The 60,948-nt window shown below is 38.1% G+C and overlaps 11 protein-coding genes, 2 long non-coding RNA genes and 1 other non-coding gene across 26 annotated transcripts in view; 4 read left to right on the top strand and 10 right to left on the bottom strand.

Moving 5' to 3' along the window:
• Positions 1-3,357: 3,357 nt before the first annotated feature.
• LOC103416462 (probable carboxylesterase 6) lies at positions 3,358-4,789 on the top strand. Its single transcript, XM_008354704.4, has one exon. The coding sequence runs from the start codon at positions 3,456-3,458 to the stop codon at positions 4,632-4,634; it is 1,179 nt and encodes a 392-aa protein (XP_008352926.3). The 5' UTR covers positions 3,358-3,455; the 3' UTR covers positions 4,635-4,789.
• A 1,171-nt stretch (positions 4,790-5,960) lies between these two features.
• LOC114822191 (uncharacterized) lies at positions 5,961-7,023 on the bottom strand. The gene is made up of 2 exons (XR_003770349.2): positions 6,720-7,023; positions 5,961-6,348 (listed from the first exon to the last, which is right to left on the bottom strand). It is a non-coding gene; the product is annotated as an uncharacterized lncRNA (long non-coding RNA).
• A 1,285-nt stretch (positions 7,024-8,308) lies between these two features.
• On the bottom strand, positions 8,309-13,746 carry LOC103402718 (serine/threonine-protein phosphatase 2A 65 kDa regulatory subunit A beta isoform). Its single transcript, XM_008341472.4, has 13 exons — positions 13,612-13,746; positions 12,722-13,138; positions 11,985-12,231; positions 11,756-11,868; positions 11,449-11,528; positions 11,090-11,231; positions 10,896-10,976; positions 10,185-10,289; positions 9,795-9,977; positions 9,527-9,619; positions 9,075-9,214; positions 8,912-8,978; positions 8,309-8,813 (listed from the first exon to the last, which is right to left on the bottom strand). Exons 2-13 carry the CDS (start codon positions 13,112-13,114, stop codon positions 8,694-8,696), a joined length of 1,764 nt encoding a protein of 587 aa, XP_008339694.2. The 5' UTR covers positions 13,115-13,138; positions 13,612-13,746; the 3' UTR covers positions 8,309-8,693.
• A 1,187-nt stretch (positions 13,747-14,933) lies between these two features.
• LOC103425429 (aluminum-activated malate transporter 4) lies at positions 14,934-18,230 on the bottom strand. Of its 6 annotated transcripts, none has more exons than XM_070816191.1 (6): positions 17,557-18,230; positions 17,315-17,452; positions 16,927-17,190; positions 16,709-16,845; positions 16,462-16,608; positions 14,934-16,063 (listed from the first exon to the last, which is right to left on the bottom strand). In XM_070816191.1, the coding sequence occupies exons 1-6, from the start codon at positions 17,924-17,926 to the stop codon at positions 15,977-15,979; spliced, it is 1,143 nt and encodes a 380-aa protein (XP_070672292.1). In that variant the 5' UTR covers positions 17,927-18,230; the 3' UTR covers positions 14,934-15,976. The 6 variants fall into 6 exon arrangements, with proteins under 6 accessions (XP_070672292.1, XP_070672293.1, XP_008361730.3 ...); XM_070816192.1 differs by having other exon boundaries at positions 14,934-16,043; XM_008363508.4 differs by having other exon boundaries at positions 14,934-15,746.
• A 4,011-nt stretch (positions 18,231-22,241) lies between these two features.
• On the top strand, positions 22,242-26,567 carry LOC103402713 (KRR1 small subunit processome component homolog). Its single transcript, XM_008341465.4, has 12 exons — positions 22,242-22,615; positions 23,052-23,128; positions 23,285-23,395; positions 23,762-23,830; positions 24,584-24,640; positions 24,764-24,802; positions 24,903-25,007; positions 25,129-25,211; positions 25,339-25,420; positions 25,849-25,992; positions 26,104-26,175; positions 26,297-26,567. The coding sequence occupies exons 1-12, from the start codon at positions 22,429-22,431 to the stop codon at positions 26,408-26,410; spliced, it is 1,140 nt and encodes a 379-aa protein (XP_008339687.1). The 5' UTR covers positions 22,242-22,428; the 3' UTR covers positions 26,411-26,567.
• LOC103402712 (aluminum-activated malate transporter 4-like) lies at positions 26,526-28,922 on the bottom strand. Its single transcript, XM_008341464.4, has 6 exons — positions 28,326-28,922; positions 28,084-28,221; positions 27,732-28,001; positions 27,514-27,650; positions 27,251-27,397; positions 26,526-27,133 (listed from the first exon to the last, which is right to left on the bottom strand). Exons 1-6 carry the CDS (start codon positions 28,627-28,629, stop codon positions 26,603-26,605), a joined length of 1,527 nt encoding a protein of 508 aa, XP_008339686.4. The 5' UTR covers positions 28,630-28,922; the 3' UTR covers positions 26,526-26,602.
• Positions 28,923-30,003: 1,081 nt separating this feature from the next.
• Positions 30,004-30,528, bottom strand: LOC108169675 (uncharacterized). Of its 2 annotated transcripts, none has more exons than XR_011577610.1 (3): positions 30,387-30,528; positions 30,241-30,283; positions 30,004-30,144 (listed from the first exon to the last, which is right to left on the bottom strand). It is a non-coding gene; the product is annotated as an uncharacterized protein (transcript). The 2 variants fall into 2 exon arrangements; XR_011577611.1 differs by having other exon boundaries at positions 30,241-30,278; positions 30,387-30,523.
• A 205-nt stretch (positions 30,529-30,733) lies between these two features.
• LOC103402714 (homologous-pairing protein 2 homolog) lies at positions 30,734-32,881 on the top strand. The gene is made up of 6 exons (XM_008341466.4): positions 30,734-31,391; positions 31,495-31,520; positions 31,832-32,099; positions 32,228-32,298; positions 32,403-32,591; positions 32,677-32,881. The coding sequence occupies exons 1-6, from the start codon at positions 31,364-31,366 to the stop codon at positions 32,767-32,769; spliced, it is 675 nt and encodes a 224-aa protein (XP_008339688.3). The 5' UTR covers positions 30,734-31,363; the 3' UTR covers positions 32,770-32,881.
• Positions 32,854-35,142, bottom strand: LOC103402715 (uncharacterized). The gene is made up of 5 exons (XM_008341467.4): positions 34,708-35,142; positions 34,256-34,359; positions 33,974-34,145; positions 33,739-33,861; positions 32,854-33,631 (listed from the first exon to the last, which is right to left on the bottom strand). Exons 1-5 carry the CDS (start codon positions 34,894-34,896, stop codon positions 32,981-32,983), a joined length of 1,239 nt encoding a protein of 412 aa, XP_008339689.3. The 5' UTR covers positions 34,897-35,142; the 3' UTR covers positions 32,854-32,980.
• Positions 35,143-36,214: 1,072 nt separating this feature from the next.
• On the bottom strand, positions 36,215-43,863 carry LOC103402716 (uncharacterized). 6 transcript variants are annotated; one of them, XR_011577608.1, is made up of 15 exons: positions 43,375-43,863; positions 41,707-42,848; positions 41,208-41,604; positions 40,959-41,021; positions 40,440-40,512; positions 39,911-40,067; positions 39,530-39,821; positions 39,336-39,450; positions 39,074-39,241; positions 38,860-38,930; positions 38,580-38,757; positions 38,354-38,442; positions 37,911-37,975; positions 37,332-37,382; positions 36,387-37,243 (listed from the first exon to the last, which is right to left on the bottom strand). XR_011577608.1 is itself a non-coding variant. In XM_070816189.1 (12 exons), exons 1-12 carry the CDS (start codon positions 43,741-43,743, stop codon positions 38,258-38,260), a joined length of 3,210 nt encoding a protein of 1,069 aa, XP_070672290.1. In that variant the 5' UTR covers positions 43,744-43,863; the 3' UTR covers positions 38,170-38,257. The 6 variants fall into 6 exon arrangements, 3 of the variants coding, with proteins under 3 accessions (XP_070672290.1, XP_070672291.1, XP_008339690.3); XR_011577609.1 differs by having other exon boundaries at positions 37,332-37,370; XR_011577607.1 differs by having other exon boundaries at positions 36,215-37,243; positions 37,332-37,975.
• Positions 43,864-44,244: 381 nt separating this feature from the next.
• Positions 44,245-47,118, bottom strand: LOC103402717 (uncharacterized). Its single transcript, XR_011577377.1, has 5 exons — positions 46,346-47,118; positions 46,168-46,249; positions 44,944-45,525; positions 44,755-44,836; positions 44,245-44,614 (listed from the first exon to the last, which is right to left on the bottom strand). It is a non-coding gene; the product is annotated as an uncharacterized lncRNA (long non-coding RNA).
• Positions 47,119-48,009: 891 nt separating this feature from the next.
• LOC103425428 (uncharacterized) lies at positions 48,010-52,542 on the bottom strand. Of its 2 annotated transcripts, XM_008363507.4 has the most exons (7): positions 51,999-52,136; positions 50,946-51,011; positions 50,565-50,650; positions 50,332-50,454; positions 49,361-50,200; positions 49,037-49,253; positions 48,010-48,897 (listed from the first exon to the last, which is right to left on the bottom strand). In XM_008363507.4, exons 2-7 carry the CDS (start codon positions 50,962-50,964, stop codon positions 48,353-48,355), a joined length of 1,830 nt encoding a protein of 609 aa, XP_008361729.3. In that variant the 5' UTR covers positions 50,965-51,011; positions 51,999-52,136; the 3' UTR covers positions 48,010-48,352. The 2 variants fall into 2 exon arrangements, with proteins under 2 accessions (XP_008361729.3, XP_008361728.3); XM_008363506.4 differs by lacking the exon at positions 50,946-51,011 and having other exon boundaries at positions 51,999-52,542.
• Positions 52,543-56,959: 4,417 nt separating this feature from the next.
• On the top strand, positions 56,960-60,158 carry LOC103402711 (dihydrolipoyllysine-residue acetyltransferase component 4 of pyruvate dehydrogenase complex, chloroplastic). The gene is made up of 6 exons (XM_008341462.4): positions 56,960-58,173; positions 58,289-58,480; positions 58,726-58,813; positions 58,905-58,975; positions 59,088-59,171; positions 59,706-60,158. The coding sequence occupies exons 1-6, from the start codon at positions 57,268-57,270 to the stop codon at positions 59,808-59,810; spliced, it is 1,446 nt and encodes a 481-aa protein (XP_008339684.3). The 5' UTR covers positions 56,960-57,267; the 3' UTR covers positions 59,811-60,158.
• The window catches only part of LOC103402710 (ACD11 homolog protein), a 1,567-nt gene continuing 715 nt past the window's right edge, over positions 60,097-60,948 (bottom strand). The window contains exons 2-4 of the mRNA XM_008341461.4: positions 60,753-60,925; positions 60,498-60,643; positions 60,097-60,405 (exon numbers count right to left, since the gene is read on the bottom strand). Of these exons, the coding sequence (XP_008339683.3) occupies positions 60,299-60,405; positions 60,498-60,643; positions 60,753-60,925 (426 nt within the window). The 3' untranslated portion in view covers positions 60,097-60,298. The remainder of the gene's footprint in view (positions 60,406-60,497; positions 60,644-60,752; positions 60,926-60,948) is intronic.

Raw genomic sequence — 60,948 nt, 5'->3', positions numbered from 1 at the left:
AAAGTGGTAAGGAAAACTATATTATATTAGCTATAGAAATCATTCACTATAGTCAATAGCTTTGATCTAAGTTTTGTCTGATAGGTAACATGGTTTGTGTTAATTTTACATATATAAAATAAATAGGTAAATGGTTACCCGTTTATAACCAAGGTTAATACCCATAACCGCCCATTTAAATTTCGCAGGTAAACGATTATACTCATAACCGTTTATTTATCTAAACGGTTACCCATAACCGTAACCGTGAAATTTAAATAGTCGGGTAACCGCGGTTACCCATAACCAATGAGTATTTGCCCATCCCTAGTTGCAAGCAGGTTCCTCGCAACGGGCTTGTTCTGTACACAGGAATAGTTATAACTTGTACTAAAAGTTGTGAAGTTGAAAGCTTAAAAAGGGTAAGAATTATTTTGAGCCTTTTATGCCCATTGACAAAAAGAGGTTTTGTTTCGTTGTTGACGTTAGCTTTCATATTCAAGTTCTTAATGACCTCGTGGAATATCCCGATGACAAATATGGTTTCATTATCATGGATGATGAGCGGACACTTTTTGGGAAGCTAAAGGGTAACAGAAGCCATGTGATTCGTAAAATTAGTGTTGAAGGTAGTGGGCACTACCATGTTAAGAAGGCAGAAAAACTTGCCAAAGAGTTTTTTAAGGGCCTAGTGTTGAATGATTTATCAGACTTAAGGTCCAGACGTTGGCTACGCAAGAAAAAGCTGACGGAAGTGGAGATTGATCATGCAAATGAGGAGGGTTTGGAGCAGGCTTAAGTTGTCCGAACTTAAATTTTATAGGGAGAAGAAATTGTTAGACAAATATCTTAAGGAGATTGTTGATGGACCTGAAAATGGTACATATGGTGCAGAAGACACAATAACAGCGTTGGAGGAGCGTGCTGCTGAGACACTCATTGTATGTGATAGTTTGTACATCATTAGGTATGTGTTCAAAGACATCAATACTGATGAGACTGTTGTAAAGTATTCAAAAGAGGGGGAGTTGTTGTGCCGAGTTTATGGGGGCATTGGAGCAATTATTCGAGGCCCCGACTCGCTTTGCTTGAACCTGTACGCTTTTAACCTTGCTAAAAGATTGAGAACCAGCGCTTTGACATGTCCAAAAGCTGGCCCGGATGACCTGCACAATCACTTTTTGGTTAAGTTGGTGTTGCGATCTCCAAGTAGGCTAGCTCCAATTAAGTTGGTGTTACTGTCAACTTTACCTATATTATTAATTTTACATTTTCTAAGTTGAAGTCAAATTTGACTTTTACATTGTCCTCTAAAGTCAAATTTGTTCATGCCTGTTTATACATAGTATATTTTTATTGTGATGATAATGATTCATGCCTTGAAGTTTTAAGACCATATAATGTTGATTGCGTCTCGTTACTGTAATTAATTTGGAACATTTATCTTTTTTATTTTTTGGATTAGAATATGTTAAATTTCCTCCGTCGTGTGGACTTGAATATTAAAAAGCAATTTGTATTTTGAATGTACTATTATGATTATTTTGATAGGCATTAATTTTTTTAATTACTCTATATCTTTAAATTTAAATATTTTGTTCTGGGGCGAGGCCGGAATATGGTTCCTGTGGTGGAGATGGGGAGACCCCAATTTAAAATTAGGGAACTTTAATGAAAAACTCCCGATACTGTTCACTTTAACGAAAAACCACATTTTTACACTAAAAAATCAATCTTGATATTATTCAATTTACTCTTTATTTTGTCCTTATCGTTAAAACTCAAAGTTTTCGAACTTTTTTCATTAGTTTTCCTTTAAAATTACAGGTATGAATGCGGGACATTGATCTAATTTGTAATTAAGGGACCAAAGTGAGTAGTTTGTTCGAGAACCTATGTAATCTATCAACTAATTGGTGGGACTGCGTGTATTTAAATACTTATTTCTGGTGGAAATGCTTGCCGTGAGTATCATTGAAAGCATCCAATTGCTCTGTGTTGTTAATGCTAATAGGGAAGAAGAAGCACTGCTTAGAACCTGTATAATATGCAGTAAAAATAGTTAGTTTCTTTACAAATTTATGACTTGAAACCATATGAATCCCTATCCATTTCAAAGTGAGTGGCTAACCCCAAAAGAATCAAGTGAACCTTGTCCAACACATAGATATAGGGTGCATGAATGTCAATCAATTATGTAACACTGTCAAGTCAAAAGCCAACTTTGCCAAACACATAGATAAAGCGTGCATGAATGTCAATCAACTATGCAACACTGTCAAGTCAAATGGCTTTATATATGTGTCCTCTACTAATAATCGAGAGAAGCACATTCCATGGACGTCCTGAAAATGAGGGGGAGGGCCGGAGGGGCTTCTGCAAGCAGCTTCTGGTTGTGGATGATCTGCTTTTGCTTTTGCTTTGGTGGATGCATTATATATAATGTCCTAAACAGTTCCCGTGATGAATAGATTGTATTGGGAGATGAATAGATTGTATTGGGAGACAATAACAAAAGTTAGTGCTTTTGACTCCCACTATAGTCCCCAATGTTTTAGCATTGTTTATGAAAAATGTCAACAATGTCATGCACACATTCTAAAAGCAAAGCTGTTTCGAAGATCATGCATCTGTATAATATATAGATAAGATATTGATTTTTATACTCATTTTTATCTTACGTGCTATTTCGCTTATTAGTATCTATTTTTTTTATTTACTCTATTCAGAGAGCGAAAAAAAATTAAGATAGAAAGGAGGAGTACGAAAATTACTTCCATAAAAATGGTGTGCAACTTTATGATTGATGGTATGTACAAGCATGATTCCTCTAATTGCGTTTTAACTTTAATCCTATGTTAGTAATAGTAACTAATATATAGTGATTAATGGATAGGTCACATTCCACGAACACTTGAGCACTAATGGGAAGGCTGTATTAAAATAAAATGTGCTTAATTAATTAATCAACAATTATATATACTACCCAACAGAATCGAGACCCTCTCTACATTTCGTAGTTCAGAGCCTACAAACTAAGAAATTCGGACCACTCATTTTAAATCTTTCGACACCCATTAGCCCATCTCGTTGACCTACCTCACACAAACCAAGAGTTCACATCTTGATCCCTCTCTTAAACGGCCTGAATTTCTTAATCCGTCTGCTCCAGACTGCAAGATTCAGAGAGGATCTGAATTCTACCCACTCCCATCCCATGGCCCTACGTTACAGTAGATCCACGTTTAGACACGTGGAACTGGTCCCAATTCTCCACTTGGGAGGACAAGATAGATTCATCGATCTCCCTTCTGAATACCTAAATTTAGCTTTGGCCTTCACTTTCATATTCTATTTAAGGAACTGCTTAGTCACAAATTTTTGTACTGAACCCTAAAATTTATTCCCAAGTTTTCACTTCTCACTAGGCAGCTGCCTCTCCACGTACGTTTTCCATATATTTTCACATTCTTCATATGAGAGCAAGGAGATCACCAATGGCTGCTATCACCTTAGACACAACTTTCAAGCCAACAACCAACGAAGTACTCGACTCCCCTCATGATCAACAATATGAGACTGTGATCGAGGAAATTGAAGGGCTTATAAAAGTGTACAAGGATGGACACGTGGAGAGACCTCAGATCGTGCCATGTGTCACAGGCGCAGTAGCTCCGGAGCTAGGCGTGACATCGAAGGACGTGGTCATCGACAAGTTCACAAACATCTGGTCACGTTTCTACGTGCCCAAATGCCAAGAAAATAACAAGATGAAGCTCCCTTTGCTAGTATACTTTCATGGAGGTGGGTTTTGTGTTGGCTCAGCCGCTTGGAGTTGTTACCATGATTTTTTAGCAAAGCTAGCCTCCAAACTCGGTTGCTTAATCATGTCGGTAAATTACCGATTGGTCCCTGAACACCCTCTCCCAGCTGCATATGAAGATGGATTCAACTCCATCATGTGGCTGAAACAACAAGCTCTAAGTCAACGTGGAGCTAATAATAATAATACATGGTGGTCAATGCAATGTGACTTTTCCAGAATCTTCCTGGTGGGTGATAGTGCGGGTGCCAATATAGCCCATAATGTGGCCACCAGACTTTACACGCGAGGAGGTTCGGTGTTTGAATCACCTTCTACTGATCAGTATCGCTTGCATCAGTCAAATTCTTACCGTCCATGTGACGAAGGGATTATAAGCTCAACTAAGCCTTTGATTGTTAAAGGTACAATTTTGCTGCAACCCTTTTTTGGGGGAGAGGCTAGGACAAGTTCTGAGAAGTACAATATGGTGAAGCAACCTCGGTCTGTGCTGAGCGTGGCAGCCTCTGATTCTTATTGGCGATTGGCGCTGCCACGTGGCGCTAATCGAGACCATCCATTTTGCAATTCTATGAAGAGTAGTAGTGACGGTGGTACTCTAAAGGCTGGTTGGCCTACTATGGTATGCATTTCAGAGATGGATATATTGAAAGATAGGAACTTGGAGTTTTGTGAAGCATTGAGGAAAAGAGGAGATGGTAAGATGAAGGTGGAATATGTGGTGTATAAAGGTGTTGGGCATGCATTTCAGGTGCTGGATAAGTCTGAGCTCTCGAAAACTCGATCGCATGAGATGATAAATCATATTAAGGCCTTTGTTAATTGTAATTAATTAGTTCCCTTGTGAGCTGTGACCATATATATATGATTAGCAAACCCTAGCTTGTATAGCCATGTAAAATGCATATATTTATAATCAAAAGAATATCAGTTGTGTCTGTATAAAAGTTGAAAAATGAAAAATTAAATCAGGTATGTTTCATGATCTTTTCTTTCTTCTGGGTCTTGTCCATGTCATGACGTCATTGTGTGTATGAGAGAGACGTAAACGATGAAGTAAGATCTATTTTAGGGTAACGATAGGAACAATTAATATATGGAGTGATTTTTCATTGTACTTGGAACAATAGTCACCTGACATTATTTTACTCAATTATAACACGTGAATTTGTTTAATATAACCTGAAAATGAAATATATCCGCATCGTTCATCTTTTTTTATAATACGTGAGATGATGCATAATTTGTCCAATGTTCTAGGCCTAGAACATGGGTTCATCAACTTTCATTAGGCCCTTTAAAAATATGTTCTAGGTACTTATAAAAATTTATCCATCACCAAATTTGAATCCCAATGGAAAATTAGTTCATCAACTTTCATTAGGCCTTTTAGCACCCAAAAAAAACATGAAACTTTTCAGGAAAATGAAGAAAAAAAAACAAACTCATCATTCTATCAAACCACAACAACCGTAAAACTGATCATTCAAAATTCATAAAAAGGTACCCGTAATATAATCACTCAACCATATGATGATTAAATCTGTTTCCTCTTTGGACGAAGCATGGACAGCATTAACAATGGCGGCCATCACCAGATTAATGTCATAGGACTTTCTCTCAATCTTCTTGATATGCATATTCTTTTAAATCCTTAATGATTATCTTGTACCAGTTGATCGAGGAAATAACAAATCACTGAGCAAAACAAGAGAGAGTTTAAGGACTATGCATCATGTGGTTGTTGTCGTTGTTGTTGTTGTGGCGGTGGTGTGAAAAAGTATTCATGAGATAGGCTTGAGATTTTTTATTTTTTTAATCGGTTTCTCTAACATTAGTGGAGCAAGAACGGAGGCAGCTAAGGCCTACTGAGGGCAGCTGGCCCTACTGAAGTTTTGTGCAGTGGAAAAAAACCCACGATGCTTCTTACAGGATTTGAATTTATCGTATTTAAGTACTTTAATTGATTAGTTGAAAATTTCAAATAATATGTATAATAAGCCATCATCGTGAAAACATGTTCACAAGTTGGCTTAATGACATTTAAAAAATATCACAAATGGCAGTACTTTTTAGTTAGAAAATTTATAAACCCTCATAATTTTTGTCATTTTTTTTTGTTACAAATGAGGAGGTCGAAGGGAAAGGAACATGAAGCTGAAGGCAATTCGAACTCTGGGATTATAATATTAATTGTTGGAAAACACGTACAGTATGATTCTCATACTATTTGAGTATGAACTGTCTATTATAATTATTCTAGATCATAGAAAATATGTCTATTCAATTGGTACACATTCTTAATAACGTGAGTTTATGATGGCCATCAAAACAAATTCATGCACATATATATCCTCCTCTTAGTCACAGGCTCACACTTAGTATATTAATTGGAGAAGGCCAAACATACATCTCCTGGCCCCTCGTGAAGGTTCGTGGTTGAGGTTTCTTCACGGGGCAGCAGATGGCGACCTTCGCCTATTAAACTTAGTTGTGTATTCTTGCTCAAATGAGTGTTCCAGGTGAATTTACTGTCGAGTTCTTTGCTGCAAAAACAAATGTTAATGATGAGTTGAATAATGCTAAAAACTAAAAAGGAATAAACGCAGATCATAGTGCACTGTGTCACACTATGCCCGTGCCCTAGCTAGCTCCAACCTGTATAAATTTTAATTAACTGGATATACTAGATCCATCATCAAATTCTTTAATCCTAAGATTACCAAAACTACAATAGTTCATGTGGTAAGAGTATTATCCCAAACCAAGATATACTGGAAATGGCAATTTTACAGACCATCGTGCGTAATTAAATGTCCGTTTAATTTTTATAAAAAAAAAGTGAAAAGAAAAAATGAAATAGTTATCAAACGATTCTTGATATATATATATATATATGCAGGTGTTTATAAACTACCTGAGTTTGAGACGGCATACTTCCTTTTCTTCTGCAACTTACAGGTCGTGAAGATCATGCATGGAATGCATTATTATCTAACGCTACTGAGCTAGACTTGATTGTTTGAAATAATGCTAATTCTGATTAAATGTAACATCCTTCTATGGCTCTATTTATAGGCCATGTCGTATGCATAACTCACCAGACCAAACTAATAGCAATGCAGTAAAACCAAGATTTCTAATACTATTTGGTGGTTGGAGAGGCACCAGGTGCGAACCATCGGTCGTAGGTTTACAGTGAGTGCCTCAACCCCGACGGTAAAGTCTGTCTTACCGCACGTCTCTCGTATGTATTCAGAGTAGTGCGTCCAATTTTACTTTTTATACACATTTCTCAATTGTGGGATATTAGATCGAATTAATTGAAGAAAATCAATAATCAAAATTAACAATTATGTGTGTGAAATAAAAATGAGGGTATAAACTTCTATATAATGTATGTGAATTTAGGTTTACTGAATTGAATTAAATATCTCAAACATTTTTATTTTAGCTAATATTTTGCTAAAATGATTTATGAAATACAACTTGAAAAATAAACACCTCAGATCGTTGAAGTTTGAAATAGAGTAGATTCCACAGCTAGTTTTTATTTAATACTAATTATAATTGGATTTACAGCTGCATCATGGGGAGAACTTGGAGCGGAGAATATGACAACACGACTCCAATCCAACATCCACCGACAAAGCCTCTCGAACAGTCGAATACCATTCGTTCCACATTCTGCTGAAACCCACCAAACTAAATTTTCACGTGGGTTGGCAGCTTAATTACTCTTTGAAAGAAAATATTTCAGTGTGACCATTACAATAGGTGATACAATGCTATATAAATAGTAGGATATGTATGTTAAAAAGTTAATAACTTAAAAAATAAAATTTCTCACCACTTACATAAAAACACGTGATGTACCATCCGTGTTTCCATCACAACTAAAAATTCCTTTGAAAGATGCATCAACGTCTGCAACTTCAACCTCCTCCAAAAGATGCGTCAACGTCTGCAACTTCAACCTCCTCCAATCAAACATGTATCAGTCCATTTATTCGTCTGGGTCCTGTTCATTTTGTAATTCTCGCATCAGTAGAGGAGAGAGCTTCTCCCCTCTAACTTTAGGGTATATCGAAGTTGGAGATTCTACCGTACAATCGGAGATCATCAAGAGTTTCTTTCTCAATGACATCGACCGATCGATGTTTGCCACATGTTTAAAAGTGAACCACTTGTCCAATAAAATCTTGACCACGCGATGAATTAATGATAAAACAAGAAGAAATTTTTCAATATACCCGAAACATGAACAAGTACACAACATGTAATAATACAAGGAACTTAAAAAACCCCTCTCTACTTATATCATAACATATAGTGTATCTGCTTGTATTCCAGACACGTCGTGGACCGGGTCCTTTCCACAGTTTCAACCAAGATTTAACCTTATATTGAAACTCAAATCGAACATAATTTTAATTCACAAATTTAAATTGCTTATCAATCAGAAGCTCCATATTATTAAGTGATGAATAAAGGAGATCTCTAGTGTTCTTGCAACCAACAAAATATTAAATATTAAAAAAATATATAAGGATAATATTCACCAACAAATAAAAAGGTTCTTCAATTCTAAGACAATATTTTCCTACCGACGAAGACCCATCATAACAAAACAAGAAGCAAATATTGCAGAACAGAACACAAAATCTCAATGCTAATATTACACATTTTTTTCCCATATACCACAGGATAACGTAAAATCGCGGAAAGCCGAAAACAGTCCCGCATGTTAGGCACAAATTATTAGCACAGACTTACTCTCAGACGCTCCCGGCAACGAAGGAACATATTAACTACGTACTCTGATATGCAGAAATGATGCCTTCATCTTCAACATGAGCAATGAACACCTAAAGTGAAATAATCCTGGCTACTAGCTTGACATCATGACATGATCAATTGCCTGAAGTGCCTGGTTAGCGAAAAATCGAACGTCAACATCTGGGTCCTCGCTGAGCTCAACCAAAGAGGGACGAATTGTTTTCTCCACCACCTGTTAACATCAAAGAAAATTTAAGCCCAGGGAAGAAAGACTACAAAGAAAGTGAAACATTAAATAATAAATTACACTAGACTCGAGTAGGTACTTACAGACTGATCAACTATGGAGATAAGGGACTGCAGCACCTTTGCAACATTGAATTTGATGTTCGGTACTCTGAGGAAAGAACAAAGAATTTAGGCAAGTGAATGGAATAACTCCACTAGCATCATATCTTTCCTATTTGGGACACAGTACATGGTGTGTATATACCTGTCCTTTGCCGCATTGACAACCACTGGCAGCAGTTTTGAACATGTGATTTCTGAACCCATAACCGGGGCAAGGAGACAGATTGCACGCAGAATTGTCATTCGATACAAATAGTGTGGATTGTTTATCATCTCAAGGACCTGCCCAAATGACATAAATTCCTTAAAGAATAAAATAATGATGAAAACTACAAAGTCGAAAATGTGGTCCACAACTTCAGTGATTTTTAACTAATATATTCAAACATCCACAAGAAATCAAGAATAATGTGATGAGAAAAGTAGTTGTAGGCAAATCTTCTTACATAAAACCATTCTAAGCCCATAATTCTAATTGCCAAGAGGATATAAGCCGTAAAATCAAGACAAAAGAATGACTGTTTTTTAAACATATCTGGAATCTCCCATGGCAGAACTTGTGGCAACTGAATTAGTCAAAGCCATCAAACCAACCTGTGGAACAATATGTTGCATTGCCCATTCTGGACCAAACTCTTCTGCTAGACGCTTTAAATTGTTAGCAGCAGCATCACGAATTGAGTAGACCTGCAACAGATTCCAAGTATGATAAGCACAAATCACTAATGAGTAGACAGCCCGTCTTTCTTTCTTTGTGAGAGAGAGAGAGAGAGAGGGGGGAAGAGAAAAAAAAGTTAAAACATTTCTTCCCTCCAGGCTTATCATGAAGTGACTTTTAATCAAAATTAAGGAATACACTGACCTTGTCCTGCAACCACTGCATGCAAAGGGCACCAAGCTTATCATCAAAGAACCCTACACCCAGTTGACTTGCCAATAAAGGTATGTACTCTATTATTGCAAGTCGAACCCTCCAATGTCTATCCTCCGCAAGCTCAACTATGGCTGGTAATAAGGATTGAGATAGCAAATCGATCCCAATAACCTGTAATAATGACAAGCTTCAGCCTTCGCTTGAAAAGGTCTAAGTTCTTACCATTGATCTTTTGATAGGGAAAGACTAAAGAGTCCTAAATACTAAGGTCTAAAATTTGTGTTTCTCATGCATAGAATGATAGAAAGCAGAAATGGGGGGAAATTGAGAACATAATGCAAAAGGCACCGACATTTACTTTCTCAGTTTTAAACTGACCTGATTCACTTGATCAAGCTTGCTAATGATATTAAGGCGCACATCTGGAAATTCGTCCTTCAGGAGTGAAAGAAAAATGGGAAGGAGCTGCTCAATTGTTGCATCCTGCATTAACCCTAAGAATGAGATGTATGCAAGTAATGTAATTAAATGATCACAGACAGCACATCATAAGACTGACACCATTTGCAGGATAGAAACTACAGCACAACCATCCAGCTATCTCATCTATGTCATGGGGCAATTTGCAGGCCAAATCTATGAGTCACATAACAAAAACCAAGACAAATGGTTTACATGCAAGCACAAGCATCCCACATTGGCATGCAGACTTCTGAGTCAATTTGCAATTCTTATCACAAGAAGAGTCAATTTACAACAATGTAAATTAGCAGAATTTTTACTGCAATCCTAAAACCTTCTGGGCACAAAATACGAGATCGAGTGAGCTCATTATTTATTTTTATTTTTCCAAATTCCCAGATGTATGGAATATCCAACAGATATTCATCCACAAGCCCTCCAACCACAAATATTCATTTAATGTAGCAGTCATCTATACCTCATATCAGCAAGTTTATTGATTTGTCAAACTATTTTTAAATTTATAGATAAATAAAACTCAATTCCCTATTCCTCCAAAATTCCATGACAAATTATGATCTTCCCTAGATAACAACAACTGCACTAACCACTATACGACATTCTCACCTTTCCTAATACAAGGGCCATGCCCATTATAACTGAAGCCAAAGCAGACCGGACGTGTTGGGAAGAATCTGATGACAGCTCCTGCAAAGGTCATTGAGAAGCATTGAAATAGCAAAACACCAGTACAAAAGAATAAGTTGAAGTTAACAAAACACCACCAAGAAAGGGAAAACTTTGCATTAAAGCATGCATACCTTCACACAAGGAAGAATATGCTGAATTGCAAGTTCTGGACTTAAAATCCGGCAAAACTTGGTAACTTTGCCAGCAGCTGCTATGCGTACTTCAGCCTCATTATCTCGAAGCAATCGCACATATGCCGGAACCAGGTCCGTCCTTAAAGTACAACCACCATAAATAAAATATTTCAAAAGATATAAAACTATAATCACACCAGTGTAAAGATGAGAGTATGGCTTAGCAAAACAAAAAATCTGCCTGACAAATTGTGCGGTCAAACAGAATTTTATTTAAAAATAACTAGTTTAGAAAAAAGAAAAAGCCAATTCCTACTATCTTCCTTTTAGCATATGACTAGTATGACAATAAATACCTCGTATGCTCAGGCCCCACAGCTTCACAAAGCTCATATAGTTGATTTGCAACCATGTAACGCACACGCCAAGACTTATCCTATTCAGAAGAATAAAAAGATGTCAATGTGCAAAAAACAATTAGTGACAGTCCAAAATGTCATGTCCAACAGCTTCCATACATCCAGTCAGCCTTCATGTAAAACTAGAATGAATATGACCTTGATAACAATGCTTGTGGATATAAGAAAGCAAATGATAGACAATACTGCACACAAATATTAAGAAACCAAATGTAGAATTCAACATTATAAATAATACGTTTACCTGAGAGAAGTTAACGATAACGGGGAGGATATGTGCAACACAATCTTGGGGCTCCAACAACTTCCCCAAAGCAGCACAGCCCTCAACGGCCAAGAGTCGAACAGAATCTTGATCTAAAATGAAACTACTCGTAAGAATTTTAACTTAAACAGAATCTTCATCTAAATGAAACTAGTAATGATAAGTTTATATCCGAAAATTTGAGAATGTGAAGACAACATTCAATTACCATCTTGAGTAAGATCCTCAAATATAGACATGACATCAGCTTTCAGATGCGCAGGTTCAACAGTTGCTGCAAATTTTCCCAGGTTTGTAGCAGCAGACCTCCTAACCATAGGCATGTCATCTTGACACAACTGACTGTAAATTGATCGTAGTTCTGTCTTCAATGTATCTGGTGCACTAGGGTAGGCAATATGAAAAAGCCCACATGCAGAGACTCGAGCTGTAAACCATTCACCAGCTGCCAACCTCTGAGGAGAAATAGAATATAATGAGTACTCAAACAAAAGATTCACTGAGAGTAAAAGGATGGAAGACTCGAGCACATTGTAACACATAGACATCTGCATGACCGTGATGAACTGATGTTGTGATATAAATGCCAGTGCTGATACTTTTAAGATTATAAATGTAAAATTCCTTCACAGAACATGCAAAATCAAATGACCCAAATCTATTCGACACCTTTCATATGTCATCCTTGAACTATATAGCAAATATATTTGGTAAAGATCCATATAAGTGCGAAAGACTGATAATTTAATTATTTAGAAGTATCAACATGGCAGAGATGTAAAGATACACAAGGACCGCCCAGCGACAATTTGAATGCTAGCTTGGCGGTGAGGCAAATGGAAATAAAGCTTAGGACTAGAATAAAGTCATCATTCAGTCCCATCCCATCCTAAAACAAAATAAGTATTAAAAATTTTGAACACAGAAGAAAATGAGTTATCTAACCTTCACAAGAGGAATAAACCAGTTAACCAAATCACCCTCCCTCATCTGAGATCCAATCCTACATAAGGACTCCACAGCCTTGTCCCTCACACAGGTTTCCTCAACAGTGCAAAGGGTCTCCAGGGGCGGGAGCAACACATGTGCATGCTCCACACCCCCAACATATGGAATGAAGACCCCCAACTCCTCCGCCATTGCAAGAAGCACCTCATCGTCATCGTCATTGTTTTCGCTCAGAAAAGGGATTAACTCCTTACGGGTTCGCTCTTCCCCTAGCGCACGTGCAATTGTAGATAGCCTGCGGATTGAGTTCAACCGCAGCTGGATATCGTCATTTTTAAGCTCGTCTATGAGAACGGCTATTGGGTATAGCGGTTCCTCAACCACAGACATTGTAATTCAAACCTTTTCCAGAACCTTCAAACACCAAAACAAGTTATCATAAGTAAATTTGCAGAAATAATAACCATTAAGCCCATTATATTTTCATTTCGGTTAATAATTATAACTTCGATTCCAACGATTTACGAGCTACTAATGGAGCGCAATTAGGAAAAGAGTCAGATCAGCACTGTGAGATCTAAATCAAACCCTAGAATTCAAATCAATAATTCGAAAAATGTTCAAAAGAAAATGAAGATAACGACGATGAAATCTTGGATTCTGAAACCAGTAATTCATTGGTTCAGCTGAATTACTCTAAATTCCAGGAAATGAAAACAAAAAATTGGAATTTAGAATTTGATTTCTCCTTTTTCTCACTTAGTTTTCTCAGCAATCAAACAGATGCCAAAAAGCAAGTTAGAGAAATTAATGAAGCAAAAAATTTCAGAAAATTTTGAATTTACAAAGACGAAATCGATGAAACTTAGATGCGGCAACGGTCTTACCGATCTCAGTGCCCTTCCCGCCGGCTGCCTCTGATTCGACAATCTGTTGGAGCGGAGAGGCGGAGAGAGAGAGAGAGAGACAGAGAGAGACAGAGAGAGAGAGGAGACGACCACGAGAGTATCGTTATTATGGTTCTTTTTTGTTTCCTAGGCCCATCTTTACAGAAAGCATTAGTGGGCCATAAAGTAGAAGAACGTACACTAGCCCATCTTTATTGGGCTTCACATGCCTTGGCCCAATCATGTGCAATCATCTTTAGTGGAAATTTTCCATAGCACATCTTTCTTTATGAGTGGACGATTGAGATTTAGTTTAACACGTCCAAAAATGTGCAGATAGGCAAAGCTCTCACGCTTAGTGCCCGTTTGAGACCCGTTTGATAAGAAGTGCTTTTGCTAGAAGCAATTTTGTTAAAAATGAATCACAAGTTGATGAGAGCATGAATTTTGCATGAGCTTATAAAAGTAAAATGTTAACTCTCTACATTGCCAATTAGTTTTAGGGGTTTTTTTAACTTTAATCCTTCAAGAAAATTTAAATTTAAAATAAACCTGGTGTTAGATTACATATTAATTATAATTCCTTGATGTGTCCTTAATTCAAAATAATTAATGTGCATTTTATTTAATGTCTCCCATTGAATATTTAAATTTATTAACATACAAATTTTAATTTATTTTTTTGACCAAAAAAGAGTTTTTTAATGTTTTTTAATTTTATTTAACATTATTCAAACTTGAAAGACTCAATTAATGTACTTAAATGTTAGTACCGAAATGTATTATATTGAACTAATGTATTTAAATGTTAATATTGAAATGTATGTACCAAAATATATGCACCGAAATGTATTATATTAAATTAATGTACCTAAATGTGTGTACTGAATTATACGCACTGAAATGTATTATATTGAATTAATGTACCTAAATATTGTATCGAAACGTATGTACCGAAATATGTGTACCTAATTGTACGCACCGAAATGTATTATAATGAATTTAATATACCTAAAAAAGAAGACAAAATACATCGAAAATATATTGTATGACAAAAATTAGTTTACCTAAATGTTTACAACAAAATATATTACGATAAATGAAATAAACATCAAGGGACTAAAATTAGATTTTGATCTTACTCATGTTTTTAATCTAAAAGTCATATTTGCCAAGGATTAAAATGAAGTTTTCTATTAGTTTTATAGTTAACCTCAGCTTCCTTAAATATACAAGGGGCGTAACAACAAAAATATTCATCGGTAACGGTACGTACTAAAGCTTCGAAAAATCAAGAAAATGTAACAGAGGGAACAAGAGAATGAAGCTTATTGTTTAGTTTTCAGTATACCTTCAAGCCGAAGGAAAAAAAGCCTTCATACATAACACATGAACTGGTAACAATTTATAACAAATGAGATCCAACCTTGGCCAAATCCTTGGATCAAAATCAAAATTATGTACCAACCTTAAAAAACCACTCTTTAGTTCTTCAACCGCAAACTCCTAAATAGTTTGGTCCAGAACCCGACAACCTCCTCCTTGGCTTCAACAGGATCCTTAAAATTTGCCTTCTCACTCAGCTCTTCGAATTCATCCACCAGATTTTGAAGCCGAGCCACAAACTCAATCAGAAGCGATGCAAATGTTGCCAAAGATAAGGAGCTGGCGCTTTCGTAAACTTTTGATTCTTCAGGTTCCTGCTGCACAGCGTGCGCGTTGAATGAGAGGCGTGGTCATGATATTGGTCGTTTTAAAAGACTTTCTGTAGATATCCATTGTTGATTGGAAGGATCAGCAGTCGTGCTTGGATTCTGAGAATCCCAATATTCACTGAGAGAATCGATCACCACCTGTTTATTTTCGTTGTCTTTATCGACAAAATGCACATGATCTTCGTATTCCCTGGGACGTACTGCAGGTCCCCAGCTCTCTGAATTGACAAGAAGGTAAGAATATTTGTCTATTTTCATCTGCAACTCTTCTGCTGCTTCATGCACATCGAAAAGTACGTCTTTGGGACTTAACTTTTCCATCTTTTCTACTTTGCTTCCTAGCTCACGTAATATTTTAGCACATTCCACACCAACTCTCTGGAGCTCCATGGCAAAAACCTGTCTCTTTTCGGCTGGTGCCTACAGAAACACATTCACAAAACCTGATGATGAAACTGAAAATTAAATTAATAATTAATCAATTGGGAAACTAAAAACAAAGGATTAAGAAGAAATCTGTGTTCTTAATCAGCTATAGGGTTTGCCATGTTGCATGGTTTGGCAAAATTTCTTATCTTCGACAGCAGGGAAATGGGATGCAAGGGTATTCTTCTATGCAAAGCCAAAACAAAAACCTTCAAATCCCTTCTTCAAATTATTTTCAGGTTACAGTGGAAATTTCTCATCAGCACTTCGCAGGCAGCGGATGCTCGATATCTTGGAGATCGAACATAAGTCTAAATTAATAGTACAAAAATTATTGCCTTAAACAAAATGTTTTTCAAGTAAAACCAAACTGCAGGGTTAGGATTTAAGGTATAATACTCATAGGCTCATTTTATCTTCAAACAAACAGCATGAACTGCAAGATTCATCTCCTATAAATGAGATTACGAATTTAATGCTGCTATCTACAGTTCCTTTTGGGATGTGATATCCCCACACCCCTTTTTACTTCTCTCACATCCTTCTAATTTTCGGCCGTTGGATCGGATGAATTGAAGAAGATCAAATGACAGAAATTAACAAGGGGTGTGAGAAAAGTAAAAAGGGGTGTGTGGATAGTACACCCCTTCCTTTTTCTTCTGCTATGTACATTCTGCAAAATCACAGAGGAGGAAAAATAAATATTTACCTGGATTTCTGAAAGTATGCATCCGTGCATCGCCATGACCATGAAAGCACAATGCCTCAGTGAACCGGCAACTTTGACATAGTGTACCCAGGGATAATTGAATGACTTATATGGGCCATGGGGTGGCTCCCATACAGCAAAGCCTAACTGCAAAAATAATATCAATTCGATTTGGTTGAATTAGAAGTTCCTGCATTTCTCAGTTCAAATTCAGAGGACTAGAAGTGGAATTGTTATATCAACACACCAGAGTTTCCTCTTCGCTTGAAGATTGTACAGCTGATCTATAGCCACTATACAACGGGTCATCAGAAGCTTGGTACGTGAGAATTTTGGAAGGAATTCTCTCGTATTCAACACATTGCAGATACTGATTAACAACACCTATAACAGAACAAAAGATCAACCATCAAAATCAATCCTGAAATTCAGCGTGAACTAAGATTATGTTGTAAACGAACCAACCTTCCAAAGAAGCAGCAACACCCCTGAAATTTTTCACCACCAGCTTATGGAGATCTTCCCCTGACCAGATAGGGTATATAAATATATTTACAATCAAACTAGTGGCGGCACCGACAGCAATAAGCAGCAATCGATAAATTGCTGTCTGAAAGAATAATGATGTTCCAGACACCATGACGATACAATATGTCAACAAGAATACCCGAAATCCGTATTCATATGGCTTCATTGACGGATAAAGCTTGGCGTAACTAGCACAAAATCCTAATTACCATAAAACCCAACATTCAAAATTCAGGAGATAAATGATGTATCATAAACAAAGTATCAAACTTCCCAACTGATACAGATTAATGATCAAATTATCAAGGTTTTTAAACTAGATTACCTGCTATAAACACACTAATTACAATTATAACTTCCTGCAGATCTCCGGCCAATACGGATAACTCTGCAATCCCAAGAGAAAGCCCGCCCGCTGATAACGTCCCCAAAGCACGATTAAAACCCTTGTTCAAGGTTGCACCTTTAGCATCAAAACGACATTAAACTCCACATTAGTCACACAAACTAGAACAGAACTCCACCAAAACGCAAAAACAAAAAAAGGGGTGATCTTTGAAGTAATACCTACGCTGAATTCAAAGACGACGACGACAGTGAGAATTGCCCAGATAGAATACTGGCTGACATCTTTGAGCGGCACTTTGAAAAATATTAGCAGCGACACGAGCGCCAACGTCAACCCCATCTTGATAGCAAAGATGGCTTTTCGAGGATCCGAATGACCCATTTGATATAACTTGATGAAAGTGCCCTGGAAATTGTTGCAGAAGTTGTTGAACCCATCGGAGATTCTTCGGAAGCAGCCGCATTTGACGTGCTCGTCGCCGGCCTCGGAGCTGTTGAAGCCCAAGTCGGAGTACCCTTTTCGCGACAGCAGCCGTTCCTTGCTTCTCTCGGCGAAGCTGTGGCGGAAGGACCCGATTTTGGCCGCCATTTTTCGTCGGAGAAGAAGGATTTGAAAAGTCGAGAAAAAAAAGCTCAGAATTTCAGATAAGGAAGAAGAAATGGCGAGCGGAACAGCGTACAAGAGACATTAGGCAAAACCGTGACAGGGGATGTAAATGTAATGATCACTATGCATATAAAGGCATAGGGATTTATACAGGATACGGCGTCGTTTGCTGGTTTGTACAGTTGAAAAGTTTGAGCTTGGAAGTTGGTTGAGTTGAATGGACGGTGGCATGACTTGCAGAGAGACGTGGAGAAACAAGAAAACCATGGAAAACGGATAAAACTGTGGACTGGTAGAGGAGACGAGGTTTTTTATTATTATTTTTATTCAGCTCATTCAACCCAAAAAAAAAAGCGTTAAAGACCACTTTGTCCCTTAATTTGTTCTGAATAATATTTCTTTTTAAATAAATCATATTTAAACTTGCAATTTACGCGAATCATAAGACTTTCATCACTAGATTATAATATGTTTGAATAAATAAAAATTTTATGATCTTAATTTTTATTGTTTTTTACTATAGATAGAAGAAAAATATATCAGACATAAATCATATATTTAAACTAGTAATTTATGCGAATCAAATCTAAGATTTTCATCACTAGATTATGTACGTTTGAATAAATAAAAAATTTATGATCTTAATTTTTATATTTTTTTACTATAAATAGAAGTAAAATATACAAGACAAAGAATGAAAGTGGAAAAAATGAGATGGACTATATGAATAACAAAATCACCAAAGTGAATTGTTATTGGATTTTTGTTTTTAGTTTTTTATTCCGAGTCTCATCTCTTCACCTTTTCTTTTTGTTCCATCACGCTTCATTACTCATTTCTCCCGCATATTTTACCTTGTTATTGTATTTTAAATTGAATGACTAAAAATAGAATGGTTATGAAAGGTGACCTAATTTTTGTATTTCAAATTGGATCAATTTGGTGGTTCTGTCTATTTTGTTAACAAGAGAATATTTGTTTAGAAGGTTCAATTACTACATTGGGCACCTAGTACAATGAGGTGGGAAGGACCACAATAAGGGAAATTAATACCTAAAAGTTTTTTTGAATGAAATGTTAATCGACTTTTTTTAATATAACAAGTAAATTCTGGAGTTAACCCACACAATAAGTTAATTATAATAATTTTGTATCAGTTGTTCATCTATGAAATAAATTGAACTTAATACTTTGTCACTTGCAAATTTAGTTTAACTTTACAACCGTATAACAAAATTATTAACATAGGAAAAAAAAGCTAATCGAAAATGAGAGCCATGCACAGGGGTGAGAAAGGTATTTTAACTCAAGAAGAAAGTAGGACATTATTGGTCGAGGACCCCAGGTTCATGCTCATCTCCACGTGTTGCTATCCAGTGGGCCTAAACTATTGACATTTTATTTGTGGGGCTGCCGCGACCATCAGGATACTTATCACGTGGGGAGAATATTCTCTTCCTTTCAAATCTTTCTTTATTTTTCTTATGATTAAACAAGGTTGGCATTTTGTATTAACATTTTAGAGAAAGAGAGAGACGAAAAGAAAAGTGAGAGACGAGGGAAGAGAAGAAAAAAGGATTGGATGAGAAAAGAATCCTACTCCCATTTGCCAAGGTATTTGTGTCTGGAGGACTTACTCCACAATCAATGAATCCGAATTTTAGAATCCAATATTAATAATCTATTAATTGGTCTGAGAGTTTATCATGTATGTGATATTATTGACACTATTCTATATTTTGGTGTTCGATTGAAAATGAAAGATTTGAACAAACAAAAAAACCTATACAAGTCCAATTTTTTAAGCCAATAGTAGGAATAGTCTAATTTATTATTGTAAGTCCAATTCCTTAAATTTAATTATTTAATTGTCAATATTTATCTCTTCAATAATCCAGTCGTACATGTCACATTAGGTGACTCCGACTGCCGTGTTATTTTACATTGATTCTACACCTGGCTTACATGATTTATACGTTATGACATGGCATATTTTGGGTTTCACTGCCCTTGTGCGTTGTTTATATATATATATATATATATATATATATATATATATATATTTATTACTATTTTCTGGAAATTATACGGGTTTTATAGTGAGTGGTTATTATGTTTATAAAAGATAAATGTGTTTTCAAATGTTTTATTTTTGCCCACTCACCCTTCTGTTTTGCGCCCCTCCAGATTCTAGGCAGTTGATTGTCTTTGGCGGCTCACGAGGACTTCACGGCGGTTCTGACATATCCAAAAATAAGTAGGGATCTTCTCCCTGTTTTGTATAATTAGCACTTAGTTGGTTTGACTGCACTGTTGGATTGCCTATGCTCTGAATACTTGTATTTGGTACTTGACCACTTTTACGCACTTATTTATTATCACTAGTTAGATTAGCTTAGGTTGGTTTTTATTTATTTGCATTTTCTTATTATCGTTTTCACTTTTGTTGCGCACTTGGCTACGTCACCCTCACGTGACAGCCAGCACGTCTCAACTTCGATCGGGGTGTGTCAGGTATAATGTTTGCAGATAGATTTATTGGTAGAATGTTTGCAGAGAGATTTATGTTAGTACATTAGTTTTTGGTTATAAGATATTAATTAATTTGTTTGGAATTGGAAAATGCATAATATTAGAAGATTTTAATTGATTTTTAATATATTTAGAAAATATAAAATGAGTATAGAAGATATAAAAATATATAACTAGATAACTAGACTCACTTTTAAAAACACACTACGTTTTTGAACCTCGATCTAAAAGTCCCAAAAAAATACTAAGAAACATAGGTAAAAACAAGTGATATACGATACATAAATTTGTGGATAAATTTTGAATATTCCATTGACTGATAGTTTAAGTTGAGTATATTTTGTTGATCAAAAAATAAATTCAGTATAATTTCACACGACACAAAAATAACACAACACGACACATTTTTTATAGATACAACATCAACAAAAACACTTGTTGTAAAGTATACTAATTAGTCTTCTTTTCAAAAAGGGGATAATTGGTGGCAACGGTTATTCACTATTTTCGGGCCCGAAGAGAGGATAATGAAATATGATTTGTATACACGAACTTCTTTATTTTGATATTTCCATCAAATAAATATTTAATTGTTTCAAGGTGAATATAAAACCTCTTACTTACAAATAAATAAAAATACTACTAAAATGTGATGGAAAAAATAAAGAACCTGTACCTGTACCCAAAAGAATTAGGAGTGCAGAGAATTAATAATAATATTTTTTTTTAATTGAAGAGTACTAATAAAAATTAGTAATTTCCATATTTCTTCTAGAAAAAATATTTTACAGACAAAATATATTATAACTCAAATAATCTATATTAATCTCTATTAATTAATGAAATCCTCTTTGTTAACAAAAAGAGGGTGACAAGACTATTTAGTATTCTATCATACAAAAAAAAATGATGGGTAATAATGTAATTTCACAGGTCTAAATTTTACTGTTTTTTATTGAAGCATCATGACATGTGATGTTAAAATACCTCTAATATTTAAAAAAAAAAAAAAAAAAAATCTCCCACTCCCCCTATGTTCTCTCTCCCTATCTCCTTCTTATTTTCTAAAAAAATATGTTCATACACACAAAGTATGTAAACAAATGCTAGTTAGAGCAACTCTACCCATGGAGCCCTCCCCCTGGCAATCCACTATTGAATCCACCTCATTGAACAGTAACTGCCTTTAATGAATAGTAACTGCCATTAATGAACAGTAATTGCCATTTGCATCTCCACCATTGGAGCCCTCCCCCTGGCAATAGGCAATAAAATATTAGTTTTTTTTGTTTGTTTAAATAATACAAAATAAAATTATTTGTAATTTCGAATAAGATTTTTTAAATCGTTTTCGTTGCGCCACGTGTCATTGTATCTAAAAATAATATCTTTAATTCTTTTGCCAAGAAAGTAATGATGAAAACAAAAAATGGTTTTTTTTTCTTCCTATAATACAACACCTATCATAGAAAAAGTGAAAATAATGCATATAGATAAAAAAAATTAAAAAAACCGGACCCAGCCTGACACAAAAAATGGTTTTTTTTTTCTCCCTTGGGTCAGCATGACTCCTCCCCCCTCGGGCAGCAAGCCTGTCAATTTTCCACAGGCCTGTAACTCGGGCTCCCACCTTCACTCGGGCCCTTCAACGCTGGACCTCCTCCCACTGGCCCTCGGGCCCTTTCCTGGAGCCTGTCCCCCGAGCAAACTCCATGAGTGGAGTTGCTCTTAAGATATTAAAAAAACTTGTAAACAAAAAATCCATGGCACTTTTATTTTTCTTTTGTTTTGGTTTCCCAGCAAAATAACGGCCATTTTTTCCCTCGCTACTTGAATAGCTAGATAAACGGGCCGACCCAAACCCATGGATTTTTAAATCTTACAACACTCGTCTCTCTCTCTCTCTATACGTCTAGGGTTTCAAACGCCGAAGCAAAAACAACAGAGCGACGATGGAGACCAGCGAAAACGCTGGCGTTCAGCAGCCGCAGAGGCGCAAGGACAAGCACCGCAAACCGAAGCCTTGGGACGACGACCCTAACATTGACCGCTGGACGATTGAGAAGTTCGACCCTTCTTGGAACGAAGGTGGCATGCTCGAAGTCACCTCCTTCTCTACGCTGTTCCCTCAATACAGAGGTGCCTCCTCTCTTCTTCTTCTTCTTCTTCTTATTACTCTTTCTTTTTTCTCTGTTTGGCTGCCGAGAAAGTGTGGGAAAAGAAAAGAAAAGAAAATTTCAAAAGTTTTAGTCCTGAAATAAGTGTTTGAGATTTTGGGTAAAGTAAAAACTATTGGGTTAGAATCTGTTTTATTGACCTAATTCTTTTTATGCTGTTTTGTGCCGGTAAGCATTTTATGATGCTAAATTTTGTTGACATTGTTGTTTGGCTGCTAAGAAAATGTATTTGAAATTTGTGTGAAAAGTGAATTTGGGGAACTCAGGTGAGGCAAAAGGAGAAAACCTAGTTTGAAATATGGCTGTTGCACAGTCGGGATCTTGTTTTTCAGTGTGCATTATAGGAAATTATGCTATTGTATTTCCTCACTCACGAGTCTTTGCACTCTGTTGTGCAGAAAAGTACTTGCAAGAATGCTGGCCAGTGGTGAAATCTGCTTTGAAAGAGTATGGCATTACGTGCGAACTGAATCTGGTATGTTGCACTAGCTTTCGTTTGTGCAAACTCTTGTATTTGTAAATTTGGTTGGTTGACCTTTATGAAATTTATTCGTGACCGATGGGTGGCTTATGAAAAATTCTGTTTGATTTGGTTTATGTAGCTTAACTGTTGCTTTCGTAATGTGGGTAGGTTGAGGGTTCCATGACAGTCTCAACAACCAGGAAGACTAAAGACCCATATATTGTTGTCAAAGCTAGGGATCTTATCAAACTTTTGTCAAGAAGTGTTCCTGCTCCTCAGGTACAAATGTCAGGTTCTTGTTATTATCTTCTTATGTTTGAATCGGCTTTCCTATGGATTCAAACAGTTTGAAGTAGTTTTTAAGGTATTTCTGTTTGTTCTTTCTATCTCATTCCTTTTCTCTTTCGATGCTATAATATTCTTTTCAGAATCAACAGAAATGATATACCATTAGTTTTACGTCAGATTATTTGAATCCTAGTGAAGAGCTCAGGATGAATTTTATAAACCTGTGATATATAACATGATACTATTTCTCGTTACTTACAAACCCCACTATATATAGTCTCATTCATGGAATTGAGTTTTGGGTTGGGCAATTTTTTTTGTGAATTTTCTGATTCAAGTGCTCAACCTTTGTTTCAGGCAATAAAAATACTGAATGATGAAATGCAATGTGACATCATCAAGATTAGCAGCTTCGTGAGAAGTAAGGTGTGTTGCTTCAAATTTCTTTCGTTTACTTTTAGTAGTGGATTGTCAGTTTTCTTATGAACAGATCCAAGCTATTAACTTCCCATCAATTTTTTTTTCTTCTTTTCAGAAGCCTTCCGTGTAGTTTTGATGCAGGACCTTTTTGTGTCAGCACTAAGATGATATGAGCATTTGTTTGATGCTTTAGGTTTTGAGTTTCTTAGGTTTAGTGAAACAGGAATACAAGGATGAGTTTACTAGTTTATAAACAATTGATCCGCAAGAGGAATGTTATTTTACTAAAATTCACATTTGAAGGGTGAAATCATTTTAGGTTTATTTTTAAACTACCTCTAGTACAATGTATTAGGACTTAATTTTGCCTATTGTGCAAAGAACAAGCGGTTAGTAACCCTCATTCAGCAAAGGCAGCGTATTTTGATAATTTTAAATTGCTGAGTACTGTGGCGTTGACAATCCAAATATTTCCGAGTGATTGTTGAATCAATTTCCCCTTTCATTTGGTCTTAGACTGGGTACTAGATAGGTGGTAGCCCTCCTCAAACTCCTACCTAGCCTTTGGGTTCAACTGCCTACTCCGTGTGAGTTGGACCCAAGAACTACCCTTAGCAATGGAGGAACGGTAGGGATTGGCTAGAAGAAATAAGTACTGATTGTTGACTTTTGTAATAATACCAACTGTTGAACTGTTTCAGTTGGAAGATTTCCAAGAATAATTTACTTAAGCATTCCAATCTCTTTTATTGAGTGCAGGAACGATTTGTAAAACGGCGGGACCGCCTGATTGGCCCCAATTCATCTACTTTGAAGGTGCATGGAGTAAACCAGATATCATGTTTTATAATTCAATTATATATGATTTCACATTTCATTAGGTATATCCTTATATCTTATTCTGTTTCTCTAATCTTTCACAATATAATTTGAACACAGGCACTTGAAATACTTACAGGCTGTTATATTCTGGTTCAAGTAAGTGTGCTATTCCTTGTGATTGTGATTGCTATATTGTACATTTTTATTTGAAGTGAAACTATGGCAAAATAATTTTAATTTGCTTGTAAATGAATAGGGAAACACCGTATCTGTAATGGGTTCATTTAAAGCATTGAAGCAAGTCAGGAGGATTGTGGAAGACTGCATGACGAATGCAATGCATCCCATATTTCATATCAAGGTGATTGTCGTTGTACTATGTGATTTCATCAAGATTGTCTCTCACCTTACAAAGTTAGACCTGAAGGTCTGTGAATGAATCCTCTGTGCTTACTTTTTATCTCTTCCTTCCTGGTAAGCAGACTCTCATGGTGAGGAAAGAACTTGAAAAGGATCCGGCGCTAGCAAATGAGAACTGGGATAGATTTCTTCCAAAGTTCAAGAAGTATGACTTCTACTTCATTTTTCTTTAACTCTACGCATGCTGACAACTGTTATTGCCTGCCTATGTTTTGTAGGTGTCTTAGGCACTATTATTTCAGTTTTGAACTATTCTCTCTTTCTCTCCCCAGGAAAAATATTAATCAAAACAAGGTCAAGAGTAAAGAGAAGAGACCATATACACCATTCCCACCTCCCCAGCAACCTAGCAAGGTGAGTAATTTGCTACCAGACTCTTGTATGGTCTATCTTCCTGCAAGGGTTCCTTGTGAATGAGGCATAATAAGGTTGCTGTTCTCCTGAATATGCATAACAAAAGTAACTCCTTTTGGAAGCTGTTATGTCTATAGATAAAGTATCTTCTCTACCTAAAATTATTAAAATGTCGGTGATCTCTGTCTTAGTTAATTGTAGAGGCTTAACTTTTAAATGTTACTGAACACGTTTGCCTTCTTTCTTCCCCACTTTTTTATACCATTTTAGTTCTTGATTGATGTCTGATTCTATCCGTTTAAATATCCCTCCTTTTTAGTTCCCAATGTTCTTCCTTTTCCAAGTAAAAATAAATTTTTGGAAGTTATTTTATATCAACTTGCATTTTAGTTGTCATATAAATTTTCATTTTTCTGTTGCTTTCTCAGATTGACATACAATTAGAAACTGGAGAATACTTTTTGAACGACAAAGTGAAATCAGCAAAGAAGTGGCAAGAGAAGCAGGAGAAACAATCTGAAAAAACCGCAGAAAATAAGCGAAAAAGAGAAGCTGCTTTCATTCCTCCAAAGGTAGTACATTGATGCTTTCTGTTTTGTTTGGTGTTAGGGTGCTTTGATTCTTTAAGTTACTTATACATCTTCCTATGAGCTGTTGTTAATTTTCTGTTTTTCCTGATTCAGGAGCCTGTAGTTCAGGATACCAAATCTGATGATGGTAGCAAAGATCTGGCTGCCGTGGCCACGTCTCTGAAGGTAAACTATAATGATAGAAATAAGGCATTGCTAGAAGCTTACATTTTGATCACTCTCTAGAAACATGGTTGTCTTGTTGGTTTCGTTTTACCTTACCTCCTTTTCGCTGGTTGTTTTACAGAAAAAGGCAAAAGAGTATGGAATACAAAAAATGGCTGAGAACGTAAATCCAGAAGCATATCTTGCGGAGTCTGGAGAACCATCGAAAAAGAAATCCAAGCGCAAGCGTTCTTAGATATAATTTTGAGTTGTGATTTGTGATAGATAGGCTCATAGATGAGTGTTGGACATGTATCATCTGATCAAACTCTGGATGGTTTGAAATGTAAGGAATTGTTGTCCGCACCCACTGATGACATTATTAAGTTGATAATCGACTCATTTTTTCGAAACTTCCCCTTTTTAAATTTCTTCTCAGGTTTAGAGTTCAAACGGAACTGATTCCCACAAGATTTCCAGTAGCTTGAAAATTCCGTAGTGTATCCGGAACAAACGCCTGAAAGTCTGCCTTCTCACCGAGCTCTTGGAATGTGTCAACCACATTTTGAAGCCGGGCAACAAACTCAATCAGTAGCGAAGCAAATGTGGCCAGGGACAAGGCGCTCGCGCTTTCATATGTTCCACAGTTACATTCCTTGATAACGCCGCTGCCGCCACCGAATGAGAGAGGCACGGGCCCAGATGCTTGGTCCCCAAGCATGTCCTCTGTTGAAGCATTTTGTGGTCCATTAGGCCGTCTTCCGATTTCCCAACTCTCTGAATTGACCAGAAGATATGATCTCTGGTCTATCTTCTTCTGCAGTTCCTCTGCTGCCTCATGCACGTCTTGGAGCACGTCTCCAGGGCCTAATGTTTCCATCTTCTCCACTTTCTTGGCGAGTTCCAGCAAAACTTTGGCAGCTTCAGCTCCAACCCGCTGGAGTTCATCACGAAAAACCTGCCTCTTTTCTGCTGGTGCCTACATGCAGTACAAAATTATAAACCAACAGTGTTTGTGTGAAGGAAACTGTACAATTAATATGTCCGAATCACAATTTGTAATGTAATCGTTTTCTTTCTCGTCACGCAGAGTTACCTGTATTTCGGAAAGAATGCACCCATGGAGAGCCATGACCATAAACGCACAATGCCTCAATGCACCACTTAATTTCACAAAATTTGTCCAAGGATAATTGTACATTCGGTAACGCCCATGAGGTGGTTCCCAGACTGCAAATCCCAACTGCATAAACAAGTCAAATGGCAATCAAAACTCCCAAGAACTTCCGGGTTGTATGAGTGCTTTCTAGAGAAGAAGTGCTTATAAGCAAAAGTGCTTCTTCTTGGGGTAAATCATACCAGAGTTTCTTCTTGGCTTGTAGATTCTACCACGGATCGATAGCCCTTGTACAGTGGATCATCTGCAGCTTGGTATGTAAGAATTCGTGACGGGATCCTCTCATATTCGACACATTTTAGGTACCCGTTAACGCAGCCTGAGCAATAAAGTCGAGCAGATTAATAGAGCAGAAAGCTGACTAGAAATTAAAGAAAAAATTCACACATTGTAATTGTACCTTCTAATGAAGTAGCAACTCCCTTGAAATTCTTCACTACCAAGTTATGCAGATCCTCTCCCGACCATATCGGATATATGCATATGTTAACAGCTAAACAAACGGCAGCTCCCACTGCAATAAGAACCAGTCGAGTCACAACTGCCTCATTGTACTCCCTTGTTCTGTTCCCAGCAACCATTAGGATGCAGTATGTCAACACGAAAACTCGAAACCCGTACTCGTAGGGCTTCATTGTTGGGTACAGCTTCAAGTAAGACGCAAAAAATCCTAAAGGGTGTCGAGAAGAAGCAGAGTTAGAAAAAAGGTAGAATTTAACTATGATTTTAATTCAATTAGTACTTATACGAACCAACGATAAATATGCTTATGACAATCACAACTTCCTCCAGTTTTGCAGCCAGCAAAGATAACTCGGAAAAGCAGAATGCAAGCATTCCGGCAAACAATGTTCCGAAACCGCGGTTAAATCCTTTGATGAAAGTCCCACCTGCATGAAAACGGAAAACTGAAAACTGAAAGCGAAAAGCGAAACAATGGTTATCAAACAGACCTAAATTGTCACGTTACGTTCTGAAATCAAACATAGCGTACCGATGCTGAATTCGAACATCACAATTACAGTGAGGATAGCCCAGATTGAGTACTGACTAACGTCGCGATACGATTTTTTCCAAAATATTAGCAACGAAACTGTGGACAAAGCCAGTCCCATTTTTATTGCAAAGATGACTTTCCTGGGATCAGAACGGCCCATTTGCCATGCTTTTGAAGCAAAATGTAGTAAATCTTTCCAAGAATTCATCATCTTTTTACCCATCGAATTGAAACGCGTGCATCTGCTTTCTGCATTTTCGTACTCAGCTCCCTTGAAGCTGCCCAGAAGTGGCTTTTCCATGCTGTTGGCAGACGAATTAGCCCAAGTGAGTCTCTCTTCCTTTTAACCTGCTGTGGCACTCGTCAATGATAGAGAAGAATGCACGTCTTTGGACTTACCCAAAAAGCAATATGCATGTCTTTCTGGTTGAAAATAGATCCGTACCTGTTGTGGCACTTTTTTTTTTTCTCACACATCCTTGTTGATTTTTATCTATTGATATTCTTCAATTCTTTCGATCCGAAGGCCGGAAATTAAGATTGAGAGATAAAAATGAGTTTGTGAATAGCACCACCCTTTATTTTATCTGGGTCACTCTAACATATGAGCCTCCAATGAAAACAAAATACAAATGAAACATAAATAAACATGAGGGTGTAGAAGGAAGAAAAAAACGTGCGCAAAAGCCCTTTTTAATACGAAAAATTAATGAAAAGGATTTGAAAACTTTGAGTTTTAACGAAAATGACAAAAAAGTATTGTAAGTGAATAGTACCATGATTGACTTCTTAGAGTAAAAATGTGATTTTTCGTTAAAATGAACAATACTGGAAGTTTTTTTGTTGAAGTTCCCTTTTTTAATAATTATTGGTCCTGTGGCTTTACCAAATGGGGGGAAACTTCACGCCCTTGTCTTTGTGTTTTTGGTCTTTGGGAAGAACAAAGGAAGCTTCATGTTCATATTGAAGTACAATGTTTTGTCTTTGTTACACTTATTGCAATCAGACATTTACTTGCTGTAAAAGCTACAGTTCCTCGTCAAGATTCAGACAAAAAAGGTAAGCAACTAAGCCAACAACTGGTACAAATCTAAGATAATTTACGATACCAATCTTGCTGCTCCCAACATCTTGAAGATTGTCACCTATTAACCAGGGCTGGAAGATAAGGACAGATATCCCAAATGAATGCATAAGCCAGCCTCTCCGATCCTAGGTAACCGATCAAGAACTCCCGTCTTTCTGAAATATTCCCAAAGTTTCCGTCCATTCGGCCAAAAAGTGCCCACAATGCAGGTATCAGACATATCGCTCCGCTAGCAAGTCCAACGATGGGAGCACCATTGGTCATGACAGACCCGAGCTGTGAGCCCTTGCTTGGAGTGTAGTCTGACCCAGCCTCATTCAGCCGGGTAGCCATGTAAGGTATTAGAAAAGCTGTTCATATCACATGCACAACAACATTGATCAAATTGATGGAAAATGTAACTGGTCTCCGAAAACATGCCCATTACAAAGCAAATATAAAATCATAGACCGATAACAACTAGCTCTTGACCTAGTGATATCTGTTTCTCAATCACGAAAGAGGTCCTGCGTTTGAATCCGCCCTCCCGATTATCAAAATTCATAGATTAATGCTCACAATCGACAACAATAAGTTTTGGACAAAAGCACACTAATAGTGAGAAACATCTGAAAACCCCATAAGGCGTCGAGAGACCACTTGTGTCTGTCCCTCTTTCGATCCGTGAACAGCAGAGGAGCAAAACATGAATGTCCACTCAATCACAAAGTTGAATAATCCTTCAGACATCTAAAAAACAAATTGTCCAATGTCCATGTCAGAAAAGATGCTTAAATAGTAAAACTTGGTAGTAAAAACCATTCACTTGATATGACAAATTCTGACCGGGTGAAGAACTGGGGCATCAATCAAACCAACACCAACTACTCTGCCAACAAGTTAATTGCAGATATCATCACAAAAAAATTAAAATTAAAATTAAAATTCACCACTACTAGATATGACTAATATGAGCTGGAATTTCACCGTACCGGTATCTCAAGCCGACCATGCACTGTCACCTGTTTCTATGTTCCGCACTCTGGTGCCTTGTTAACTTGGGATATCGTCACCGTGACGGGGCAACATGGAAATTGAACTCAGAAAATGAATAACTGATTGATTGAGCATACTGGAGTAGATAAAAAGGCAAAATGAAGAAGGAATTCAGAGAGAAACAAGAGAGTTCACTGTATCCAAACTAATTCCCCACACTGGGTCTCCCTGAAATCCCAACAAGGCAACATCTTTGAGCAGCTAATTATAATTATATATATAAATGTATGTATGTATGTATTACTACATATATATAAGAATTACTCAAAGTACATTAATTTACACACAGGAGCATAAGGAAGGAGAAAAGGCCACAAAATGTAGACTCCCTCAGCAAGCCATGCAGCAATCTGAAGCAGCCGTTCTGAGCCGTCGTTCTCCTGCTGGACGGCGGTGGTGTATTTCGGGCGATCCGTGCGTCACATGTGCGGCTTCAATTTGGAGTTCCTTTCGTGGGTTGCGGGCGGTTGTGAAGGCCGCGTTTGGGAGTCCAATGCCCCAGAAAACGGCTTTTGCGTGCAAAATTGGGTCTTGGGGTCGAGATCTGAGGGAGGGCTTGTTTGAAAAACCGGCGCGGCGGTTGGTGCAGCAGAGCAGAGGCGGAGATGTCCCGCTGACGGTGGCCATCGTTTCTGAGAAATGAAAAGTCACCGCGTGGCCTGCCTCTCGGCGCCAAATTAACGATTTTGTTTGCTTTACGTAAATTCGAGTATGAAACAGGGATAAAGTTGTCCATTAGAAAACCACTTTTAAATTGGAGATACGGCGTCGTATACCGAAAGGGGAGCTCATTATTATCGTTTTCATTTCAAATCGAGAGCCAAAAGTTTTCGGGTCTCTGAGAAGCTTCTTCTTCCCGCCATTTCCCGTAGAGTTTCCGATACTCCGGCCGGAGCCGTAGAGTTTCCGATCAATGGCTCCCAAATTCGAAAACCCAGAAGGTAATCCGAGTTCTAGAATTCTCCTGTAATTCACTCGATTTGAGTTTCCGATACTGAATCGCTAAACCTCTTTGTTGCCTTTGGTTTGGTGGAAACGTTACAGCAATCGTCCTCAACTACCTGAACGAGGTAAAAATAATCTTTCGTTTCTCCTATTGCAATCTAATTTTACTGTAAAGTCGAATAAATTGGTAATATGTGAATTTCCTTTCCGATTTTTGGCCTGTTTGGGAGGTGAGAAAATCGAGTTGTGATTAATTTTCTCTTTTTAGTAGCTGCTGCTGCTGCTGTTGTTGTTGTTTTCCTCTTTTTGATTTCGCTGTAATTCTACTAATTAGCGTTTAATTGAAGGAATTAGTAAGCCTAAAACAAACAGATTATTGCTAAGTAGAGTTTGTGCTCGTCCTAATGCTGATGGTAATTTGCACATCTTTGTCCAGCAAAATAGGCCGCTGAATTCTCAAAATGTGGCGGATGCGTTGCAGAAGTTCAACCTCAAGAAGGCGGCCATACAGAAGGCGCTGGACACTCTTGCGGATAATGGCAAGATTTCGTTCAAGGAGTATGGCAAGCAGAAGATCTACCTGGCTCGGCAGGACCAGTTCGACATTCCTAACAGCGAGGAGCTTACCCGAATGAAGCAAGAGAATGAGAAACTGCAGGAACAGCTGGGTGAACAAAAGAGAGCAATTAGCGAGGTTGAGGGAGGTACCCGTTTACTATTCCTTACTACATTTCATAGCTTTGAGAATTGCCTCTGGTATTCGACAATTTAATTCTCTGTTTAAGGTTTTGCCTTGCTGAGTTTGAAATTTCGTGATGCACTTTCGTTGCAGAAATTAAAACATTGCAGTCACATTTGACTCTGGAGCAAATAAGGGACAAAGAAGCGAAACTGAGAAAGGAGGTAAGTTAATTCGATAGGTTTGTGCTTGATTAGGTCAAATTATGTGACTGGGAAAAAAGGGTATGGAGCATGGATGAAGTCTGGTGTTTTGAATCCTGTATTAGGTCAATGAAATGGAGGACAGATTGGAAAAATTGCGCGGAGGAGTTACGTTGGTCAAGCCAGAAGACCGCAAGGCGGTAGAGCAAATGGTCTCCGAGAAAGTCAGCCAGTGGAGAAAGCGTCGAAGGATGTTCAAAGATCTGTGGGATGCTATTACTGAGAACTCACCGAAAGATGTCAAGGAATTTAAGGTATGCCTGTATTTGGATGTTCCGTTTTACGCGCTTATGGAATATGCTATGGTGTAGCTGTGAATAGTCTGTTGTGCTACTGCAGGAGGAGCTCGGGATCGACTATGATGAAGATGTTGGTGTGAGCTTGCAGTCATTTAGTGATCTGCGCAGTAACAAGAGGCCTAGACTCCGTTGAGTTTTTCAGATGATGTCGTGCATTAGTCAAACGTTTCGAAATTAGTTTCATGGTGTTTAAAACTTAGGCTTATGTATCCGTTGATTAGTTGTATCAAACAAATTTCAATAGATATTACTGGAAGTACTCACGATCAAAAATAATCAAACACGTTTACAGTTCCCGAAAACAAAAAAAGGAGATCAAGAAACAATCAAATTTATAATCAAACTCAGAAGCCACGCACCCGTCGAGTCCTCAGAGAGAATGGTCCCTTCTCAATGTTTAATCGCGGCGGGCTTTGCCTTGCAGATCCTCCAGCGACATGTACTGCAGGATATTCAAGCCTTGACTCTGCCTTCAAGCCGGATTGAAACCTCGAAGGAATTGGCTTATGAGACGAGGGCGGTGTATTTGGTTCGCTGTCGCTTTCACTCTCATCAAAAACTATATCCTTCCCTAAAAGATTGGCCTGCCCTGCGGCATCTGAGGACATTGGAATCACCTCATCTCCATCTGAATCTAAACTTAAAGAAGATGTTGACCTCTTTGATTCACCTTGATTTTGCTCACTCTGCGATTCTGATTCAGTTTTAAAGGACTCGTATCTGTCAGATAGCTTTCCTCGTTTACCTCCGGGACTATTTTGATCATCGGGATCATGAGATTCAGGCCTAGAGAGTCGCACTGCTGCTTTTGCAGCATCTGCTGCATAAGCTGCAGACTCGAATGCTGCTTGCGCAGCATCAGCTACATCCTTGTATTTCCTTGGCTTAATCGAACCAGAGAACCTATCATCTCTTCCAGTCTCTTCTGCAGAAGCCTGCACATTATCCGCTGGTCCCGTGCCACTTGAACTGGCCTTGTTCGCATCCGATTTGTCCTGCATTATTGATCACGCACGGCAAACCTCAGATACCATGAATAAATTTCAAAGTAACCTCGGTTCTAATCCTCTCGTAATTCCCGTTATTCTTCCAAATTACATACCTCAGTGGAAACAGAAGGCGTTTCTTCCAGCGTCAGAACAATGTTATTCTCTGCAGCAATTTCTTTGAGCACCTTCATTCTGACCTCCAAAACTGGCATCCTAGTTGACAGTTTTTGCATCATCTTCAAAAACCGAAAAACACACAAATCATTAACATGCCGAATTTCTCTTGACAAAAACGTAAGCTTTGCATTGAAATTAATTAGAAAAGTTCTGCCTGTTCCGGATCATTACCGTGAGGTTGACTCCACAATTGTTGCGCACTTCGATGGCACGAGCGGCAAATTCCTTGCCAAAACGAGCAGTGAGAACCGCGCGAATCTCTTGAAGCTCCGGAAAATCCCCACATCTTGAAGCCGCATAAAGCAAACTCGATGTTGCCTCCTTCAGTTCATCAGGACAGTCCCTAAGTGAACAAAGACACCGCAAAAGTCATAAAATTAGATTGATGTCAATTGCCAACTAAACAAAAGTACTTAAAGTTAGATTAATACTAATTAGTTTAAAAAACCAAACCTTTCTTGTTCAATGAGATGAACCCTTTCGATCACGAGGTTGCAAAAACCCTCGATCATGACAAACACGTCCAACATATTCTGCTCCTTAATCACATGCTCCACCTGCCAACAACAAAACAAACTAAAGTCTCTCAGCGTCGAATTCCAGTAGAAAAATAAGAGCCGTGGAAAATTTTGATCGTGAAGCTACAAGGATTGTTTGGGATGCTTTTGTAGGAAACACTTATACGCGCTTTTGCTATAATTGCTTTTATTGTAAACATGTAAGCGTCTTTTGTTATCTGAAAGCATCTTAAAACACACAAAAATATTATTAAAAATCCAAGCTGCTTTTCCGGAAAGTACTTTTACGAGCGTTCTTAAATTTTTGGTCAATTAGATTAGTAGCGGTTTGGACACTCCTTTTTAGTCATATGAACTCCGAATTGAACGTTTTAAAACGGAACTTACGCGAAGAAGAGCTCGATCTTGGTGACCCTGCTGGAGGAGCTGGACGACGTCGGATCGAGCCTGAGAGCACTTGACCTCGCGCTGTTTCTTGAGAACGGCGAGGCGGGAGAGAGCGAGGTTCAAAACTGGTTTGAACTTGGCGGAGGTCTTGTGACTCCTTCCAAGCAAAGCATCGAGCTTTCTTCCCATTTTTTCACCACCTTCTCTCTCACTCTCTCTGTCTCTGGATAATTCCAACGGATGAGGTAGAAAGAGCAAGGCAACAAACGAGTGCTGGATCGTTTGCTGCTTTAAGGGGTGACGACGATGGGGAAAAACTTTGACTTTTATACGGGTAGTTCGGACTTTGGAAGAGGAGGAGGTGTTGCTGACGTGGTATTTTGTTTTGTTTATTAGGGTTTATTTTTGGCTTAGGGGCTAAGTTTCTACAATCATACAAGTGGAGGAACGAGGAGATGTGGTTTTGATAAAACGCGGCTTGTTATTAGCTGGACTATTTCTGCCAAGAGAGCAAGCAGAAAAACATCCACTTGTTCTCACGCTCTTCGGACACGTAAGTCAAAGTGACTCGGTGGGCACGGCACGGATTTTGTGTGGTATACTCTCCGGATCTCTTCCACCTCTACTCTAAGAATTTTTAGTCATTGAATCAAATTTCAAGAGCCCGGATTGTTTGATGAGAAGAATTAGGTGGAAATGATCCGGAGATGATCCATTTCCATACTATCTATTTAAACCATCATTTGTAACATTTCTCTAATAGAGATAGAACCCACATGAGTAAGCGGGCCCTATTAGAGATGATTTGTACCAACTCTTGAATAGAGGTAAAGCTTACCAACACATGTGAGTCTCATCTCGACTCGAGATGATACAAATAGATTGTAAGAATAACATTTTTGTTCAGTGTGCTTTTTTCTTGTGTAATACTACATTTATCATATATTTGTATCATTATTTGTACAATCTTTCTAACAAAATTGGGAGCCGTCAATATACGCTAGTCCCTCCTCTATTAGGGAGATGGTGCAAACCGAAATTTCCAGTCGAAATTTGGAGAATGGGGTGTCCCAATCGATATTTCCAACCAACCAGATAGAAACAACATTTCCCCATCTAGGAATAGTGGTGGTCGTGAGCACTCTTCAGTGTGGACTAGGTGACTTATTTGGAGAATTGGTTGTGGAGTTGAAGATTCTTGAAGATGAAGCTTCTCATATGACCCAAAAATTGGAAGAAAGCAAGAGAACTGGTCCCCCAACCCCCCAAAAGACCCGGCGGCTAGTCTACAAGTGTAGACTTATCAAAAGCACTAAGCCACGCAATTGACATTCACCACCACTGCTGGAAAAAAGGGGGGTTTCGGTAACACGTTACGATCGATTTACAAAAGTACTGAAGGATCACGAAAACGAGCTGTGGAAATTTAAATGCAAACCGCAAAGTCTCACATAACTTTCGGCATCAAACATTTGGGAACGAATCCATCTTTGCAAGAGACCATTCATTGGATATATAACATCAACACCGATTGCCATACCACACGCGTTAACATAAGTATTACAAAATGTCTGGAACCGAAAGATTACAACCCTTGCATCGTCAATGTAAATTATGTAGCACACCAAAGAAAGTTGATCCCGGTTATAGTTCAGTACGATGAAAATAAACAATAAAACTAGAGGGAAAATATGCAGAATACATACGACTATTAACACTTTCATCTCAAATTACAAATCAACCCGGCTGAATGGGTAGCTAGCATAACATCTCGAGTTAAATACGAGTATATCTGTCATTAGATCAGCATAACTTGTATAACAATAACTTGCTGGCGGTGAAGAACATCAAACGGAAAAACAATAGCAAAACCCGAACTAATTACATGAAAACAGCTACAAACAATAATAGAAGCAATCCCAAGGCAATACATTCCTTTCTTTTAAGGCCTTCTATCACTATATTCTATTGAAACTGATTATAAACAAAACAGCTTATTTGACATTATCAACTCCTTTCCAGAACATCAATAATGAAGAACAACGAAAGAATTGTCAAGTCATAAGAAAATGGTAAAGAGAAACTGAAGTCGGGCGCACAAGGGTACAAGTAATAATTTTTGAGTAGCCGACAAATAACAAGAATCAACCTCTGAAGGTGCAGGCCAACAATGTGGCTTAACCTTATTTGATTTCATGGCATTGTATTCCTTCCAGCTGTTTGAAAGTGCAGTTCAATGTCGTGAAATCAAATAAGGTTAAGCAACATCCATAAGTACATCCGTTTCAAGGGAGACCAATTATGCTAGTTAATGTTTTAATTTTTCAATAGGAATTAAATTGTGTTTTCTTTAGGTTCCTAAAGTCTTAACAAAACTGTTTAGCCAGTATCCACATTATAGCCATATTTCTAAAATATTTTCCATAGTAATACAAGTAAAATTTTGCTTCACAAAAACTGCACACCAAAATAAATAAAAACTATGATTTGAATATACGTACAGATGGCGCAGGAGCAGGAGCATGGGGGGCATACCCTAAAAACATAAACAACAATGTCAATACTATAGATCGTAATGAAATACATTGCACACAAGAAGCAAATTCATTACCTAAATTACTTACTCTGAATTTGTTCTAGATCAAACAGCTGCCTCATGCCTCCTGTGCAAGTGCCTCCAGAATGACCATGAATCAGATGCAATGCAATCTCATTAGGATATGCATATATTTAAAAGGTAGAACAAACAAAAATAAGTAATAAATATAATGCTCTCAAGCACATACAAAGACTGAAAGGAAAACGGATGTCTGAATACAATTTCATGCATTTAGTATGACGTCAAATAAAACAAACATGACATGGTACAACGCGTCAACTTAAGTTTTAGAAGAACCAATGCACATTTCAGAGTGCATGTACATGCATTAATACATTCAGATAACAAATACAGTAGTAATAAAGTAACCCTCCTCACAATTTCAAACGCAGACCAAATAGCAGACACCAGAAAGAAAAGAAGAGAAAGAAGCTACAAGAAGTCGTCAAATTAATCTAGAGCAGCGACACTAAGACTCAAATTAAATAGATTTCCAAGTCAACCCAGTAGCTTCATCTAGGAACAGAAAAACAAAGCATGAAACATAAAGTCATCTATTTCCAAGTCCCTCACAATATTCTCCAAATAAGCAAAACCAAGGTACCTTCTCCTGGGTTCCTTTTAAGCATCTAAGCACTGGAGGGTTGCCTCATAGCAGTATCACATATCCTGAATGAAAAGTTAAATTAGAATCCCCAGAACCAAATAATTAAGGTGCAGCGGGTGTAAAGTTACAGCTGACATAAAGGACATGAAAATGAAGGATGTTTAACAAACCTACCAATCATAAACTAAAGAATGAACTTCAATACAAGCAACCAAGAAAATAAATACATAGAAGTATATAGTAAGAGAGCAGTATATGCTTTGTAAACAACTCTTGAAGATAAATATATCTTCTGTTGTACCACAGATTGAATTGAAGAAACCAAGTTCAGAATACACATATAATCATGATGGAAAATTATAACGGAAGTAAATAATTTTCACATTTGCCAACCATAAATGATTACAGGGGGAAAAGACGCCTTTGGCTAGTTGTCTTACGATAGAAACAGTACAAGTGAAAGAACCCCCGCCAGTGATGAGTACTCCTGACCAAAACATCACTCCCTCTGACTTCAACCATGCCAAAACTGTGCCAAAAGCTCTCAGGCCATCACAGAGAAGAGAGATAATGCCCAATTATTAGAAACTGTATGAATTAGATCAAAATGTACAAATATCTAGCGCGAATTCTGTAGTCAGAAAATCAGCAACAGGGTTCACTTGCCAGTGATGAATGGATGGTTCAAAGCTTGTGATACTGTCAACCTCTTATCTGGATCCAATACAAACATTTTATCTAAAAGATCTTTAAAGTCAGCTAGCATCTTTGCATTCTCACCAGAACCCGTAATAAGTGATCCAATATCTTTTAGCTTTATATTAAAAATCACCCGATTGATTGCCTGCACAAGCAGAATTTAAACCTCATAAGCTTGACAGGAAACCACAAAACTCTGATAATTGACAAGAAATAGACAGAAATAAGCCAGACCACAGATGCTTACCTTCTTTGTAACAGGATCATCTTCTGTAGCATGGAAGTTCAGATCCTGATCAAAATGTTGATGTGTAAAAGCTCCCTATAAGTACAAAAACCAAGACAAGAAAAATATTAGCAAAATGAATACCTTATTGATATAGAACGGGCAAAACAGTTATGAGATATTAGAAAATATTCATATATAAACAGAAAATTTTGGCGAATGTCAAACCCAATACTTGCCTTACGAAGCATCTTCTTTGGGAAAGGGCCTTTCAGTTCCATGTGTAGACGTAGCATATCATTGTTTGTAGCACCGGGAAAAAGAACTTTTCCTGTATAAAGTTCGTACAAACAGCAACCAACTGACCAGATATCCAGTGGATGATCATAAGGCAAGCCAAGAACTGCAACCAAGACATATATTTAAAATACTAATTAATGCCTCCCATGACTTGAAAAAACTAACATTAGCTTAATAAAAAAGAAAAGAAAACTTACTTATTTCAGGAGCACGATAAAAGCGGCTGACGAGGTATGGTGTAACTTCATTCTTTCCAGCGAACATGGCATTACCAAAATCACACAGCTTTAATACATTTTTTGACTCATTTACCTGAAGCATAAATTTATTATGAGAAACATAAATGGTTTGAGATACAATCCAATCATCAAAAAGAGTAGCAAACACATACCAGCATGTTATCTGGCTTTATATCACAATGAAGGACACCGCAGTTCTTTAAATGCTTCAGTGCAATAAAAAGTTGCTTAGCATATTCTCTGACGCCAGTTAGCTTAAGACCAATATTGCGCCCAAACTTCTTTAAGACCTCACGAAGATTCATATGAAGGGATTCAAACACTAAACAAAGATGATTTCGATACTTGAAATTCGACAGAAAACGAACACAGTGGCGCTTATTATCTGGATCGTGACCTGCTAATTTCTTCAATATGGTCAACTCAGTCATACCAGCCTTTAACCTATTCACACAAAAGAAGCAATAAAATGGGTAAAAGAGTAATAGCAAACCAAAGCCAATAGCAATGCAAGTGGTATCATAATCACTTACATAGTGTCATTGCTCCGTATCATCTTAATTGCCACTTCTTCAGGTTCACCATTACCAACTGTAAGGTTCTTTGCACGGACGACTGTCGAAAAGACACCCTTCCCATGAGCAGCAGTGATTTCATATCGAGCATCAAGTAATTCTCCAAACCGGTAACCTTCAAAGGATCATCATAATAAATTAGAAAAGTAAAACGACAGTAGGAAGAAAATAAAACATATCTTGGATGAAATATCAACCTAGGTAATCAAGTAACGCAGCATTGTATTTTGTATAACTTCAAAATGCAACCAAGAACTATAAACAAGGAGGAATAGGGCAGAAACTAATTCGGGCAATAAGAGAGAACATGAGTGGCTATATGGAGATGCAAGATTTTATTAAAGCACTGCATGAAGAAAGGAAGGAGGCATGGTAATGCAACTATTAATTGAAAGGGACCATTAAAAGCCTATCACAGGTGGAGAAAATTCCTAGCAAGAAATAACAAAAATTTTGAAAGACATATAAGAACTGGTCATATACTTACTGTAGTACCCTTCTGCATCATCCCAGTTATCATGAAGACCACTCCTTTCAATTTGTACACGATCTCCTTTTCCCTGCACACAAAATAGTGCATAAGATTAATGTCTAGCCGTATGCTAAATGACTGATAATCATTCTAGAGTCTAGAGTCCAGATAATCTTTCGAATGAGACAGAATGAAAAAAAAGCCATTCAGATATTGCCTGTGTAAAACTATGAAATTAAAGAAACTGCAGTCATGAATACAAAATCAATCACAAATAGATAACATGTAAACTAAAGCGCAGAGTAACAAGCAACATGAACAAAGGCCAATGCTTTCTCATTGTTGTCCATGCATAACAAAAACATGTGCACATTAAACCAAACTAATACCAGCTCAACTAAATGCATGTTATGCAGGATATAAGATTAGACTTAAATTTACTGAACCTTTTATCAATTTCTAATCCACGCCATAATTGCATGCACAAAGTTGCACTGCATGGGAAACTAACATATGCATGACATTGAAACTCACCAATTTTTGAACTCCAACTGGTGTCTCACCAAAGATATCATCAACGGCAACAGCTCCTTCACTCTGCATAAGTTGAAAATAAAAATAAAATTTACATAAATCAATTAAATTCTAAACCCTGCACGGCAGGTTTGTTCGTAAAATGTCAAAACTAAGGGTTTCAACAACAAATGAATCTACGTTTAATAATTAAAAAAATATTATCATAAAAAGTCTGGATAATATGAATTTCAGAAAGAGTGGACTGACCTCTGGAGTACCCTCTCCAAGCCCCGTGGCACCAGAAGGCATTCTAGAAGTATCAGCACCATTCTGCTGAGGTGAAACAGAAAATGCAGCAACAGACACATCCCCATCACTCCTTCCATCATCAGTTTCTAGACCAGGTTTGACAGAAGCTGCTGATTGCTCCAGATGATCTGCAGAACCTTTATCCACTGATTGCTCCAGAGGCTGAGGCTCAAATTGCTTTTGCAACTGTGACTCAGTTTGTTCTTGTAGACACAACTCTTTTGTTTGCTGTGACTGCTGACTTTTATATTTTTCTAAGATGGCTTGTTTTATTCTTCGAGACTCTTCCTTGATTCTATCCACATCATCCTCTTCCTGGCCAGCAACTTGAATGCTTTCTTCTTCATCTTCATCTCTACAAAAAAAGGGAATATATGCATCTAAAGGTAAAAAAATGGGAAGGGGAGGGAGAAGAAGGGAGGTGGGGCGGGGGTTGGTGTTTAAAACAAGCAACTACCTTTCTAACATGTCTTCATCCCCTTTGACAGAATAATTCTTTGGACTCTGTACCTTTGCTGGATCAGTTTTACTTCTTCGGTCCTGGTCGTATCCTTTTCCATTGTGCCTTGATCGAGCAGATTTATGCCTATCTCGGTTTCCATAGCTATCCTCATGATGCTCATATTTCTCCCTCTCCATATCTCGACCCCTATCCCTGTCTCTATCATCTCGCCTCTCCCATTTTCGGTCTGTATCTTTGGCCCTATCTCGGCCCCTCTCCATGTTTCTGTCCCTATCATCCTTGACCCTGTCCCTGCTCCTATTACTATCATCCCTATTCCTGTCCCTATTCTCAATGTCCCTGCTCCTATGTCGCTCTTCCCTTCTCCTTTCCATATAAATCACTCTTTCCCTGCTATGCTCTCGTCCTATTCCCCTTTTCCTATCCCTAACCAAATCCCTGTCACTACTCCTTTCTCTTTCTTTCTCCCTTCTCCGTTCATTGTCCCTGATTCTTTCTTGATCTTTCTCCCTTCTCTGCTCCTGACCCACCTCCCTCTCCCTACTTCTCTCTCTTTCTCGACTATGGCCTAATCCAGAGTATCTGCTATAACTAATATTGTGTTCCCTTTCATCATCCCTCCTCAGATCAACACTGTCAATACCAGGAGTCAATCCTTCATCATCAGAGCCGTGCACAGCCTTGCTTTTCTCAACATACACAGAGGTGTCCCGTTCATGATAATGTCTCCTCTTTGAAAGAGACTCTTCTTCTATTATACTGCGGGAATGAGATCTCTCCCTCAAACGATCATACGACCTTGATCTGCCCCTACCATGTAGCTCGTCACCGCGCCTATCACAAGATGGTGAACGCACCAAGGTATTGTCCTTGTCCCCACTACTTCCAGAGGATAACTTTTTCCGATTAGCTGATTTACTTCCATCTTCATACACTTTTTCATCATCAAAGTAATTCTTTCTCTTATCACTTCCTCTAGAAGGAGACCCAGACTCCCTGTGTCGCCTAGAATCTCTAGGCAAACCAGCCTCATTCCGAGACTTGCCACCAACACGACCGCGGGCATCATCATCATCATCATCATCATCATGCAGGTGTCCCACAGTCTTTGTATTTTTATTGATGTTATTGTCTCTCTGCCAAAAAACACCAAGAAAAAAAAGTAAGTGCATGAATTGCAGTAATTAACACTTATCTGAGGAAAAAAAAAAGTTCGTTAATAACTTAATATGAAATGTAACCAACTCTTACAAATTAAAGTAAGCCATCAGCCTTCATTGATTGAAACGCCTAGGAAACTTCATTTGCAATTGATTCATGTTCGGCTAGTGCAAGAGCGGGTTCTTATATATGTATGAAACAATGGCTATGACTCAGCCACTTGAACAAGCTCTCACCAAACAAATTTCATCACACAGTTGAAAAAGAAATGTAAAAATCTTTTGGTCACTGAAACAACAGTTAAAATATCAAAATTTCTGAGATTTTCAACTAACAGAATTTTGGAACTGAAAAGAAAAGAAACCCATTTAAATTTGAAACCTGATCAATTATAAATTTCATGAAAACGAGCAAGCAGCAGGGAAATTATCCAATTTTCCAAAAAAAAAAAAAAACACTTTCAGCAACCAAAGGCACAATCAATGAGAAATCAGAACACACCAGATTCCGCTTATTAGAATGATCGCCAACTCCAGGAGTCTCAATTTCACCAGACTCCGCATTGGAAACCCCATCATCGCGACCACCGACACCCTCCTCGTCGAGAATTTCGCCTTCCTCCACGTCTTCAACCGGCATAGAACCATTGACACCGGAATCATATAACTCAACAGGCGGCGGTGGAGGAGCTTCGACATCGTCGACGACGGCCTTGGTCTCCTCTTCGCGCTTTTTGCTGCCGTGACGGTGACGATGGTGGCGGCGGTGGTGGCGGTGCTTGTGGCGCTTGGACGACTTCTCGACGGCCTCTTCGTCATCGGAAGAGGCACCGCGGTGCTTGTGATGCGAGTCCTGGGCGTCGCTGGTCATCGGGAAATCTAGGGTTAGGGGTTGAGTTTTCTGTCGTTTTCGGATTTTGGGGGTTTTGTGAGAGTCGGAATTATGTGAGCGAGCGAGAGATTTGGTTTTATTTATGAGATTTTTTTAACGAAATTACAAATACTTTTGAGATTTGAGATTTTGAATGTGGCATGTATTGGGCCGATATTTGAGATTTGCGTTTGATGGTCTTCTATTACTTTTTGATCTATTTATTGGGCCGATACTTTAGATTTTTGGGCCTATATTTACCCAAAAAAAAGTGTTTCCGTTTTGCATTGGGTAATACTAGGAAAATTAAATTTACAGACAAAATTGGAAAACTAAAATATATAGAAGTTGATGATTGGTTTATTACTTAAGATGTGATAAATGTGTTCATTTTTATTAGTGACACATTATTTAGTTTGCAAATTTAGTCTCCCTCGCATTACCCTTTTGCATTTGCAGAAATTTTTCAGTGTGTCCAGATACTATGCGGTACATCAAGTGTTATAATAAGTTTTTTTCCAGTACCAATTATATTATAATACTTTGTGTACCGAACAGTGTTTTCAGCACAATGAACAATTTCCCTCACAAGAGGTTTTATTGGAGCATTGACATTCTAAACAAGTAATGAAAAAAAAGGACATTTGAATTGTTGCCAATTACTAGTAGCAATATAATTGGTGTGGTCTACTGGTAGTAATCATAGCCCTTTGCTCCATTTGTTCGTTGCTGCCATCTAACTCTTGGATTTCCATAACTTCAACTCTTCGGTTCATCTTTTTCCCCAACTTTATGGCAACATCTGTTGGTACAAACCTCCCACACACGCTCACCTTGCACTGCTGCTTCTCAACCAAATGTGTCTCTATTACTTCAACACCAAATCAAAAAATCAGATTATTAGGTTTCGAACAAATTAGAACGTTTAAACGTATCCTTGTTTTTTACAAGACGATGTTTGAAACTACTCTAATTTAAGGACGTTCATGCCTACTTCTACGGATATCTTACCTTTCATATTTAGGAGGATCCTTCTTACTTTTCTGCAGCATGCATCGCAGTCAATATTGAGCCTCATCACCATGCAACAATACTGCAATTCATGCACAAAACAAAGGCGTATAGCCTCGTCAGAATCTCAGATTTTTTTCGGAAAATTGAAATTTTAAACTGTTGAGAAAGTGAAAGACAAGAACTTGCCTTTCTTGCCATGAAGTTGGAATTGTCAGAACCCGAGATAAAATTTTGTTGTTTTGATTATTTTGGGGAGAAAAAGTTGATGGAAAAAAAGTGCTTGTGGAATCTTTGAAAAATGTGGCTTGTGAGCCAACTGATATTCTCTACTTTTGGGATCTGATTATGTTCCAAGTTAAGAAAGAAGCATTTTTGTTCCTTACACTTCTCCCTAAAGCTTTTGCCTGTTTCCTGACATTATGGCAAGGTCAAGCATCACTTTTCTTCAACTCAAAGGTTTATGTTACAGAAAATCGAGTCCCAAAACACCGTGGAATCGAACAACGGACTTAATTATGTACATATCACCGATTAATCAGCGAGAAAAAACTAAATTACACGTCGAATTCAATTGTTCAAGGAATGAGGAACACTTGTGTTGGACTTATTTGGTTTGGAATAGCATCCTTCGAATCAATGAAATTTTTTTCAGAGGGTTTTTGTTCACTGCAGCGACTAGCCGAGTGGATGGAACTTTGGCTGCACCGGGATATCTGCATACGAGCGTCACCCTCTTCTCCGACGCATTCACCACAACAGATTCTATCTCTGCTAATGAAAGAAATTAGTGTTATGGTTTAAGAGATCGTAATTTGGATTATGGGAATTAATCAAAGACCCCAAGTTGCAAAAGTAGATGAAATAATCAGAAACGTCCATGGAAGCACATGCAGTTGCAGAGGTGGTCCAATTAGGACGCCCCAAAACATGACTAGCTGACAATCATATACAACTGGTATGGATTATGCTAATAGCATAAACAACTGGCCAAAAGGACATTCGGTAGCTCTGAATTAAAGTTACCTACTCGCTGCCGCAGCTAAAGTTCATAGCTTTCAACCACCAAAAAAAGCACTTAGACATTGTACGATACATGTTTCACATCAAGTGGGGGTTGGTGTATGTCCATGTGTTTCTGTGGCATAAACATTCAACTCCGTATATACTTCTTGTAGTCGTATTTTTTGCGATCTTACGAAAATTGGTAAAGTTATATCAAGTTTTGCACTGTTTATGCAACAAATATTCCACGTGCAAGACGTCCATTTTGTTGCGTAAACAGTGCAGGTAAAAATCCTAAAGGTGCTTTATTTTATTACCAACAAAGTAAAAGTAAATTAAACAAATTCATATTCCAATTTGCCGTGACGGTTCCAAATCATCTTAACGAAAGAGGATGAGGAAACTTACCACCCATTTTTGACATCATCTCGGAAAGTCTCTTTTGGCAATCGCTACAACTTATGTCAGCTGAGAGAACGACTTCCTGCAACTGCTTTCAACCATAAATACGCAAATAAGTAATCAAAACAAGACCAAAATGTAAGTGAATAAATCAATGAGATAGAGAGGCAGAGAGGGAACAAACCAGAGGCATGGACAAGGATTCAGCAGAGGCAAGACTGGTTCCGGGAGAAAGCGATCGAGACTTCATGACGAGTATTCCGAATCCTGCAGGGAGCTCCTGGTTAAGCCACGATGAAGGTCAGCACCACCGCAGGCCATGATCTCACTACTCAAACACAGCAATTAGACATTCGTTGTCGAAACGAGAAGGTGAAAAAGTAGACAACGATCGAGCAGCGGCTCCCCCTGCACGACTGAATAGTAATACTGACTGACTACTTTTCTGAGGCAATTGAGTTCTTCATACGAGTTGGTAGAATTAGAAAGAAGGGGAAACGCAGATAAATTAAAACTTGTTAAAGCAGCAACAGCAGCAACACAAAGGTGTCTTTTTATTTACTTTACTTTTGCCCCACAAGAGCACTAGTTTTTCCTTCTCCACACTTATACGACATCATTCCTACATATGACATTGATGTCGTAGGGAAACACTGATTGCGATACAGCTGTATTTTAGAGCCGTTTATGTATTAAACTATGCAGGTTGGTCGTCGTTTTCGTGGGCTCTGCCTAATCCTACCGCTCTGTTATTTCATAGGATCCCATCACTTCCATTCCATACAATCAATCTTCAAAACTTCTGGAAAGAAAGGAAAAAAAGGTTGATTGGATAGGGATCTGCAACGGTACATGGAACCTAGGATCCATACATCTGTATGATTGTATATAGCTGTTTGTGTATAATTGTATATAGCTGTTGTGTTTAAGAGCGACCAAGTCAAATAAAGCAACTCAACCAACAGAGTCAAAAGTAAGAGAGGGAATTTGGTCAATCACAATGACAAACGGCTAACGGTACTGACAAAAGGAAAGACAACATATTCCTTTTTTTTTTTTTTTTTAATTTACAACGCATGACTTGAAATTGTTATGCTTTTAAAAAAAAAATGTTTTTACTGTATTTTAAAAATAATCAGTTATAAAATAGAGCAGTTGAGCGTTTGATGAATTGTAATTTTTTAAAGTATTGAGGGTATGAAAGAAGTGTTTGTTAAATTTATAAAAGTTATATAATTACAAAAACATAGGAATCAGGGTGTCGATGGCAACTGTGGTAGCATGAGAGAGTGGTGGTGGCGACGGCAACGGTGGTGCTTTTTGTAGCAGTAATGGTGGGGATATATGGTGATAGTGCCAATAGTGGTTGAGGTGGTTGGGTGCAAAAATAACAATGGTGAAAAGGACGGCTGTGGCATCAACAGTAGTGGCAATTGTGGTTGTGGGGATAAAAATGGGCGCACACCAACCCTTCGTGTTACAAATTTTCTCCTCCGACACAATGTCATGTGTAATACTATTCCTTCCGTACACAACGATGGCGTCCAAGAGGGTGCAGAAAAGTCTCCCTCATTAAAAAACAAAGAAAGTATAAACTACAAAATGGGGGAAAGGGACCCCTCTGAATCCATTCCACCAAATCCTTCTCATCAACTAATCCAAGAACTTGAAATTTGATTCAACGGCTAAAAACAAAAGCTCATTTTAAAAGTTATAATAACTTTAATCGTTGGATCAAATTTCAAGGATCCGAATTAGTTGATGGGTAGGATTTGATGGACGGGATCCGAAGAGGATCCCTTTCCCAAAATGGGTTCCTAGGGGAACCACCTCAAACATTTATGCAAGTGATGGGTTAAAATTTTATTAAACCAAAAATACGTTATACAAAGTGCGAGCACGCAAAAAGCTCCAAAAAAGAAGGTTATTTCTACATCTCTACCCTGCGCCCAAAATTTCTGCTGACATTTTTGCAGGGGCATAAGGCCCCGTCAGGCTATTTGCTGCATTTGAACAGATAGTATATATACGTACACGGAGAGAGAGACTGGGATGCCATGGCTTCTCAAACGAAACATTTCTCAAGAGATGACATTCTACCGACTGAGATAGGAGGGGGCCTAAAAAAAAGCGGCATCAAAAAGATGCACAGCGATATAATATATACTTTGTGGATGACGAAAGAAAAAACCTACATCACTAAACTTGTTAGCGGAGGCGCAACAGAAGAACTGAAAAGTGAATCCCCTAAATATTTGCAGTTCTCTCGGTCTACTTTCAGAGATGATGAAATCATAAAACTTTCGCAAGCACCGGACCCCACAAGACGACGGGCGTTTTTGCCATCAGAAACAATGCAGTGGAGCTTCTGGACAGAGCTGCCGTTACCACGTCTTCTCTTCCTCGAGGACTTCCACTTCAGCTGGGCAAGTAGATCATCCTTCAAAAGATCTGGAACCTTGCCCAGTTCTTTAACCTTTCCATCTTTATCACTTTCAGCGAGCGGAACAGAATTATTACATCCGGTTTCTTCTTTCTTCAAGGGTTTGCTGTCACACACTGCAGATTGCACTGGCACGCAATCTGAACTCTTTCCGACAACTTGCTTTGTTTCTAAATCACATGATATTGAGCTCACAAGTTCTGGCCTGTCCTTAATCTGAGCCCATCCTATTCCCAACCACTCTTGAGAATGTCTTAATTCACCATGACCAACAATCAACACCCGCTTTTCTCCTGCACGCAGTGCAAGTAAATTCAGATATTGAAGCAAATAAACAGCAACACAAACGAGAAAAGGAAAACTATTATCAGTTGGATTCTCTTAAACTTCGTTGTTGCTATTAGATTTCAAAAACGAGAAAAATGGACAAACCTGGGAAATACACATGCAGTCTGTCATCAGGTTCCTTCTGAACTACAATCCCTTCCCACCATCCATCGTTCCACCAGACATCCACAACAGTCCCAACATCAACAGCCCATGAAACTCTGCCTTTGGTAGACGGTGGAGATGGCCGAACAATTGGCCTACCAAAAGTACGAAGACCCAATTGATCAGAAGCTGCAAGCCTAGAAGCCAAAATCCATTCCTACAACATGGAAACCACAAAGTTCAAGTAATCTATAGGTTAAAAACAGGTGTGCAAAAAAAATAATGAACAAAAAACAAATGATATAGATGACAGCAAAAGCATACCTCAAGTTTTTTAGCTTCATAAGCTGCATCCTGAATATCTTGATATTGCACCTTCACTTTATCTCTGTACCTTTTGATAATCAAAGCTTTGAACCAACACCCTCTAATGCCACTGTCCTGTGAGAGGACTTCAACCTGGGAACCAACTACTAAATGCTGTTGCGGGTTTTTATTCACCTCTTTATGAGGTAAAACAGAAGAACCTCCTCTTCCAAGGCAGAAGGATTTGCTTTTACTTCTGCAATCAGTCTCATGTTGATTTAGATTCTCCACATTATCACGTACAGCATCCGGAAACTCTTTCCAGTCACGGAATTCCAAGCGCATGTCATCATTTTGTGAAGAATGATGCCTCTTTTTAGGTCTGATACCATTGGCACCATCATTTTCTTCCGCTTCCAACCCTTCATCTGGCTGTTGAGAACTTCCATGAGCCTTCGAAGGAGCAAGTGTGTGCATGTATCTAAGTATCTCCTGTTTCCAATAACCTTGAACTTGAGTAATGTCAAAGGGCTGGACATCGTCATTTTCAAATTGCTTATGGCATACGAAGGGTTTCAAAAGAGTTTGTGTTGCCTCTCTCTTGAATTTCTCAAAATGCTGGGGGCTGAGTACAGTAGCTAATCCATCTATGCATTCAATACTGAGATCTTGAAGACAAAGAGAAAAGAAAATCTCCCTGTCATTAAAATTGTGAGGCAAAACTATACCAACCTCATCAACTTTGTGAAACCACCGCACCACAACCATCTTGTTGCCCCTAGAATCCTCGTACATATCTTCTAAGTATGCAACAAGACGTTTATCTTCCTCTGCTAAAACAAATACAAAATCATGAACCTGAAAGCATTTGGAAAGAGGGGAACAGAACAATGAGTTAAACGAAAATATTTTCGAACACGAAACACATTACTGACGGTAAGATGTCCGTGAAACAAGAAGTAAATGAAAAAAAAAACAATAGAACTTACTGAAACTACAACGCCATTCCGGCTAAATGATTGATAATGCCTTCGTTTTTTCCTGCATGTCCAAGGAGAGCCTAACCACATAAATTCAGTGGTATGCTTGCCTAACTTCCGCAATACAGTATCCTAAGAGAAAGATAGAGAATGAATATAAGCGATGACTGAAATGAAAATGTATGAAGCATAAAACAGGCAGGGGGAAGTATATAAAGAGTCACAAGTCTAATCCTTCTTACCTTAAAGATTTCAATCCCCAACTTGCAAGCATCTTTACCATCTGACACGCTTTCACCCAAATCGGGTGATTTGAGAAATGATGTATCTGACAGAATCACAAAACAAACAAATTAACATATGACATTTACCATGGAACAACAGTAAAAATTATAAGATAATTCAGACAGACAGGAAAACCAAACAGAAAAAAAGCAATCGACTACTAACAGAAATAATTGTGTAACTGAAACAAGCAGATAAATTGGGCATGGACAAGTATCCATAGCAGACAGGTGGATTAAACAGAGACAAAAAAAATATGAAGATATAAACCATCAAAGATAGCAAAAGATCGTTAGGGAACAAAAAATATTGTAGATTTGGCCATGAAAGGTCTTGACCTAGAGTTTTTGAGGGCATAAGGATCTGATGCTCTCAACCAGCTCTTTACAATTTAATTAAAAATCCTGCAGCCCAAATCATAGTCAGTTCATAAAAACAAGAAGACCAACAATACCATGAAGAACAGAACATGGTCAAGGTTGAAAGAACAGAGTAAGACACCAATGTTCAAATTAAGAACACACGCATAAAACCGGCCAGGCCACCTATAAGATCCTTCATTAGTGAATAACAAAAATCCCTATGCAGCTTGATAAACAAGGGTTGCAAAGAACAAGACAAAAGTCTCTAAGGTGTTCCAAGTTTTAAACACAGCAGAGAGGAAAGGAGGATCCCAGAAGGAAAAAGAATGACAAGACTTAAAAGTACGAGAAGGTTTTTCTTCATGCCGAATGGATCAACAAGAATTATACCGAGTTAGAGAAAGGAACTACAATCCAATTTGAAGAACAAGAGCTCTTGCAATTATGAGACAAATGCAAAACCTTTGTCTCAATACAAAGGTTGAAACTTTATCAAAAGGAAAAGATTTGTATAGGCCTGTCGGTGAAGCCGAGATTATTCCAAAATCCCCGTCTCATAAGTAGTGAAAGCTTTGTATAGGCCGGTAGGTGAACCTTAGAACAGTCCGCCCTATCAACCAGAGAAACTTTGGTTTCAACAAAACTTCGAGATAACCGTTGCAAAACCGGTGAGGAAGATCCAATACACCGAGCAAAATTCTGAGCAAAAATAAACACTTATCAAGAAACACACAGCCCGCAAGAGAACGGTTTTTTAAATTGGGAAAGAACCCTACTTGATGAATAAATCGACAACAAAAGTACAGGAAACCCAGAAAATCTATGCCCATCTCCAACAAAACCATCCAAAACCAACCAGATCTTCAACAAAGGCACACGAACCCATTGAATAGAAATACCAAAAAGATTTCAATTTTCCCAACAAGGAAAACTGAAAACCTCCAAATCCCCGAAAACAAACGAGAACAAAAAAGAAAGAGAGAGGTGACGAAATTCATTGAGAAATTGAACGAAAGGTACGAAATTTACCTGCAACGACGGAATCGAGCCAATCAATGACCTCTCTGCGAGACTTGAGCTTAACGAGCGAAGACATGGAGAACAACGAACGGATTCGGTGCGCATAGTGATAGGACATGTGCCGCAAGCTCTTCTCTTTGCCCACCACCGCCAGATCTGAGCTGCCGTCGCTCCGTTTCAGATAGTAATGGACCTCCCTCCGCCCTTTGTCGCTCGACACAAACACCTCATTCCATCTCAGGAAACCAAACGGTGCCTCTGCCGCCTCAGCCACCAATATCCCCATCCGCTCAAAGCTCGACAATTTAAACCCCTAATTGATTGAAAAGGACGGAGCTCTGGCTCTGAATTGATTGCCCACAAAACCCTAATCGAGGAGGACGAGCAAGATATCCAATTCCAAACCCACGAACCAGAGGCACTCTCTCTCTCTCTCTGTTTCTCTCTCTGTTTCTCTCTCTGTAAGTAGAATGGAAGAAGGGTTTGAAGAACAAATGTGAAATTTATTACTCAAGAGGGGAGGGGAGGGAAGCTAGGGTTTCGAGATTGCGGTACATTGTATTGAGATGGACGGCTGAGATTTCGTCCACGAGCATGACCCGCAGGAAAGTTGCGGGATGCTGCGAGCGTACCTATGGGATTACGAAATTCCGTAAATGCCCCTGGAAAAGTTTGAAAACTGCTTTGTGGTGGTATCGATCACATGTTGGAATTGGACATTTGACAACAGGACAAGGAACAAGTTGAGGAGAGGGAGAGAGAGTGTGGCGCCCGCAATACGCGGTGAGTAAAAGGAAAACTCGCTCAGTTTGGGTGCCAGCTGTCGACGGGATGAAAATCGAACGTGATATGTATTTGTATTTATTGATAGAGTAAATTATAATAATGATCTCTCAACTTTAATCAAATTAGAGTAATGATCTTTCAACTCATCAAAATATATAGTTATAGTCTTTTTAGTCAAATTTGTTAGAATTTTGTCAAAATAAATTATGTTGGAATAATCATTACTACAATTTGGGTCCCTCAACTCATCAAAACATATAGCCATGGTCATGTTCGTCAACTTCGTCAGAATTTTGTCAAAATGAGTTATGTTGGAAGGACCATTGCTACAATTAGATTAAGGTTGAGAGATCATTGCTTCAATTAGAATAAAGTTAAGGGACAATTTCTCCAGTTTGATTAAAGTTGAGGGACCATAATTGCACATTTTGACCAATGGTAATGAATTTTTAGTTGATGAATCATTGCTTCAATTGAGTTAAAGTTAAAGAACCATTGCTGCAATTTACTCTTATTAATTAGCAAGTAATGACACACTTATGAAATTATTAGATTTAATCTTTGAAATTTCGCTAATTAATTGAGTTTTGATATGATTAAACCAGAGATTATTAAGTTGAATAAAATAATCATACTCTATTAGCTATATCGAATTCAAAGTGTACACTCTTACTACATTTATGTATACACGTCGAAATGTCTAAGGTGAAAAATCGAACTTGATATTTATTTTTTATTTGCAATGACAAACTTACAAGTTATTAGGCTTAATCTTTTTAATTTCACTTATCAATTGAGTTTTGATCTAAGTAAACATTTTTCTTTTCTTTTTATTGAAAAAGAAGGACAATAAGTGGTGAACGACGATTATCTACATCTTTCAGGCTCGAAAAAAGCTAGTTAGAAATTGCATCATATTTATAATCACAATTAAACAGATTCATAACTTACGAAGTTTCGAACTCAAAACATTTCATTTTTTTCTTTAAAAAAGTTGTTCGCACTTTTTTCCGAACCACTTGTCGTGAGTCATACGAATAATTATTAAAATACATCAAATTCAAATTCAAAGTATACTCTCTGTCTACATTTATCTATAAGCGTTAAATCTATAGGCCACAATACAGTTGCGAAAAATAATATAAAATCAAGAAATCAAATAAATATTAAAAAAATTCAGATAAGGACGAGCATAAAAGCAATTGGGCGAGGTAGGGCCATCGGAAATTGCTCCAAAATACAGCTAAGCCGGCCCTTAAAAATTTGGTCCGCATCCAAAAGGCGGGAGAAGCATGCGGATATTTTACTTTCAATTTATGCAAGAGCGAATCTCAGCCGTTGCCTCCTTCAGATGCAAACCTTCTATTCCCATGATTTGTTTGGTAGGGCCATGAATTGGCGCCAAATTCCGGGGCAACATGGAGGGCCAAGAGAAAAGTCAACAAATGATCCCCAATCGAAAAGTTTAATCCGTCCGAATTATAGTCTTATAAGAGTGAAACTCGTCAAAAATTCTATATCACCTTATATTTTATTATAATATTTATACGAAAATTGACTTTACTGTAAGATGACAAATAATTTATAAAATGCATCAATTTTTAGAGAAGGCTAATTATATTAGCATCCCACAAGTTGTTGAATAAACCTCACATACTTAATACACCCCACATTTACTTTTTCAATTAAAAATTATCTTAATACACCACACTTTTTTCCCCATAATACCCTCATACCCCACATTCTTAATATACAACTTACATTTTCTACATACACCCCTACATTTCTCAAATATTGTAACACTCATTTTTAATTTTGCCGAATGATTTCAAATCATCTGAACGTTAGTTTGCCGAATGATTTCAAATTGAATGATTTGAAAAAAAATGTTTAAATTCATTTGAACGTTTTTCAATAAAAATAATAATAATTTCAAAGCTACTATGTTGTTTCCATTTTCTTGTGCATATTTTGGTCGAACCAAGTCGACCTACAAGAAAGCACCTTATGAATGTCATTGACTCAATCTGCAATCAATTCGCATGCCATGGTTTTTGAATTATGAGATTCATAAGTGCCAATTCTTGAATTATTAGATTGAGTGAGATTAAATAATTATCGATGTCGTCGAAATCACTAAAACAAAGAAAAATACGAAGTCTTACCTCATGTAAAGCTTTCGAAACACTGATTTCACGTTCCGGTCAAAAATAATTTTTCTCAATCAACATGTTTATAGTTTCATTGCTTAGGGTTTTATTCAACAATGGAGGGTGTGAGAAGTTTTGATAATTGAAATAGATAAATAATACGTTAAAAGTGATTTGGGGTGTATTTATAAATTTTTTATTTTTTTTAAACCTAATAAGGTCAAAATTGTAATTGCATAGTATGGTAAATAAGTTATTAATATTAAATTTTAATGTGTAGTACATTCAACATTTTGTGAAGTGCTAATATAAAATGCCTTTAGAGAATCTTATTTAATTAAAAAGATCGAGGCTGACCTATAACACGGCCCCACTTGTAAACATGTCTACTACTCGGCCGTGCTTCTTTATTTTATTTCAATGCATGATTGAGTATAATATTTTCTTGGGAAATTACAATGGAAAACTTTATACAATGAAATGATAAATAATGTTTATTAATGTTACTCATTATTACGGTACGATAGTATTCCTATTCGTTGAGAAGTAAAAGGTTTTAAATTCAAATATTGTGAATGTCGAATTCGATATCAAATTATACTGCTCATTATGTGACTTAACTAAACACTTTCTTTCCTTAATATAAAATGTCGTTGTGTTTATTAATAACAGTGATGGGGTTAACCAGCTCTATGTCATCATGATTTGGGACAGGGTTGTCTATTAGTGTAACTCATAAGAATATTCTGTCATCTCGTGTCGGTATTCGTTAGGATCTCCCAAATACGGGCCTACTTCTATGAGATGTTTTGGGCTTCACATGAACCCGCAGGGCCCGAGATTGAAAGCACGTAAAGTTAGGTGATCTTAAAGCTTCAAGTCTCAAGGTCGTGGGCTTTGTAAAATAAAAGCCGCGTTCAATTCAAGTCCCCATCAATCCCTGCCTGTCTTCGGCTCAAAGTTATTAAAAACCAGCAATCTTCGGCCCAAAGTCAGTTTTCTCTTGATATTCTTCACATTTTCATAATTCTTCGTAAAAGCGTGGAATGAACCTCGTCTCTCTACTAAATGGAAATATTTTTACTCACTATCCTCAAATGAAGGTGATATTCATCATTTCATTTATTACCATTAGATGAATTTAAATTTTGAGAACTGTGAAGTGGGTAAATACAAAACTTAAAATTAAACTCATCTAATGATGATAAATATGATGGCGAGCATTACAATCACTTGAGACTGGTGAGCAAAAATGCATCTATACTAAACAGAGAAGTACTGGTTAAAACGGGATGTGCTCCTTCACTTGCATTCGAGTTCAAGTACTCATAAATTGGAGTAGTTTAATGTTGATTTGTTAAAAAACAAAAGGGTTAAAATGTGATAATTAAAACTATTAAGAGATGTTTATACCATATCATACTCTTTAGTGGTCAAAATGCGTAAATATAAAGAAATGATAAGGATACTCTCTCAAAGTATGATTTTTCGTCACTTTATCTTTTTGACACAATTTTTATAATATTGGCACAATAATTGTGCTAAAAACATGAGGTGGTTGAGAGTTCATAGAGAGTCTCACTTATGAAAGAGCCTACGTAGCATTTCTCGTATATATCAACAATAATTTGTGTCCACGGGCGGCTATTTTAACATCGTTTGGTATCAAGTTCGATTCACCCGAATGACAAAATCTATACGTAATAGTTCACTATTGATTAAACTCATAAACCATCTCCAATATTATTGTATAAATAAAATATGAACATAATTATGTAGCTAGGGTTTTTAGTGTGGAAATTGATTGAAATAATCATTTTACAAATACTAATGGCATAGTAGCCAAATATCAAACATATCGATCAAATGTTGATCATATATATCTTATACATTATATCGATTATTGACAATGTGTTCATCAAACACATTAAACATCAAATGTTGACCACATATCAATAATAAAAAACGTTAAAGATCGGCCAATCTTAAACGACATATAAATCAAATATCAACCAGATATCAAACAAACCCCGAAAATTTCAGCAATTGAAATTTATAAATTGATATTTCAGCCATTTTCCAAAAAGAAATTCATAAGAAATGAATACAAGTAAAACCGTAAACGAGAAGGAAGAGTGGGAGTGGCCAAGTGCCAGACGAAGGGCGATGTAAACAATTTAAAGCTCTCCAGTTTGCTGCGGGTAGGTCGAAGCCTCCAACCAACTGTCCCTCGTCTTCTCCGCCCCCCTCTTTTTTCTATCAACCTTTTCATCTCTCCCACTCCATTCCATTTCTCTCCCAATTCAACTCACTCTCTCTCGCCTTTCTTCCAGTCCATTCCAATGGCGTCGTCTCCTTTCCTCTCCAAGACCACCATTTCCTTCTCCTCCTCCATCTCCACCTCCCTCCCATGGCGCCCCTCCCCCTTCTCCTCCTCCTCCACCGCGTTCCGCTCTAATCCCCGCCGCCGCACCCTCACCGTCCAATCCAAGATCAGGGAGATCTTCATGCCCGCCCTCAGCTCCACCATGACCGAGGGCAAGATCGTCTCCTGGGTCAAATCCGAGGGCGACGTCCTCTCCAAAGGCGAGAGCGTCGTTGTCGTCGAGTCTGACAAAGCCGACATGGACGTCGAGACCTTCTACGACGGCATTCTCGCCGCAATCGTCGTTGGGGAAGGCGAGACCGCCCCCGTCGGCGCCGCCATCGGGCTTCTTGCTGAGACCAAAGAGGAAGTAGCCGAAGCCAGGGAAAAAGCCAAATCCTCCTCGTCTGGTTCCCCCGCTTCTTCCTCCCCAGCTGAAGCTGCTGTTACACCCACTCCTCCTCCTGCCACTGCCACTCCCGCCCCTGCCATTGCCCAGCCTGCTCCATCTGCAACTGCTACTTACACTCCCAAAAAGGGCGTGGCCACTCCTTTCGCAAAAAAGCTAGCCAAGCAGCACAAGGTCGACATTGCCTCCGTGGTGGGCACCGGCCCATTTGGCCGCATTACGCCTGCTGACGTGGAGGCAGCCGCCGGAATTGTCAAGCCCACGAAACCCGTCGCCGCCGAGCCCACTTCGGTGGCCGCTGCTCCACCCAAGCCTTCTGCTGCAGCCCCGCCACTGCTTCCCGGGTCAACCGTGGTGCCATTTACCACGATGCAGGCTGCCGTCTCGAAGAACATGGTGGAAAGCCTCTCCGTGCCGACTTTCCGGGTCGGGTACCCGATTAACAGCGATGCCATCGACGCCCTCTATGAAAAGGTACATTGTGGATACTGCTTGATTAATTAAATTGTTGGTTCGGAATGTCAATTGGGTTTGATTGGTGTTTGCATTTCTGGGATTTTGATTTGAATTCATTGAAATTTTGTAACAGGTGAAACCAAAGGGTGTGACAATGACTGCATTGTTGGCCAAGGCTGCTGCTATGGCAGTTGCTCAGCACCCAGTTGTGAATGCGAGCTGCAAAGACGGAAAGAGCTTTTCGTATAACAGCAGCATAAACATTGCTGTTGCTGTGGCAATCAATGGAGGACTCATAACCCCTGTTCTTCAGGATGCCGATAAGGTCTTACTTTCGAAGAATATGTAATTACTAAGTAATGCAGTGTTAGATTTCAGAAGCGGTCAGTGGACCATTACTAATCAACACCAATACTGTCCCCAACTTAACCACTTGTTTAGTTCGTGTGGGGTTTTATCGAAAGGCCTTGGTGCAATTAGCAGAGGAACCTTTATCTTCGACATTTAGTGCTTCTGTTTTTAGTTGTTTGGTTCTGATTAGTGATCGGTGATTTGTATTTGTTTGCACAGTTGGATTTGTATTTGCTGTCCCAGAAATGGAAGGAGTTAGTGGAGAAGGCCCGTTCCAAGCAACTTCAGCCCCATGAGTACAGTACAGGTCTTTGTTTACTAACTCTCTGTCAATCCATGTTCTCTTATCTACTTGCTTTCGGTTTATACTCAATTAAGTTGTTCTGGACTCTGTGTAGGAACTTTCACCTTGTCCAATTTGGGCATGTTTGGAGTGGACAAGTTTGATGCTATTCTTCCACCAGGCCAGGTGAGTTTTAACCCTTAAAGACGAGAATTTTTCGCTTTCATGAATCAACAACAGGATTGTTCTGTTTTTATGATTTTTTAGCTGCTTGCTGAAGTTTTGAATTGATAATCAGGGGGCTATCATGGCTGTTGGAGCTTCAAAGCCAACTGTTGTGGCCGATGTAGATGGATTCTTTAGTGTAAAAAGTAAAATGCTGGTGAGTATCTTCGTGTTTTCTCCATAACGTGTACTAGTTTGTTAATGTCGTTTCTCGTATATGCTGGAAAACAACTTTACAAGAATATAAATTAAAGTTCACACTTATACAAGGAATGAATATGTTAAACGAACTTATGCACAATGCAAAAGACTATATGAAATGTTCCTCAAGGAACCTTTTGTTTTTTATACTTGTTATCAGTTCTTTATGCATGTCAATTCATCTTGTCGGGGGAGGAAGGAAACAAATTTATGTGTATGAGCCTCTGTGTGAAGGGAAAGAAACAACTTTACGTGTATCAACTTTCCGCAGTTTGTCTATTTCCAGAAACATCAATATGTTACATTATTGATTGGATTTAACATCTAGGTTTCTCTGCAATGAAATATTTTTCTTTTTGTGCTTTTATCAATTTGTTACTGGAACACAATTGCAGCATACCTGAAAATGGGGAAATTATTGCTCCTCTTGTGGCTAGAAACTTGTAGAAAAGGGAACTTAATTAGGTTGGAATGTGGCTGTTTTCTACAGGTGAACGTAACAGCTGATCACCGGATTGTTTATGGTGCTGATTTGGCTGCCTTCCTCAAGACATTTGCCAACATTGTTGAGAACCCAGAGAGCCTCACATTGTAGTCGGTGTTTCAGGACTCCTGAGGATTGAATGTTTTTGACCCAAAGCCTCTATTTTTCGTCAGTGACAAAGCACAGGTGTGTCTTTCAAAGGGGTTCCCAATTAAGGAACATGCTCTCGCATAATTTTTAGCATTTTCTACTTGTGTTGTAATTCATTTTGTTTTGAACTTTTAAGAATTCGCATTGCGTTGAGAAAATTTTGAAACAGGGAAATAGTAGGGTATTGCTTGGGTAGGAAGTAAAAACCCATGGCTGTGTAATAATATTCACCATCTCTAGCAGTAAATTGATGTAACTAATAAATTTCTGGTATTGCAGTCTAAATAATATCCTCCTATAAACATATAATTCTCTTTTAGCATGGTAAATAGCGTTAATGTACAGACCGATTGTAGTGAAGTAATCGTAACGAACTAGCGCTGCACAGGTCTTTCTGTAAGACCTTTGCTGTTAACGGAGACATCTACTGTGATGGATGAAGACTCAAGTCACCAGTCCAAGGAGATGTTCCTAGAAAGGTATAGCCTGTCGATGTACTCGATAACCGGACGCGAGGCTTGGATGTACCTTTTCATCTTCTTCTCTGCTGACTGATCTGTAATGAAATTGATTGCATTTTAGAAGTAAATAGCATGCAAAACTGAAGGAGATCAGTGTTTCTGGACGGAGAAAAGCTTTTAGACTTACGGGTCTCTTCGAGATTCACCAGAAGTTGATCCCTCGACGGAAGAGCATACATTCCGGCAGCAACCGCTGTCCTGATTGTCCAACTGTGGTATGGCGCACAAACATTGGCATAAGCTGTCGAAGCTGCTTCCCTTAAAGAGTAATCACTGAAAGGCAAAAGAAAGAAGAAATGTCAAAAACCAAAAATCTGTAGAACGACACACAAATGCAGTTTGCAAAACATAAGAAATTACACAAAAAGAGGTTTCAACGTACTCGGTTGACAAGAATTGTTCAAACAGAGCTCTGACGAGGTCGAGACCCTGCCGGACACGGCGAAGATTACGGGAATGGCTTCCCGGGGATTTTACCGTGTCATTAGCAACATCAAAGTCTAGAAGACTTTCTAATGTGTCGTAAGTCTTTGACGCCTCCACAAGATCTTCAACCTGAATATACGATGAACAACAAA

Source organism: Malus domestica, chromosome 16 (genome assembly GCF_042453785.1).
Source record: "Malus domestica chromosome 16, GDT2T_hap1".
Lineage (NCBI taxonomy): Eukaryota > Viridiplantae > Streptophyta > Magnoliopsida > Rosales > Rosaceae > Malus > Malus domestica.
Note: the sequence above shows the minus strand (reverse complement) of the source record. Positions and strands in the feature narration are given on the sequence as shown.

Coding starts and splice junctions, on each gene's coding strand:
- LOC103416462 (XM_008354704.4), top strand. CDS start 3,456: ATGAGAGCAAGGAGATCACCAATGGCTGCTATCACCTTAGACACAACT.
- LOC103402718 (XM_008341472.4), bottom strand. CDS start 13,114: ATGTCTGTGGTTGAGGAACCGCTATACCCAATAGCCGTTCTCATAGAC. Junction 10,977..11,089: donor ATATTCTTCCTTGTGTGAAG/GTATGCATGCTT, acceptor TGACCTTTGCAG/GAGCTGTCATCAGATTCTTC. Junction 10,290..10,895: donor TGGCCCTTGTATTAGGAAAG/GTGAGAATGTCG, acceptor GGGTTAATGCAG/GATGCAACAATTGAGCAGCT.
- LOC103425429 (XM_008363508.4), bottom strand. CDS start 17,926: ATGGCGGCCAAAATCGGGTCCTTCCGCCACAGCTTCGCCGAGAGAAGC. Junction 17,453..17,556: donor CGTCTTTGAATTCAGCGTAG/GTATTACTTCAA, acceptor TTGATGCTAAAG/GTGCAACCTTGAACAAGGGT. Junction 16,609..16,708: donor CAAGCGAAGAGGAAACTCTG/GTGTGTTGATAT, acceptor TTATTTTTGCAG/TTAGGCTTTGCTGTATGGGA.
- LOC103402713 (XM_008341465.4), top strand. CDS start 22,429: ATGGAGACCAGCGAAAACGCTGGCGTTCAGCAGCCGCAGAGGCGCAAG. Junction 23,831..24,583: donor GCAGCTTCGTGAGAAGTAAG/GTGTGTTGCTTC, acceptor TATTGAGTGCAG/GAACGATTTGTAAAACGGCG. Junction 25,993..26,103: donor CTGCTTTCATTCCTCCAAAG/GTAGTACATTGA, acceptor TTCCTGATTCAG/GAGCCTGTAGTTCAGGATAC.
- LOC103402712 (XM_008341464.4), bottom strand. CDS start 28,629: ATGGAAAAGCCACTTCTGGGCAGCTTCAAGGGAGCTGAGTACGAAAAT. Junction 28,222..28,325: donor GATGTTCGAATTCAGCATCG/GTACGCTATGTT, acceptor GTTTTCATGCAG/GTGGGACTTTCATCAAAGGA. Junction 28,002..28,083: donor CATAAGCATATTTATCGTTG/GTTCGTATAAGT, acceptor GACACCCTTTAG/GATTTTTTGCGTCTTACTTG.
- LOC103402714 (XM_008341466.4), top strand. CDS start 31,364: ATGGCTCCCAAATTCGAAAACCCAGAAG. Junction 31,392..31,494: donor CAAATTCGAAAACCCAGAAG/GTAATCCGAGTT, acceptor GAAACGTTACAG/CAATCGTCCTCAACTACCTG. Junction 32,592..32,676: donor AAGATGTCAAGGAATTTAAG/GTATGCCTGTAT, acceptor GTGCTACTGCAG/GAGGAGCTCGGGATCGACTA.
- LOC103402715 (XM_008341467.4), bottom strand. CDS start 34,896: ATGGGAAGAAAGCTCGATGCTTTGCTTGGAAGGAGTCACAAGACCTCC. Junction 33,862..33,973: donor ATTGTGGAGTCAACCTCACG/GTAATGATCCGG, acceptor CGGTTTTTGAAG/ATGATGCAAAAACTGTCAAC. Junction 33,632..33,738: donor CGCCTTCTGTTTCCACTGAG/GTATGTAATTTG, acceptor TCAATAATGCAG/GACAAATCGGATGCGAACAA.
- LOC103402716 (XM_070816189.1), bottom strand. CDS start 43,743: ATGACCAGCGACGCCCAGGACTCGCATCACAAGCACCGCGGTGCCTCT. Junction 39,242..39,335: donor TTATCGTGCTCCTGAAATAA/GTAAGTTTTCTT, acceptor TCTTGGTTGCAG/TTCTTGGCTTGCCTTATGAT. Junction 38,931..39,073: donor GAAGATGCTTCGTAAGGCAA/GTATTGGGTTTG, acceptor ACTTATAGGGAG/CTTTTACACATCAACATTTT.
- LOC103425428 (XM_008363506.4), bottom strand. CDS start 52,275: ATGGGGATATTGGTGGCTGAGGCGGCAGAGGCACCGTTTGGTTTCCTG. Junction 50,651..51,998: donor GCTCGATTCCGTCGTTGCAG/GTAAATTTCGTA, acceptor TGATTCTGTCAG/ATACATCATTTCTCAAATCA. Junction 50,201..50,331: donor GGAATGGCGTTGTAGTTTCA/GTAAGTTCTATT, acceptor AAATGCTTTCAG/GTTCATGATTTTGTATTTGT.
- LOC103402711 (XM_008341462.4), top strand. CDS start 57,268: ATGGCGTCGTCTCCTTTCCTCTCCAAGACCACCATTTCCTTCTCCTCC. Junction 58,481..58,725: donor TTCTTCAGGATGCCGATAAG/GTCTTACTTTCG, acceptor TTGTTTGCACAG/TTGGATTTGTATTTGCTGTC. Junction 59,172..59,705: donor GTGTAAAAAGTAAAATGCTG/GTGAGTATCTTC, acceptor TGTTTTCTACAG/GTGAACGTAACAGCTGATCA.